Source organism: Cryptomeria japonica, chromosome 7 (assembly GCF_030272615.1).
Source record: "Cryptomeria japonica chromosome 7, Sugi_1.0, whole genome shotgun sequence".
NCBI lineage: Eukaryota > Viridiplantae > Streptophyta > Pinopsida > Cupressales > Cupressaceae > Cryptomeria > Cryptomeria japonica.
This window is the reverse complement of record NC_081411.1, coordinates 648,912,144-648,984,232: the sequence shown is the minus strand read 5'-3', so window position 1 is coordinate 648,984,232 and position 72,089 is coordinate 648,912,144. Positions and strand designations below refer to the sequence as shown.

The 72,089-nt window shown below is 38.0% G+C and overlaps 1 protein-coding gene across 1 annotated transcript; it reads left to right on the top strand.

Moving 5' to 3' along the window:
- Positions 1-13,684: 13,684 nt before the first annotated feature.
- Positions 13,685-69,177, top strand: LOC131071221 (protein DJ-1 homolog A). The gene is made up of 7 exons (XM_059208844.1): positions 13,685-14,002; positions 18,491-18,640; positions 19,379-19,558; positions 64,457-64,537; positions 65,874-66,074; positions 68,491-68,628; positions 68,732-69,177. The coding sequence occupies exons 1-7, from the start codon at positions 13,685-13,687 to the stop codon at positions 68,930-68,932; spliced, it is 1,269 nt and encodes a 422-aa protein (XP_059064827.1). The 3' UTR covers positions 68,933-69,177.
- The last annotated feature ends 2,912 nt before the right edge of the window (positions 69,178-72,089 follow it).

Below are 72,089 nucleotides of genomic sequence, written 5' to 3'. Positions count from 1 at the left end.
GATTGCTGCCCCTCTTCTGGATTATCCAGATCGATCACCCGAACATGGAACCGTGATTTCTCCTTCCCACGAGTAGTTGTCTCCTCAGGAGGAAGCACTACTGCACGACTAACTCGTAACTTGATCCTTGTGCTTGAAGATGAAGCACCCTCCTTATTATCAATCTGAATCTCAGACTTTCGTCCAAGAGGCCCTGTAGAATCATCTTCTTTACCAACCTTGATTTTGATAAGTCTAATAGCATTGCTTTTCAACCATGCGTTAGTGTTGGCCAAGATAGGCTGAAATCTGTCAAGAATGGAGACGCACTCTTTATGTGACCATTGGATCAAAGGAAGTGGAGCTTCCTCAACCCTCCGTGAAGTGTATTCAGGATCAAGTATACGCCCATCATCAATCATCCCTTGTGGGATATCTGCCAAGTTCAAGTCAACAATTTGCTCAACAGTGAGCCTGCAGTAATCCATCTTCAGGACTTCAGCTTCTGTGCGGAGATCTGCCCAGATGTCTTCAATGCGATGAACATGTACAAAGGATTTCTTGATCTTTTCCTTCATACCTCTATAATCAAAATCAGCTCTAGGTTTGAACCTCTTAAGCTTGATTTCCTGCAATTCAACCTCCATGGCCTTAGCCTTCACAGATGTGACAAGGGAGTATCGACCAATTTTCAACGGATTTGTGCTGGAGATCCCCATTCCAACCTTGTGTCTAGCAGACTGAAGAGTATGAACAGCCATAATCTGTCTACCCAACTCCATAAGAATTATCCTATCGGTCGGGTATCTTGGTAGCATGTATGGTTGTCCATCATAGCACCCAATCCTCATGTAGGTGAAGGTGGGAAATTGCAGGAATAAGCACCCATACTCAGATACCTTGACCCATGCCTCATCTGATACTCATTTATTTCTGAGATCCATGTCGAACTGACACATAAAATATCCAAAGAATGCGTCTTGGACTCTTCTGAAATGTAGTCTGCTAGGTTTCAAAGGCAGCTGGTCATAATATTCCCAAACTGGTATGAGAGAGCGATCACCCTTGGTAGAAAGACCTAGAAAGTGTCTAAGTGATGCTGCTAAATATACCAAATAAGAATTCATAAAGGTGGTCATAGTGGTAGGAACCGCTGCAAGTTGTTCGCACAAAGCATCGCTGATGATTTCACCCCATGAAATGTGATGCGACTGCCGTATGAACATGATGAATTGATACATCCATGGCTCAAAGACATTAGAGTGCTCAAGGCCTAACATTCTGCTGAGAAGAGTGATGGTGTCCCCTATCTCCCACTTGAAATCACAACGGTACAACTTTGCCCATCTTGAGAAGGAAGGACGTGGCTCATGAATCCACCTATTGATGTGGCGCTTGCAATCTTTTTCTCTTTTCACATAATACTCTGCTGCACTTTCTTTGGTGATTTCCATGTAAACAGGTGCAGGAGGTATTTTGAAGACCTTCTCGATTGTATCCGCATCAAGACGAATTATGGCTTCACCATCATCATTTTTTATGACTCTTGACTCTTTGTCAAAATGATGGGCGCATGCAAGAACAAATTCAGGTTCTAGGGCAGCCACTGGGAAAGAAGACGCATGATGGATATGGCTGTCCAACAGCCGCTGCAAGTTGTTATCCTGTGGATCTTCTACCCTGTGAATGAATTCTGCCATATCAACATGCCCTATTTCTGTGTCCCTGATGCGATCCAATGGAGAGGATACCTGAGAAGGTGTAACCTCATTCTGGTATTTGTCATATTTGTATTTCATTTTCTTTGGAGTTGGCGATGCCGGCAAATCTGACATTGATTGCGAACCTGGAATGCTGTGATGAAGACTTAAAAGGGTTAAGGCCACATCATAATTAGCCGCAAATATCATTCTTTCTTTTTTCAAATGGGTAAAACTTTGATCTCTGAATTTCACGGTTTTGTGAGAAGAAGAGAGAAGACATGTAGAAATGGGAAAATCTTGACTTTGACCAATTTCGGATCTTGGGGGAATTTTCGCAAGTATACAAGTTGGAAAGTACATACATGCAATCGGGATTTTAAAACCCGAATACAAGTATACTTGTAAATTCGAAAATGGAGAAACGGATGAAAAATGGGATTTTGACTTGCGGGAAATGATGGAAATGGAAAGTGCGGATATGGGGAACGTGAATGGATAGAAATGGGAATATCCGGGATAGTCATTTTCATGAAAATGGGAAGATCTTTTCAACATGTAATCCGGTTTTCAAAACACGAATTTGCAAGAGAGAGGTATTTCACATTTTTCAAGCTTGGAAATTTAACCAAAAATGATTAAATTTCTCAACCGTAAGGGAAGAACAAGAATTTCCAGCGAACTTGTAATCGAGATTAAAAATCCCGAATACAAGCTAAGATGGAATTTTGAGAAGAATAATGCAATTTAACAATTGCATTTCAAAGGGAAGATTTGTTTTATGAAAACCAATTTTAAGGGAAGAACAACACATGTGAAGAATGTAATTAATAACGAAAAATGAAGAAAACATGAAAATAAAAAGAAGAGAAGAAAGGAAGAACATACCTTGATTGGAAAATCAAAATGCTTCTCCAACAATGCAATACTTCTTGAGATGAAGAAGCAAAACTGAACTTTTAAACCCTTATCACGTTTTTGTGAAAATGCCCCCAAAAATGGTAGCAATCTTAAACTTGCAAGAGTAAAATGCCAATGAAAGTGTTCATTTCAAGTTTGTTGAAGCAAAACGATCAAGGTATTTGCTAAAGCAATAATACCAAAGGTGTTTGAAGAGGTATCAATGCCAAAGGATTTAAAACGCAGCCAAGAGAGTCACGTTTTTGTGAAAAACGTGGTATTCATTACACATTACACATTCAATGCACCATTAAATGGTGCGAAACTTCTCTTACCCTCCACGCCTTAGGAAGAAAGATCAAAACGATCTAGGAGTGTGCGAAATTTTAAAGATTCAACCCTCAAAACGTGGCATTAATGATTCACGTTAGGAAAAAACGTGGTTGCTGTTTTTAGGGTAAAAACCAGCGAATTTGTCCTTGGAATGGCATGATAGATGTCCAAAAATGCAAGAAGATAGGATACAAACCCAAAACGCCTCATTCATCCAACGATTCATCCATGAATTTCGCTTTGAAAAAGTCCAAAATCGCTTCCCTCTTGCATTTCGGGTTTTGAAAAACAAATGACAAGTTCGATTTCTTCAAAAGGAAGCAAATCGGGTTTTAGATATAAAATGACAAGTTCGATTTGCACTTTTCCCTCTTTCATGCTTAAAATCGGGCTTTGGATATAAAACAAGTTTAAAATTTTCACCTTTTCACTCATTAAGCCAAAATCGGGTTTTTTTTGGACAAATGACAAGTTTAAAAATTGTCAAAAATGAACTTTATGTTAAAATCGGGTTTTAAAAGACAAACTGCAAGTTTAAAAATACTTGTAAGGGGGAAATAAAATCCCTACAACAAGTATTAAACACTTGCACACATGTAATGGGGATTTAAAATCCCTATTACATGTAAAACCCATTAAAGTAGGGGTTTTTTGGACAAACTGCAAGTTTACTTGCAGTTGAGCTAAAAAACCCCTATTTTAACTAAAAATGACCAAAAAACAACAAAAAGATAAAAACATTAAATGGGAAACTTAAAATAAATTACAAGTGACATTTTTGAAATAAAAAATGCACATGTAAGTGATCAAAAATTCCCCTACAAAGACCACAACAATGAATATCATTAAAACTTGCAGTTTGAAGAAAATTCTCCACCTGCAGTCTGGGTTTTAAAACCCGAAATTGAAGGAAAGGCATGGCAAACGAACCCAGAATTGGACGAAATTTGAATCGTAGTTCGAGAATGGACTGAGGATTAAGCCAGTCCAAGGATTAGTCAAAATTTCGCCTCGGGAAGCGTGCCATAGAGTAATAATTTTTATTTTTCATAAAAATTCCATCGTAGTGGTCCTTCATTTTTGGAAACAAAAATGAGGACAACAGTACCTAGCTGTGCCCTTGTGTTCCCATTGCAGATTGGTTAATGAGTTGTAGATTATGAAGTGATTGATGTTGAATTTGATTGTTTTTGGTTGTTGGTCGCGGGACTCTGAAAGTGAAATTTGCTCATATCTCTTAACCAGGCGACTCCATCCATCTGGGTACCGGCGCATTCTTCCTTCCATGCCATGGTGATACAATGTGTGAGTTTTTAGCTGTTTTGATTGAGCAATGATTTTATTAGACAAAATCGAACTTCCAAGGTATAGCGTGGGTTTTTGCATCTGTCTTGGGATGCATGCCAAATGAATAGTGTTTTGTTTGAGTTGTAATTTGGTTGGGATGTTATTGCTAGAGTTATATTGGGAGATTGGGATTGATTTCATGTGATTTGGGTAAAAAATGAGTGTGTTTTGATGTTTCCATAGGCTGCTGAAACTGTACTTTCAGCCTGCAGATCAGTATAACAAAAAATTACAATCATGTTGTAGAAATCTGCAATTATTTATCTCATCTCATCTCTATATTGTAAGGTTGTTTTAGTAGTACTGATCATCCCCTTCTTTCTGCTTTCTTTTGTAATTACCCACTGCATAAGTGGAAGAGGCTGGCTTGCCGCCTTCTAAGTTTTGTAATTGAGTTTTGTAATCAGTCCTCCTGCTGAATAAGTGGTCGAGTGATAAGTTCAATTCAATGGTCCTCCCGCTGAAAGATGCGGTAGAGTGATAGCTTAATGTACTGTCCTCCCGCTGAAATACGCGATAGAGTGATTAAACTTCAGTTTATTGTAATTTTCCCTTGGTCGGTTTACTGCCAAGAGCTTTGTTTCTATCCTGCTGGATGAGCAGAAGGGGCTAGCTTGCCGCCCATGCATTGTAATTTTCAATTTGATTATGATTGCTAACGATCCCCGGAACACCATATGCTCTCACCCTCCCAGTCTGGGCTCTCGGTGAACAAAAGGTGGAAGGGTTCCCTTTCAGTTGTTTGGCTTATTCTTCTAACCTTAATGGGTTATTTGTTGTGGATGAATTGTTATTGGTCTAAAAAACAAAAAACTGGATAGGCGTACACGACTGAAGTCGCAGCAGAAGCACAACCAACAAGGTAACTGCGAAGGCGTATGCGTACGCGGTTAAGGGGTAAGCTTAGGTATTGGTGAAGGTGTCTGTTCCAATAGTTGCGAAGGGGTCCACCATTGCATTCACACAATAGAGGAGAAGCGTACGCCAGCAAGGCACAACATGGTGAAAGGGAGTCAGGACAACCCTAGAATGGAAAGTTACAACATAAATTACAAGGCCCATACTTCCAACAAGCAACCAGTGGCCACTCTAGGTACCAGCAAGAAAATCCAGGAGAAAGTACAAGAACAGGTGACGGTGGAGAACCTCACGTTTGAAGGAGTTATTGGAACTGAGTGCAAAAGGTGGTGGGAAAGCAATGAGGAAGATCATCCCCTGAAAAATTCATTGAGGAGAGCAAAGGTTGATAAAATCATTTTCATGCCTATCTTCAATTTAAAAGAATTTGAACCCATATTGCACGCCATGGTCCATGGATATGAGCGGGACAAGCATAGATCGGTAATTGACTATTTGGGACAAACGGTGGTCATTTCTTATGCACCCAAGGAGTTCAAGAAGGTTTTCGGCATTCCAAGTAATGGGGATTCAGCCATGAAACCATCAGCAAGAATGTCTACAGAAGAGAAGAAATGGCTACTGGAACACATCTGTGGTAATACGCTGACAAAAGAGCAATGGGACAGTTTTTGGCAGAATAATAATAGAAGGGGCTTGAAAACGTCCTACATCACCTCACCAGAATGGAGATGCGTCGTGGATGTCCTGAAGAGTAAGCTAACAGCAGCAAGCCGAGCATCAGATGCTGCCATATGGATGCTATGCCTCATGTACGAACTGAGCAACGGCAATATATTCAACTGGGGTCGGGTCCTTTCCAGTCGGATAAAGGAGGCTATGGTCCTTAAACATAAAACCCTGTATATGCCCCATCATATCATTGCCCTCTTCTTGGAAGTGTTGAGGACCCAGGTGGCACCGGAACATAGAGTAGTTTTTGTGGCCGCGAATCGAGTGGAGCCTTACAAGCCTACTATGTACTATTGGCTACATTTGGACACTTTTACAATAGTGCCCATGGAGACACCCAAGAAGAAAGCAAGGCAAGACCTTGCAGGGAGCACGGAGGATGGAGGGGAGGAAGACAACTCAAAGGAAGAGGAAGAGATAGGGGAGGAAGAGACATATATCTTATCTTCATCTGATGAGGACCAAGGGGAGTTCCATATGGAGCAAAGCCACACTATGCACAGATCAGAAGGTGATAAAGAGGAAAGCACAAGCCCAGAAATCACAACATTCGAACCAATGGGCATGGCACAGGAAGGGGGGCATGCAGGAGAGGTGTCGCAGATGGAGCCAATAAGCCATATGGGAAGCACACCAACTGTACTAGGATGGGGAGCGAAGAAAAAGATCTTTTTAAAACCATCACAGATTTCCACCATGGCATATTTGGTGCTAGGGGTCATGAGGACCTCATCCCACTTGATAGACTTGAGGAGACATAGTGCAGGGGCCCACACTCTCCATATAAACACATCAAAGGGTGTGGAAGCCGCTAGAGCTGTCGCATTAGTAGTGGCACCAATAACTGACTTGTTGGTTGAAAATTTTGTACACTTGGGGAAATATACAAAATTGTGGTTTCAACCACAGCACACGAGTAAAAAATCTCCTAATTAAGGGAAGGCTCCCCCTATCTAACTACAACTTGGAAAATAAAATGGGATGGGACAGCAATCTTTCTTCTTTTTTCAAGAAAGACAATATCCTTTTCTCTTCACAGAAAAGGATAGCGATTGAATAACAGCAGTAACCACTTTCAAGTGAAAAATAAGAGAAAGGAAATGAAGTTTCCTGAAAGCGCAAAGACTTCCGTCACTTCCTTCGGGACGGGACAGCAATATCAAGCTCAAAGACTTGACTATTGGAAGTCCTATCTACCCTTTGCTATACTAAATTTTACAACGAATAAAAGATAACAGCTCAAAAACTAAAATAATCTATTCTTTTAACACAAAGACAAGAACTAATGCAAGCACAAAGATTTGCTGCTATTTCTTATCAAACAATAATTTTTCTCAAGAATGGACACAAGCTCAAAAACTTGCTGCTCCTTCAAGAGAGTTTCCTATTTTAATTAATCTTCTCTACTTGCAGCTCAAAGACTTCAAATCAGATTTGACTAAGCTCCTTTAGAAATACTTTGCATAGAAGAAATAAAAAGATTCAAACTCAAACATGTAGCTCAAAGACTCAAAACTTGAGTAATCCTTCTTTATTATTCTTCAAAAACTTTCAATCCACATACATAAGCTCAAAGACTTCTTGCTGTAAATTTGGTAGAGTTTTTGCTTGCTTTCCAAAAGATGATAATTACAATGGACCTCTAAAGTATTTATAGAATAGGAGCCTTGAGAAAAAGGTGGGAGGATCCTAACTAACTTGAGAGATTCTCTCAACCACCAAGACTCATTCAATAAATAACTGAGACTTCATTAACTAAGAGTTACTCTAACTAACTAAGACTTATTCCAACTACAGTCCTAATCGGACACAACTTGTAGTTGCCTTACATGTAATTACAAAAGTGCAAGTAATGTGTAACTTGCATTTTACATAAACTACTTTTACATGTAACTTGTCAAAACAAAATTACAACTAAAAATTACAAAAAGAGAGAAAATTCAACTAAGTGTTGAAAAACACTTAAGTTGAACTTTGTGAAGACACGAATCCTTGAAATTTCCGGATGCTCGCTTGTAGTTCCTCGGGATTCGGTTCATGGGTGTTCTTAACAACAACCATAGTCTTTACAATAGCGTCGTGACAACGAAGGAGCGCGGAATTGTCTTTATCCAGGGTAGACTGGATCTCATGCAAAAAGGCTTGGTGTTTCATCAATGCTTGAATTGAAGCTGCTGAGAATTGTTCGCTCCTCCATTCATCATGAATCCTCATCTGTAAATCAGCAAGAACCTCTTCTTCTGGAATCAACTCTCCATCCTGACTTACTATATTGCAAGAGGCCCTTTCACAATGTGAGACAATACCTTGATAAACTTCATCCCGGAATCTTCTTGCATCACTGATCTCTTCGATGAGGGATTTAAGAACAAGAGTCTTGTTTTCCATGAGTTCTTCAAATTCCAAGTACATGACCCTGGAAGAGATGATGGCGTGCTCCTGCAAGATATTGAGCTGTTGTTGGGGCATGGTACGCCAGATTGCCAGACTTTTCTCAACACTTTCCAGATTCTTTTTGAAAGTGTTAGAAGTCTGATCCAATTTCTCCTCAATGGTTTCCAACTTGGACATTATTTGAAAAATGTCTTTTACCACTTGCACACATTGATCATGAAGCTGATCAACCCAGGAATCCAGTGCTTGTACTTTCTAAGCAGCTCTTTCCACTCCACGAATCGATTCTTGGGAACCAGAAGAACTTATAGAGTTACTCCCTTCAGCAGCAGGTTTTGTGATTTTATTGATGGCTGCCATGAGCTGTCGGTTTTCTTCTTCTAGCTTGTTTTTCTTTGCAAGAAGATCGTCACACCTTTGCACTAGTGAAGCAACAGAAAACTGAGCATCATGTTTAATGACCTCATGTGTTTGCTTGCCCAATTCTACCCTTGTAACCTTATAATCAGCAGCTGACATTTCATCAAGTGGTTTATCTGCAATAGGTTCCACAATTTCAGCTACTTTCATCTTGTTGCTATCAACAGTTACCCTAGAGATAGTCTTCGCCTTCTTAGCAACCTTGGATTTGGACTGTTTGAGTTGCTGGTAGTCAAAGGCATCAGGTGAGATCTCTTGCTTCTTTCTTTTCGGGGTGAAAGAACTAAGCCATGGAGGCAAAGTCATCAACTCACTTCCAGTAGCAGTTGTAGGCAAAGGAGAAGCAATTTCTGTTTGAATTACCGTGGTCACCCTGGGAGGAATATCTGTTTGAATAGCGACCACGGTTTGCTCAGTTACCAATGGGCATGAAGATTGCCTCATGAATTCTTCAAAACGAGAAGTGGAAGTATCAATTTCTGATAACTGAATGCAAGTGGGATTATCTTCAGGAACTTTCAACACACTTTCTCGTTGTTGATCAGGAGAAGGCTTGTATGCTGAAATGGGAACTGCATTCTGAGGAGACTCATCAATGAGCAAATCAGGAGGAGAAAGAGGCGTCTCAATGGAAACTGGAGGAATGACCTCGTGAGGCGTGTCTAAAACTGGAGACTTAGGCGCATCATCAGATTGCTGCCCCTCTTCTGGATTATCCAGATCAATCACCCGAACATGGAACCGTGATTTCTCCTTCCCATGAGTAGTTGTCTCCTCAGGAGGAAGCACTACTACACGACTAACTCGTAACTTGATCCTTGTGCTTGAAGATGAAGCACCCTCTTTATTATCAATCTGAATTTCAGACTTCCGTCCAAGAGGCCCTGTAGAATCATCTTCTTTACCAACCTTGATTTTGATAAGTCTAACAGCATTACTTTTCAGCCATGCATTAGTGTTGGCCAAGATAGGCTTAAATCTGTCAAGAATGGAGACGCACTCCTTGTGTGACCATTGGATCAAAGGAAGTGGAGCTTCCTCAACCCTTCTTGAAGTGTATTCAGGATCAAGTATATGCCCGTCATCGATCATCCCTTGTAGGATATCTGCCAAGTTCAAGTCAACAATTTTCTCAACAGTGAGCCTGCAGTAATCCATCTTCAGAACTTTGGCTTTTGTGCGGAGATCTGCCCAGATGTCTTCAATGCGATGAACATGCACAAAGGATTTCTTGATCTTCTCCTTCATACCTCTATAATCAAAATCAGCCCTAGGTTTGAACCTCTTAAGTTTGATTTCCTGCAACTCAACCTCCATGGCCTTAGCCTTCACAGATGTGACAAGGGAGTATCGACCAATTTTCAATGGGTTTGTGTTGGAGATCCCCATTCCAACCTTGTGTCTAGCAGACTGAAGAGTATGAACAGCCATAATCTGTCTTCCCAACTCCATAAGAATTATCTTATCGGTTGGGTATCTTGGAAGCATGTATGGCTGACCATCATAGCATCCAATCCTCATATAGGTGAAGGTGGGAAATTGCAGGAATAAACACCCATACTCAGACACCTTGACCCATGCCTCATCTGATACTCTTTTGTTTCTGAGATCCATGTCAAACTGACACATGAAATATCCGAAGAATGCATCTTGGACTCTTTTGAAATGCAGTCTACTAGGTTTCAATGGCAATTGGTCATAATATTCCCAAACTGGTATAAGCGAGCGATTACCCTTGGTAGAAAGACCTGGAAAGTGTCTAAGTGACGCTGCTAAATATACCAAATAAGAATTCATGAAAAAGGTCATAGTGGTAGGAACTGCTGCAAGTTGTTCGCACAAAGAATCGCTGATGATTTCACCCCATGAAATGTGATGCGACTGCCGTATGAACATGATGAATTGATACATCCATGGCTCAAAGACATTGGAGTGCTCAAGGCCCAACATTCTGCTGAGAAGAGTGATGGTGTCTCCTATCTCCCACTTGAAATCACAACGGTACAACTTTGCCCATCTTGAGAAGGAAGGACGTGGCTCTTGAATCCACCTATTGATGTGTCGCTTGCAATCTTTTTCCCTTTTCACATAATACTCTGCTGCACTTTCTTTGGTGATTTTCATATAAACAGGTGCAGGAGTTATTTTGAAGACCTTCTCGATTGTATCCGCATCAAGATGAATTATAGCTTCACCATCATCATTTTTGATGACTCTTGACTCTTTGTCAAAATGATGGGCGCATGCAAGAACAAACTCAGGTTCTAGGGCAGCCACTGGGAAAGAAGATGCATGATGGATATGGCTGTCCAACAGCCGCTGCAAGTTGTTATCTTGTGGATCTTCTACCGTGTGAATGAATTCTGCCATATCAACGTGCCCTATTTCTGTGTCCCTGATGCGATCCAATGGAGAAGATACCTGGGAAGGTGTAACCTCATTCTGGTATTTGTCATATTTGTATTTCATTTTCTTTGGAGTTGGCGATGCCGGCAAATCTGACATTGATTGTGAACTTGGAATGCTGTGATGAAGACTTAAAAGAGTTAAGGCCACATCATAATCAGCTGCAAATATCATTCTTTCTTTTTCAAATGGGTAAAACTTTGATCTCTGAATTTCACGGTTTTTGTGAGAGGAAGAGGGGAGATATGTAGAAATGGGAAAATCTTGACTTTGACCAATTTCGGATCTTGGGAGAATTTTCACAAGTATACAAGTTGGAAAGTACATACATGCAATCGGGGTTTTAAAACCCGAATACAAGTACACTTGTAAATTCGAAAATGGAGAAATGGACGAAAAATGATATTTTGACTTGCGAGAAATGATGGAAATGGAAAGTACGGATATGGGGAACATGAATGGATAGAAACGGGAATATCCGGAAAAGTCATTTTCATGAAAATGGGAAGATCTTTTCAACATGTAATCCGGTTTTCAAAACCCGAATTTGCAAGGGAGGGGTATTTCACACTTTTCAAGCTTGGAATTTTAACCAAAAATGATTAAATTCCTTAACCGTAGGGGAAGAACAAGAATTTCCAGCGAACTTGTAATCGAGATTAAAAATCCCGAATACAAGCTAAGATGGAATTTTGAGAAGAACAATGCCATTTAACAATTGCATTTCAAAGGGGAGATTTCTTTCACGAAAACCAATTTTTAGGGGGAGAACATCACATGCCAAAAATGCAACTAATAACGAAAAATGAAGAAAACAAGAAAATAATAAAAAGAAGAGAAGAAAGGAAGAACATACCTTTATTAAAAATGCAAAATGCTTCTCCAACAATGCAATAATTCTTGAGATGAAGAAGCAAAACCGGACTATCAAACCCTTAACACGTTTTTTTGTAAAAATGCCCCAAATATGGCAGCAATCTTAAACTTGGAGGAGCAAAATGCCAATGAAAGTGTGCATTTCAAGTTTATTGGAGCAAAACGCCTAAGGTATTTGTTGGAGCAATGATGCCAAAGGTTAAAAACGCGGCCAAAGGAAATCACGTTTTTGCAAAAAACGTGGTATTCAATGCACCATCAATGGATCATTAAATGTCTTGAAACTTATCCCATACTCCACACCTAGGTGGGAGAGGGCAAAATGCCTTAGGAGATTGCAGGTTTATGGAGTAAAAAAATGCCCAAAATGTGGATTGGATAAACCACGTTTTGGTTGATTCAGCGCCAAAAACTAGTAATAATAAACTCTAAATGGCAAAAAATGTGTTTGAAAATGCTTGAGAATAGGATAGAATCCTAAACGCCTTGCATCTCTAGCAAATCTCCCCAAAAAATCGCTTTGACATTTTCAACAAATCCATTTTCCTTGCAAATTGGGTTTTGGGAGACAAACAACAAGTTCGATTTACCCAAAAACATGCAAATTGGGTTTTAAGGAGAAAATAACAAGTTCGATTTTCACTTTTCCCACTTTTATGTCAAAATCGGGTTTTATAAGACAAATAGCAAGTTTAATTTTTCACTTTTTCCATTTACAATCCAAAATCGGGTTTTAAAAGACAAATGACAAGTTCGAAATTGTCATAAATGCACTTTTATGTCAAAATCGGGTTTTAAAAGACAAACTGCAAGTTTAAAAATACTTGTAAGAGGGAAATAAAATCCCTACAACAAGTTAAAAAAACACTTGCACATATGTAATGGGGATTTAAAATCCCTATTACATGCGAAAACCATAAGGTAGGGGTTTTTTGAACAAACTTACTTGCAGTTGAGCCAAAAAACCCCTATTTTAACTAAAAATGACCCAAAAATAATAAAAAGATAAAAACATTAAAGGGGAAACTTAAAATAAATTACAAGTGACATATTTAAAACAAAAGTGCACATGTAATTGATCAAAAATTCCCCTACAAAGACCACAACAATGAATATCATTAAAACTCGCAGTTTGAAGAAAATTCTCCACCTGCAGTCTGAGTTTTAAAACCCGAAATTGAAGGAAAGGCATAGCAAACGAACCCAGAATTGGACGAAATTCGAAACGTAGTTCGAGAATGGACTGAGGATTAAGCCAGTCCAAGGATAATTCAAAATTCTGCCTCAGGAAGCATGCCATAGAGTAAGTTTTTTCATTTTTTCATAAAAATTTCACCCTAGTGGTCCTTCATTTTTGGAAACAAAAATGAGGACAACATGACTCTCCCGCAACCATTGGTGGAGGAAACACAGAACAAGAATTGCATCTGGTTACAGAAGAGCCAGAAATAGGAGACAGGGGGAAGGGAACGAAGGAGAAGGACATGGAGGCCGAAGTGGATAGTCTGCTGGCGCGATTCCAGATGGACATAGAAATACTGCCACCGTCACCATCATTAGGGTTCGGCCAACAGGAGGACAACCCCGCAGAACAAGGAGAAAGGGAAAAGGAGCACAGTACGTCTTCCTGTAAGGAGGGCGCTATGGGGTTTGAAGCTGCCACCCAACATTTCTTCTCAGAGCTAGAAGTAATGAGGATGGCCACGCAGAGGATGATAGATCACTCTTAGGGGTTAGATATGGATATGGCAGTAAGGGCAGCAGAGGCCCTATTGGCATTTATGAGAGAAGGATGTGGAAAGGAATTCTCTGAGCGCCTCAGAACCCAGGGCTGGCCGGAAAAGGAGACTCTTGAGATGATAGTGAATTGGGGTGTGTCGCAGATTCTTAGGGAGCACACGGGGCATCAGAGGGTAATGGATGCCCTCACCACCATGAAGCAGACCTTCCGCACAACATTTTTGCAGCTAGAGAGGATGACTTGGAGAGCTAGTAAAGTGGCAGAAGAACACACCTTATCCTTGGAAAGAGAGGTTGCACTAAAGAAAAGAGTAGAGGTGCTGGAATAGGAATTGGCACAGGAAAAGTCCACACAGGTTAGGAAGGAACAGGAGTTGGCCGTCTCAGAGAAGGATCGAAGGGATGCACTCCGGCTCCTTCAAGCAACTCGGGGGAAACAACTAGCAGCTGAAAGAGACCTAAGGACATTTCGAGAGTGTCCCACATCAGGAACAAGGATGCCCTCTTATCCATCTTAGTAGACAGTTCTTTTTTTGTGTTATGTGTCGTCTGGAAGACGACAAGTTTTGGGGGGGAATGATGTAAGCGGCTAATTAGCAAATAAGACTTTTTGGTAATGTATTAAAATAAAACAATAGTATTAAGTCATAGTTATGGGGTAGTTGTGTGACGGTTGATGGCCTAACCAACCGCAAAGCTCTTTTATATGTAGTCTTGTAGCACATTGGATGATGTGCGAGATTGGGAAGATTTATATGATATACCTATGTGTTACATATGATATATTCTTGCATACTATTTCTGTGTTGATTCATTATTGTGTCCTATTATGCCATGGTGTTGTTATTCGGATCTCAGTGTTTTGTATGCTTATAATTTCAATTCCCTTAGGCTACTAACATTCATCCTTATTTCTCCACATGATTGGTTCCTTCTAGAAGATTCTTCTTTAACTAACTCATATTCTCTTTTTACACTTTAATTATTAAAATAACATAATATTATGTTATAAAGTGCAATTATAACATCATACGTGTAATCTCATCAAAACCATGTAGAAATAAAAATGTGAATCCATCCGTATCCGCCAAATCGACCCTCTAATCAACACCTTGGCCTACAAGGGTCAAATAATAGGCCAATCTCGTGAATGTCCACGTGCTAAGGAGAAGGGGAGATTACAATAGAGGGTTTCTTGGGCACCACAATTGGTCAACCTATTATATGACTAAGTTCCTTTAAAATGAATTCATGCTTTACTCAAATAAGTTCTTAGGATTTGTTATAATCATGTATTTTATAATTTTATATCTCCTAACTTGTCTACAAGGCTTCATTCAGAATACCGGGTATCTCTAAATCTCATTCTACTCTATTTAGGGCATAAATTAGGTACCCATTTGTTGAGGACATTACATTGTTATATGGAATCATGTAAATTGGGGTTTAATGTTAATACTTATAAGTTTAGATGTTATTGTAACTTCTTACTTTCCAAATGATTATTAATATTATTGTAGGACCTAAACTAGGATTACTTTGAATCATGTATTACATTGATAATTTGTATAAAGTTAAAAATAAATTACCTTCTTAGACTTAAGCCGAAATTGTTATTCTAGGGCTTAAATTAGGGAGATTCCAAGAGGGGACATTACAACAATGGCCGATGATTTATCCTTCCATCACCAGTACAAGCAATGACTCCCATATATATTTCCTTGACAATGTTGTATTTATGCTCAACAATGGAATTCTTAAGATGAATATTAAGTTTGTCTTATCTCAACTGACTTTAAGTGGTGTTTATGAATACTTAGTTGATTGCTGTATGAAATTGGCCGACTGCTACAAATTAATGAATTGACAACCATCTCATGCTGAGTCAACTATATTGTGCGGAACCGGTCTTTGTCTTGGTTCATTGCTATAATTACTGTCTTCATTAATATTGCTGCCTTTCATGTCTAAATCTGATGGCTGCATCACCTTTCTTTACCAACAATTGGCCAATCACGTAAATCATATTGTTTTGAATGGATCGCTGCTGCATTGTTCATGTTAATTAAGAATATCAATGACACTACCTTGATAATGGTCTCCGCTTAAATCTGCACCTGATTATTCCTTGTTGTAGTTGCTTGTGTGTAATCACTGTTTGAACATTGCTGTTGTGTGTTTGTCCGTTTACAATAGTTCACTACCTTAGATGTAATATCAGTGCTGTCTTCATAAGCAATGTTGGCCATCAAAGTTGGTCATAGCATATGCCTTGCTGTTTATAGAATTGGTCAATAATCTTGCTTAGTCTTGTATGCTATCAATTTCATATATAAAGACAATACAAGGAGCTTTCGCACTGCTTGCTTGTTTGGTTTTACATATTGGATGAGGACATCACACACCAAAATCAGCTTTGGAGAGTGAAAAAATAGCTTTTTGCACTATGGAAATGTGATATCCCAATCCAAATGCTAAATTTCTAGAACCAAACAGCTAAAAGAAAGCTCCTTGTATTATCTTTACAAAGACAAGGAAAGAGCAGTGAATCATTCCGAAGGAAGTACAACATTAATAATGCACATAAATGTGGACATCATGGAGAATGATGATAAGGCAAATACAAAGGCAACCATTGGTCACACAGTAATTATGCAAGTGACTCAACTACAACACAAGGTGGTGAGTTAGTCATTCAATAATATTACGATTGGATGAGCGAAAGGTGGTGTTCAGGATGATGCGATTATTAAAGGATGGTTGATTTCCAATTAGGAGGAGCAGCGATTGGTATTAATAAACAAAGACAAATGAAAGGAAAGCATAAGAACAAACATTCATTAAGGAATGCGACCTGTTAAGACAAGTCAGCGATGTTAATTAAGCCAATGAACGAGGAAGATATTATTATAATCGAGCAATGATCATAATACAAGCAGCGATTAATATTAAACAAACTAAGCCAGCGAACAAGGAATAGCAATTAAGAGATACCAACTAAGATCTATCAATTAGTCTAAGGAGATATCCAATATGGTACGATCTGCAGCAATCATGTAACAGTGGTAAAGATGTGGATGACTCAGCAAAGTATTAATTATGCTGTGAGATTATTACAGAGCACCAATGATTAGACATAAGAAATGTTAGACAACGATTAATATATGATCAATGCTCAGCCAGGGGTATGATTACAAAGACCAATAAGATGATTAGAGTTATTCATTGCCTAAGAAAATAAGGTATAATTCATGCAACAATTAGAAGCAAAATACAATCATTAAAAAGTCAACCTCTCTTGAACCAATGGGCACGAACTATTAAGAAATATAACTCTCAATGGAGGGGCAGAAGGAAAGTATATAAGGCCAATCAAAATCAATTGAAGAGGGGGGAATAAGTTTATCTTTTATTTTATTATTCCAGTTTGGGAAGAGTATTGAAGCAAGCAAGGCCAAAGGCCCATAATCGGGTACATACTTCTAGCAATCGTATATCAGTGATAGCTCCATCATAGTGCAAGATAATAATATCAGATCTAAATCAGCATATCACATTATTGTTGTAAGTCAATATATCTAAATCAAACACAGTGGCTATATCACTTCAGGTGATAATACAAACCAAACTTTACCGGATTTAAGGGATTGTATCAGAGACAACAGTTCAGATTGCCTTAGGCAATATCAATTGATATCTCAGTGCATATTTACTTATCATAATGGATACAACAAGTGATCCTTGCAGTAATTCAAATATTCATTAATTCACTTAAGCATACCTTTTAATTGTACAATCAAAGATAACCAGTAACATTGATTATTATCATTGTATTCAGATTCCCCAGTGCATAAGTTTATTGTAAAAACTCAGACATTGTAATTCTAAGGAAAGCAAGTAATTGTTCCCAAGGCATAGTAATCCAAGTGGGGACATTATAGAAAAGGAAAATTTTGCTTGATGTGGATCCACTGCATTAGGCAGCAATAAATTCCTTGCCTTAATAATAGAGTTTCCTTTGTTAAAGCCCAAAAGGTATCATTGCTATTAAATGCATGGTTGTAAAAGAAAAATCCCCTAGTTTTCTTTTTCTAATTTAATTTCTTTTCCTTTTTTCCCCTTCAATTTTTTTCCTTACTTTCACCTTTTTCCTTTCTTTTTATCATTATTTAAGAGGATACACTTTGTAAATCATTGAGGTTTTACATTATGATTTTATCACTGAATTTTTTAAATGGTTGGTATCTCTTTTCTTTTTCTTGATAAGATTCTAAGGAAAATCACCTGCTAATATGTGTCCAAAGCAATATTTATTCTTGTTAGAGTCACTATTGGGTGATGGCTTAGAGGCAAAGTTTTATAAAAAATTCCGTAGTTTGTGGTTTATTGGTGAAGGTTCTTGGCCCATACCATTCCTCTCGATACAAGGGCCTCACATATTCATAAGGGATGTGGATGGCATGGATGCACATGTTTAGGTAATTTTTACAGAAGGTTTATCGTCAGATCTCTGTAGCTCGGTTAAATGAGGTGCATGCTTACTATGTGCTCCTTGTGGGACAGTTAATTTTTTTTGTTTGGTTTTGAAATGTTTCCATCTTTACAAAAGTACAGCTATTTACCAAGTAGACAATGTCAAAACTCAAAACTATAAATAAAAACTACTTGCATATAGTTTACAATGCCCTAAGGTGACCTAATTACAATGCTATACTTTTTGCTTACACTTTTTGGTTAGATGTACATGATTTACTTGACTTATTTAAATTTTCAGCCTTGATTCTTAATGAGCAACACTGATGCAGGGAGGAGTTCCTGGTTCGGAAAGATTGCGAGACTGTAAAGTTTTAGAAAATATTACCAAGGCTCAAGCAGATGAGGGGCGACTTTATGGTGCCATAGGTGCAGCTCCTGCAGTTGTTCTGGAAGCATGGGATTTACTGAAGGGACGCAAGGTAAAGCCTTCTTAAAACCACCTTTTGTGTCACCTATAAGAAGGGAGACTAATTACAAATTACATATGAATTGTGATAATTTGTTAAATTACTAGAAACATAGCAGGTCATTTTGTTGTTATATATTAACAGCACGGACTGGGGGATCTAATGCTTGAGAAATCATAAATTTTCATGAATTCAGAACCTGGGCTGATGCTTCAGGAGTTCATTTTTTGGCTGAAGGTATCCAGGGTTAAGTGAAATCTTGAAACCAAAAGATTCTATTTTACAGATTGAGTTGGATTTTCAGTTTAAGTCTGCCAAAAGTTTTGGAATTTTTTTTTAAATCAATATTAGCAAATGACATTTTTCCCTAATCATATTAAGTCTTTTTTCATGGTTATAAATTCCTGTGACACCATGTTTACTAGGATATCTAGCCAGCCAGCATTTTGAATGGAAAACTTCCTCTAAGTGGATTGCATTGTAATCTTCTGTTACAGTCTGCATCTGCTTGTGTTGGATTCAGCATTTTCTTCATGTTTGAAAATGTTCTCTTATAATCAACCATTTTGGCAGAAAAGTAAGATTAATTGATTTTGTCTGCTCTATTTTGGTGCCCACAAATGTCTTTCAATCTATACCATCGAATGATTAAATGTGCTATGAATGACTACCTTTTTTCAGTGTAGAAAACTAATGTCATCCTTGGAAGACAACTTGATGCTAATTATATTCATTTTTCTGGTACTCAAGGCAACATGCCACCCTTCATATATGAACCAGCTAGTTTCTGCAGTGCCAGAGGACAGTAGTGTACAGGTAGATGGACCTGTTAGTACTTGCCAAGGCCCTGCCTTGACATTAGACTTTGCACTATCTCTAGTTGAACAACTTTATGGCAAGCAAAATTCAAAGGAAATGCAGAAGTTTGCAGTAAGTTTTTTTTAAAATTTTCACTTGGAATTAGTCGCTTTCCTGATTTATCTTTATAATAATATAAATTTGAATATTTGTGATTATATTACCTTTTTGATCACATAAATGTCAACTTTGAATAAAAAATGTGCTAATTCTTCTCTCTTCCAATGATATTTCTGTAAATACTCATAGAAATCAGAAGGAAAATTATTATTTTTATTATATATTCCCCTGTCTAATAGGTTGACAGATTCATTTTTTTACCTAACATCTGCATTTGAAAAATGAAATAAAAGAAAAATACAAATCATAAGTTGGGATGTAAAATCAGGAAATTTAGTTTATTATAATTACATGGGTTTAACAATTTTAATGCTTTAATTATTTGTGAACCAAGCAGAGGTTAAATCGAGAAGGACATTATCTTATTTGGGCATTTTTGTTTGTACCCTGAAGGGAGAATGGAATGAAAACATGAAAAACAAATAATTTAATTTCAACCTACAAATAATGTTTTACATGTTGCTATCCATGGATGTGAGTTTTGATTCATGTTTGGTAAATTAAGGCTGTTTGAATCATTTTGTACAGTATCTAAGGTATAAATTTTGAGGAAGTGGCAGGTTGTCATGCCCTTCCCATAACACCAATATTCGCACCACCTCTTAAGTGTAGTAAGGAAGCCTACACATAGAAAATTGTCTTATTATATAAGACTTTACAATTTGCAGTGATCTCAATCAGGCTTGACAAATAGAAATGGACAAACAAAGGAGCATGGGACCAACGATTTATTAGGCAACAATAAACATTAATTGACTTAGTCAATGATTTCATGATGCTGCGATTAGGGTAATAATTAAGAAATAGTTATCATTTGAGCAAGCCAGGAATCCTTCACGCATTGGTTAAGAAAGCCATGAAGCCATACAAGAAGTGCATGCAACAAATAGGCGACTATAGACGGGGGAGAGAGGGCATCCAGTTAAGGGCAATTACTTTAGTGTGATCACCCTTGTCTAGTGCGGCTCTAATTATGATATGCAAGTTCTTTAGGGACTGCATTTAATATATCTGAGTTTCCCTTAACTGGATGCCCTCTCTCCCCCGTCTATAGTCGCCTATTTGCTGCTTGCACTTCTTGTATGGCTTCATGGCTTTCTTAACCAATGCGTGAAGGATTCCTAATTAGAGCTTCACTAGACAAGGGTGATCACACTAAAGTAATCTGCTAATGAATATAATGTTAATGTCAAAGAACAAGATCTTCCATACTAATCAAGTCATAAGCAAGCCTTAATCACAAACAGCCACTATTTATGAAGGGGCATTTTTAAGCAGACATCACTATTAGAAGGACGTGGCTATTAGGAATTACATGACTCCATACTCTCTTGGGAGAGGTATTTATACAACGAATAAACCATAGCAAGGGGGAAATCAAAGAAGATAAGAAATAGAAATACCAATCATCATGTCTTCCATTTTCATCTACATCCATTATTGATTTTCTCAATGAAGCATTAGCCTAAAAGGGCCAAATCTGGTTGCATACATTAAAAGTCAGAAAGTCAGGAATTCATAAAGAGAATTTACAAAATGAAAACCATAAAACAAATTCAAATAACCCTCACATGCAGTAAGGGAAGTATGATCAGACAAAAGGAACAAAATCATCAAACTGTTTCATCAGCAATCCCCCATCGGATCAGCCTATACAGATCAGCCATTGGACACAGTCTTGTAAGCAATAAACAGGGAATCGCCATCCTAAACATACTGCTGGTTTGATCACCCCCATTGCAGAAGGGAACAAGGAAGGCACAAGCCATTATTAACCTGGGCATGCTGTATCAATTCTATACATCTCTACTGTTTATATGAGTAGTATATTGAAAATGCATTACTTTATTACAGCATTCTATTCTATTCTTTTCATATCTACCTAATGGATAGGATGTTCTTAGAAAAAGACTATACTTATCAGATTAGAATCAATCATACCTTATTTGGAATCAATTATGATTTAATACATCTAGGTTATGCATCAGTCATTATAAATATAAAATATATTCCTTTAGATAATATTCAAACATATTTGCATCATAGGAATACACCCTTGCTGAGGAAGGGTATGGAATGTAATGTGTTATCACTGTTTAAAAAATGGGTTTTCTTTTCCCATAATTGGCTAAGTTTTTGAAATTTTGAGTTAGACACACTATCAACTGCTTTAAGTCTGTGTTAGGTCTTAAGGGTTTAGGGTTTTAATTTTAAGTCGCTCAATGTCTGATCAAAAAACCCTCTGGTTTCTATTCCTGCATTACTTTATCCACTTAAGTAATGGGTCTTGGGGTCGTTTGAGGTGTCCCCCCATGTAATTTGCCTAGGCGGTTGTTGAATTAATTGTAAAAAAATTAGGCCTTATGTCTTTTCTTCCTAATGTTGTCGGGCCTAGTAAGTTGCACGCAGCTCGCAGAGGGATCTATGGTTTTTGCTATTTCGTTAGACGAAGTTGCGCGTGGTTTAAGACTCGCGAAATGGCGAAAGGGAAATGTGTGTTCAATGGCGCATTTGGTCCGGGTTAAAAGGGCTTCATCCCGTTCAAAATCTAACGGCTGGCGTTATTTCGCAGCCAAAACTTGCAAGTGAAATACCTTTCGCGAAATGGTGAAAGCATCTGGTGGGACCCTACAGCAAGGACTTTCCAAGCGACTAAAAGGTGATCAAGTCCAATCTGATTTGACGGTTCACGTTGTTTCGTGGCCAATAGATGTTCGAAGGTTATGCCCCACGAAATTGCGAAAAGGTTTTTTGGCCTGCGAAAAGGTTTTTTGGCCTACGAAAAGGGAGTTTTAATAAGAGCATAACAGATGCGCAAGTCTCATTTGATCTGATGGTTAGCGCAGCTTCGCAGGAGGAAGATGCTCGACAGTTAGCTTTCGTGAAGTAGCGAAATGACATGGCACTCCAAGCAGGCAGTCCAGTTGGTCGAGATGGCGAGTACGATGATGGCACATGGCAAAAGATCAAAATAGTCAGCAAGTCGGGTCTAAGGACTAAAAGGTGGGTCCTAGAGGTGAGTCATGCCGTAGGTTAAGGAGTGACCTGGCAGATGTAGGTGGCAAAGGGTAAGGTGGAATCCGATGTGTCCTCTCAGTGAATAAAAGGTGAACATGTCAGTTTAAAGGTGACTAGATGCCAGGTGGATGGAATTGAGTCAGAGGGCCCACGTCTGCCGAATTCAATTAAGTTGTTAAGCATTGAGCAAGTCAAATATAATCTAACGGCCTGCGTGAATTCGTGATGGTAAAGTGCTCATGTTTTATGCCCTGCGAAATAGCGAAAAGGTTTTTGGGCCCCGAAGACAGATAGAGCATGAAGTTAAAAGAGGATCAACTCCGTTTTGATCCAAGGGCTCGCGTTGTTTCGTGGCCAATAGATGTCCGAAGGATATGCTTCGCGAAATAGTGAAAGGAAGAGAAGGTTCGTCCAGGTGTAATGCTAGATGGTGACGTGTCAATTGACACGTGGTTTCAGAAGAAGAAAAGGGCCCGCCAAGGTGTAACCGGCGGTTATAAGGGAAAGACACGTGGCTGATGTTGAACTAAACTCGAACAGTTTTCAAAAGCTAATGGTTCAATGCCACGTGGTGTTTGGTAACCAATGAAAAGGGGGCCTAAGTGAAGCAAGCATAAAGGTATCCCTTTAAGGATGGTCATCTCCGATTTGATCCAACGCTTCGCGTTGTTTCGTGGCTCGAAGTTGAAAGCGGTTTAAGCTATGCGAAATAGCGAAAGACCGCTAGCCGTCAAGATAGAGGCGCAGTTAATGAAGAAGCTGATGGTCTCGGTGAGAATTAAACGCCGAGCAATTAAAGTTCCATCCAACGCCTAGCGCAGCTTCGCAAAAGAAAAGTGCTCGGAGGATAAAGCTCGCGAAATGGCGAAAAGGAGGTGGGGCCCAGTGCTAAGGCAAGGTTGTTAAGTCGATGTAAAGACCGATCAAGTTTCATTTGATCGGACGGTTGGCATGATTTCATTTAACGAAATTGCCCGAAGGTTATGCTCTGCGAAACAGCGAAAGAGCGAAAGGGGAAATGTGCAGGTATGTTGTGACCCGTTGGAGCAAAAAATTCGAATTCTCTCATGAATTCAATTCTGAAGGGACGGCCGAAGCATGCGGTATCAATGTCGCAGTTAAGAGCCAAAGTACCATATATGATCTCGTATCAATTGAGTGAAGGTATCATTCCAAAGAATTGTTGCAGAGGAGCGGTTGCAGAGCTATTTTCTTCAAATACAGAGCAAATTCATCCAGTTGCAGAGCAGATTCCTTCAAGATAAAAACAGGTTTTCTTGTACTTTTGTGTGGTAATTCCTTAAGCAGTGTGTTTTAATTGAGGTCTTGATTTGTCATAGAACCAGTTTGGGGTAATAGTGTAATTGCTTGCATATTTTAAGATGGCACCTAAGAGAGAGTACTCAGGGAAAGTTAATTACCAGGAAAGGGCCATTTGTGATGATTTTCTCGAACAGTTGACATTGTCAACTAATCAGGCATCAAAAGTGAAAGAACTAGTGCCAAGAGCTCCTCGTTTGAAGATAGGAGAAGGGTTATATGACAAGGGTGACTGGTTGAGAGACCCACAGGTTGGGTTGTCTGGGTTGGGGTTGTTCAAAGTTGGATTTGGCATGAGAAATTCCCCAGCCCCGCAGAATAGCATCTGGGAGTTAGATGTGGGAAAATTAGTAGTTCTAGGAGTATTCATGGGTATGGATCTCCTGACTCAGATTGCACACAACTATGATCCAGTCACAAGAAGCATTAGGGATATAAATGGGAAAGCCCTCATTGAAATAAATAATGAGAATTTAGAAGTTCTTTTGGGCGTAATGAGTTTACCAATTTCCTAGAGCCTATTAATTTCAAATCACTAGCTCAAGTATACAATGCACAGAGGAACCACCTTAGAAATGGGCCTCTTAAGGAATTCTTTGTGAAGATAGGTGGGTTGACAGTTGTAGGACCCAACACTAAAGAGCCCTTCTCATTGAGTCTGTTCACCATTAGGGCCAAGGGAGTGTATTGGTCACTTTGCCAGATCTTAGGAGAGGATGCTGAGGCAAATATCCCCAATCATTACATGTTGATGATTGCTCAGATTTTGAATCCTTCTCTTGCAGTAACCTTTGATTATGCTTCTTTTATTATTGATGCTATCCATGGAGGGTTGATAGGAATAAAGAATGGGAAGGTTGATAGGCCTTTTGGATGGTATTCCCTACTCATGCATCTGTTTTTATTCAAAGGTGGTGATTATTTTGCAAGTGGAATGGACCTTATAAAAGAGAAAGATGGAGAAAAGATGCCAGTGCAATTATGGAGTACAGTGCTGTCATGGGACAGAGATGATGCTAGTTTCTTAAAATTTGATAAATGTTTTGCATCAAAGATTAGGACTCTCCTATGTTCAGAAAATCCAAGAGTCTCCAAGGTTCTTTTGGAATTTATTAGACCAAAAAAATTTGCAGAAAATATAAAAATTGTTCATAATTGGGGTGATATTTACTTATACCTTGTCTCCATAGTTTTCAGAGTATTTGGTTTCAGAGGCACTCCATTTTTATTGCCCTATCAGGTCCCTCTCAAAGTGGGAACTGCAGAAATCCTCAGACAAATTGGTAGTGTGCAAGAAGCAGAGCTAACAGGCAGGGGTAAAGGGACTATTTTCCCTACGGTTACTATAGCCCACCAATTTGTTATAACCAAGGGAGGTTGGAATTGTTTTGAGGATTTTCTTAAACCTTATCATTTGTCAACTGCAGTGTCCAGGTGTGCCGATCCTGAAGATTTCTTTAATGGCATGTTTAGAAAGAGAGCAGTGTGCAGAGGTAGACCCCATCAGTTCCAGTTTCCTGAAGACCTGATTAGAAATGAGTTTGATCTAGATGAGCAGGAGCTAAGGAAGGAAAAATGGGTGGCTTATAAAAAGGCCTTAGATTTTGTACATTAGTTTGATACCAGCTATGAACCATTGTCTAGTTTTTTCCCTTTTGAGGAGAAAATAAAGTTCCTAATTCTTTGCTTTGAGGATGTAATGCAAACTCTGAAAGAAAAGAGGGAGGTTGTGGTTAAATACAACCCTGAAAAGGCTAGAATGGTTCTACATAGGTCTGCCCCCACTAGAGCAATCCCTTCTGGTGACTATACATTGCACAAGAAGTCTAATTATAGTGTGCTGATGCCTACAACAGGGGAGCTCTCTACCTCTAAAGGAAAGCGGAAGATACAAGATGTCATTGACATCCAAGAGAGCCCAAAGAAGTAGAGAGTAGGAAAGGAAATACTATCTGATACACCCTTGTACTCTCCATCCCAATCCTCTATTCATATAGGAGATGAACAGGCAACAGCTGAGCAGCTGATACAGTTAGGTAGCCTGGGAGAAATAGCCTACACATATGATGAAGTAGAAGAAGGAATGCCAGAAGAGCCCCTTGCTGCTGAGATGAACATCACTACCAATGAGTTTAAGGGCCAGGAGTGGGATCCTGAGATCAAATAGGCCAGTGAGGACTTCTTGGTTGACAATAACTTTGTTACATCAGGAGCATTCATGCAGTTTGTATGGAAGCAAAACATTGACAAATACAATGCAAGACGTGAGAAGAGAAAAGGTGAGCAACCTCATAAAGATCCAGCTGTGGTTGAGGAGGAAATAAAGCAAGAAATGATGGATGAGTTTAAGACCATCACTCCTGAGCAAGGAAGAGATATGGTGGCACAAGCTGGAGTACTTATTCTCCTTGAGTGGGACATAGCAGATGCCTTGGTATTGGAGGCAATGAGAAAAGAAACTAAACCCATGGAGGGAATCACTTTTAGCAAAGACAATGCTGAATTGGTCATGTGGTCTCTCAAAAGAGATGAAAATAGGAGAAATAAGGACACCCCAGGGTCAAGTTACCTTGGTGGAATGATAGTAAAAAGAGTGCAAAACACAGGGGTGGTGGAAGCAGCTAGCACTGTGCTAGAAATTGCAAAGTTTAGTGTTGCAGTAGCAGAAAAGGAAGCTAAGGAAAAAGAAGACCTCCAAGTCAAGTTGGAGACAATTTTGAAGGCTTACAACAATGCTAAGGAAGAGGTAAGGGGTAAGGATAGCATCATTGCTAAGCTACAAAGCCAGTTGACAGGACAGTACCATCAAGGTGAGTCTTCAACACTGATGATCTCCTCTTCTCCTGCAAGCTACCAGCCCCATTATTAAGTTCCCACCATCTCCAACACCTTCTAGTTCTCAAATGATCGAGATCACTCCCCAAGAATTGGAGAATTTAAAACAGGCTCAGGCCTTGTATGCCAAGAAGTATGAAGAAAGAGTAAGGGCTACCATTTCAAGTTTTGTAGACACCATGAGTGCCTCACTATTATACAACAACATAAGCAAGATTTTAGATATGTGGAATGAGCTTAATGGAGATAAGGCCATTTTGACACCCATTTTTGACAAGTGGAAGCCTAGAGAGAAGGATTTGGAGCTTATTTGTGTGTCTTATGATGAAGCAGGGGTTGATCCTATCATCAAATCCACTTGTGACACCACCAAGGACCTAGTAAAATTGGCAGAAGGGATAGACAATGCTGACAGGAAAATCAACTTATACAAAAATGAGTACACTGATCAAGTTTTTGAATTGCTCTCAGGAGTTTTTGTCAGCTCAAATCAATTAAAGGACAAACAAGTGTGGCTTAAGTAATTAGAGGCCAAATTGTCAGCCAGAATAAAAGGAATTGTTGACTTAGATGATGCTTCCTTTTTTGTTGTAACAATTCAGGAGATAGAGAGAATCAAATCTCATTATGGTTTTCTCAATTCAAAGGTTAACAAGATGAGGAATTCATGGAAAAGGTTAAACAAGGCTAAAGCAAAAGTGATTAATTTCACATGGCCGGCTGATGATGTATACAATGCATGGACGAGAAAATATGCCATCCAGGATGTAGAGCAGTTAGAAGAGGTTGCAACTGGACAACAGGTAGAAGAAGCTGCAGGGGTCGAAAAGGACTTGTAACCGTTTTCGTAAAAGATTTTGTAACTTCTTCTTGAGAAGCAATAATTGTAACAAATTCTCCTAGGAAAGTCCGAAGCTATGTGCATCCATATTGTTATAAATGGATACTAGGACTAGTGAAAAGATGATCGCAAAGAATTGTAAGAAAACGCTGCAGAAATTTATCTGAGCTTTTCCAAGTTTTAATGGAGAGTATTCAAAGGTTTCTTGTAATACTTTTTTGAAGAAAATATCAATATATAGACCATTGGTTTCGAGTAAAAACTTTGTGTTGTCTTCAAATGTATTTGCAAGTGTTTACTGTTTCATTCTAAATAATCCAGGGTTATTTCATTTGAATAGGGGTTGTAAGGCAATCTTCAGTAGGTGTGTTTCTTAGCTTTTCTTTTCAGGAGGGAAATTAAATATGCGGGGATCACTTCTTCCAGTAAATTCCTTGTGAGATACTTTGAATCTTGATGAGCATAGTTTATTTTGGTATGCATAAATTCTTATATGTGTCAGGCATATATAGGGATCTACAGAAGCCAAACTAATGGGATACGTATAGATATTTGACTATGAGAGTGTTGTTTGAAACTTAGATGACTCTGTAACCTTGGATAAGGCATTGGTACAGATCGAGGTTGTCTATTACATGTTTTGTAGGTCAAAATACTGAATATGAGTACACTTTTCATTCCTTTGTTTCAGTAAGTTTTAAGGTGATTAGATCCACTGGTTTTCTGGACTGGTTTGCTATGGATTTATCTTTTCAAAGTGTGAATTTAGTTCGCAAAGGTATACCCGCCTGGACTTTGAGTAAGTCCGAAGTGTAGAAGGTTAAATCAAACCTTGTCATATGTTGTCCTAAGAGTTTCCTTCCCTTTAATATCTCTTCTACACAAAGTTATCATATTATTATAAGGATATTGAAGTGAATCAGATTTTGAGAACAACATAATGAAGGGGTAACGAGGGGCTTGTAAGTAAGCCATTCTAGGATGACCAAAGTGGCATCTAGAACTTGGATGGCCCTTACACGGAGGATTCAAGGAACTCGATTACATTCTCTACCCATTCCCAATACATGATAACATAGAAGAAGCGGACTTGATAGGTAAGCAAGTGCAAGCTGCCAAGTGAAGCAAGAAGGCTGTAGAAGGCAACCTCTCTTGGGCTTGGTGTAGAAATGGCTCCAAGAAAACCTTCATGTCTCTTTCTTTCCAACTCTTATGTATTATAATTTTTGTGTTTTGTCTAACCCTAACAATAAGATGAATATGTATTTGTATTTGTTCTTAAGGTTTATATGCAGGACCTATATGCAAGGGTTCATTTTGTTTAACAAGTTGTTGATTGGTAAGTTCAAACCCTAACTCTAATTTGTGTAATTTATGTTCTTAGGTAAAAGTTAGTGCAATTAGGGAAGGGGATTAGGGAAGGGGACATTACATAGGTGAGGAAGGCTTTTGTTGATGTGTCTTTTAGGATGCCTCAAACACAAAATAAAATAATAAGTATTCTATCCTCTCTTGAACAAAGAAACCTCGAATGCTAAGCTTCGTGATCAAACAAGGCAACCCCAAGGTTTACAATGCAAACAATCGACTTTATATTCTAGATAGACTCAGTGATTTGATTTGATAATGTTGGTTAACACAAAGGGACTTATGTTACGCTAGAACGTGGAACACTTAATTAACTTTGAAAATAAAAGACAAAGGGATAAAAGGTTAAGGAAGTCTAAGATAACCCTAAGGACAATGAAGACGATGGATAGTGTTCAGATAGATGGATTCTACAAATCAAACCTTGCTTCGCCATGAGGAAACAACTACACAAAACTAATGCAATCTCCAAAGGAAATGAAGGATTTTCATATTGTAAAATATTCATCCAAATACCCAATATTGGTGCAATTCAAGTGAACATCCACAATCAAAATAGTGCTAAATCAGGTCCAGATTAACCATACATTGTAATTCACAATGAACAAACTACAGATGGTATGAATCAGAATTCCATCAAAATATCATCGCATTTCTCCATTATCTTCAATAAACTTCATTTAACTTTGAGAAGTAACAAGAGACCATTCAAAATGTAGAAACACATTACAATGATCCACCATAGCTTCAATGAAACTTATGTATTTATTTCAACAAGTCTTGGCAACAATCTCTAGCTTCCTCCTAATCTACTACTATGATGCAATCTCCAAAGGAAACGAAGGATTTTCATATTGTAAGCATTGCCGACACAATCTAAAAGAACATCCACAATCAAACCAGTGCTAAATCAAGTTCAAACTAACCATGCACTGCAATTTGCAATCACAAATTCCAAATGGTATGAATTGGAATTCCATCAAACATCTTCACATTTCTCCATTATAATCAATGAACTTCAACTATATTTGAGAAGTAACAAGAAACCATGCAAAATGTAGAAACACAACACAAAGATCCACCTCTTCAATGAAAATTATGTATTGATTTCAACAAGTCTTGGCAACAATCTCTAGCTTTCTCCTACTCTACTACTAACTACTAACTATTAACTGTCTATTAACTACTAACCTTTAGAAATGAGAAGAATGAGCCTTATATAGAGGTCTCAATTACAAATGAATAGCCTAGATTGATTTAAGATCAATGGCCGACATTACATGATGAAACCCTAATTTGGGTTAGTTATAACTAACTCTTCGACCAATGAGAAATTTATAATTCTTAGGATGCATGTCTTTCCTTGAATGTGAACCAATGAGAAATGATATTAGGTGTGTTGAACAATATTCGATGTAGTGCCACATGTCACATATGTAGTTCTCTGCCTCGTAGGATGAGTTAGGTTCATTGAACTTGGATGCCTTGAGTTTGAATTATTTGATTGGTTGAATGTGATTAGGTGCCAATTCAGCTTTGTCTTTGTAGATCATCACAAAGAAGTCTCTCTATTTCGAGCAATATCTCTTGATACTCAACATTTCCAAGCCCTGATGTGATTATGATGGTTCATATTCCTGAATTTAATCACCTTGGTGATCAAGTTTCTAACTTTGCTTAACTCTTCTGAAACTATCATTCATCCTTGATCACTTTTCACTTTCCATCTTCTTGTTTGGGAACTCTTCTTCTTATAATGAATTTCTACTTTCAACCTTGGAATCTTGAAATTAACTTCCTTGTATATGTCTTTGAGTTGTGGAACATGTTGCAATGTGCATCCTAATGTCTCCTTCATTGATTCTCTTGTTGTTGTAATACATTTCATGTGGTTCTCCATCTTGCAGTGTGATCCTTGTCTTGATGTTGTCCATGCTTCACCATCATCTTCATGTGTGTTCGTTGCAACTTGCTAGTGTATCTTCCATCCGCTTTTATTACTTGTGCACAATGTCCTTGACCAGGATTACCTCCTTGTTGTACTAACCTTTATATTGGATTACCGAAGGAAATTCAAGATTGCTGTAAAATTCCCTCATTCATAATGTTAATGTCTTTCATCTTCATCTGCTATCTACCTTCTTGCACATGCTGATCTTAACTTCTTTATTGCATTGTAGAGTCCTTTCATCCATTGAGCCATGATGTTAGATCCTTCATCAGGTTGTAGAGTCATCCTTTTAGCAATCGGACTCGTAGATGAATTCCTGACTTGATCACACTAAGGACAAGACATTGCACTTCCAAGGCATTCCAAAGGTCGCTTAACACTCACCCTATCTCAGACTAACAAGACAAACCCCTCTCACAAACAAAGGTTCTAAACCATGAAATTAATGGCAAGCTAAAGACAATTTAAACAAAGAACACTAAGCTAAAGAGCAAAAAAGTGGGGGGTCCCCATTTGCCAATGGGGTGATGTGTGAAAATGACACAACATATTCAAATTAAAAATGTAAGACAATTTCAATGATCTTGAAGGCAGTGAGAAAGAAGAAGCTATCCCACCCTTGATAGAATCTACTGATTAAGCATTTTTGAAAACTTGTGAGGACAACTTATTTTACATTAGGAAATGCAACAATTGGACAATAATATTCATAGTTGGCCACTAAGGGGCTCATATGCAAGTTTTTAGATATATAATTATCAGTGGAGGATATGTTTTAAGGTATTAGGCCAAGAAGCATTTGATATTGAGGTTATGAGTTCCAATATTTTCCCTTGAGGGTATTTTATTGTTGTTTTTGCAAACTAGGTAGATAGGGAGAAAACTTCCAAGAGAGCATGTTTCATTGTAATGTCCTCTCTCTGAGCCTGTAATGTACCCTTTTTCGCTCTAGTTGGTTTTGGGGACTGTTGGCCAATTCCAAGACCCGTTGGTCCATCAGAGGCAAAAATTAGGGTTTCCTATTTTCTAGTAGGATGCTTTGGCAATTTTGGTGGCTTGCATGTTGGAATTTTGCAGTTCTGATTCTGAAATATTTTTTGGTTTTTAAAGAGCTTCGCGATGGTGTGACATGCAACTGAATCTAAAGACTTTTCTGAACTTATTACTTTTAGTAAGTGGGGTTGAGGACAGTTTATTTTTTTGGGTTTTTTTGGGTTTTCAGAGAGCCTCACAATGTTGTGACATGCAAACGAATCCGAAGACTTTTATGGACTTACTATTTTTAGCAGTATGCTATTTTTAGTAAGTGCTATTTTTAACAGTGCTATTTTTAACAATGCTATTTTTAGCAGGGTTTTAGCAGGTCAGTTCAGATAGCTATTTTCAGCAGGTTAGTTTGAGCAATTGGTCTTTCGGCATTTTTGTTGCTATTTTGGCAAGTCCGAGCTTATGTTGTGTGCCTTCATGGTTGAGGAAAAATATTTAATAAATGAATTATTTATAAGGCTTGATGGATGCCTTAGAAAGAAATAAGTTAATTTTATGAAATAATTCACTTTATTACCTTGGACGCCATAACACACTTTATTGATATTTTTGTGAAGTATATTTGCTACCTTGAGGGGGTCGATTTGTTGGAAAATGTTGTTTAAGGTTGTGTTGTGAGGTATTCATACATTGCCCTATTGCAAATGGGGACCTGTTGATGTGTGTTTTATGCACATAACCTTTCAGAATAAAATACCAAAGTAATTTACCCTCTCTTGAACAAAATCACCTCAAATGCCAAGGGTAAGATCAACTAAAATGATTCCAAGGTTTCTACATGTCAGGTCTTGACGAGTGGGTAACTCAATGGTCGATGTGAATTGTTGTGTTCACTTGGGGGCTTATGCAAATGTTAGGATTATCTTCTTCGATCATGAAATATGTGGAATAGGTGTGCTGACAACTTAGGATCTAACAATATGGCTCTGGACTTGATTCTTACTAAAAAAATGGGCAAAAGGAATAGGGTTTAGGAAATCTATTCTAAGCCTAGGAATGTAGGAAATGATGAACAAGTTTAGTGGAATCAAACTAGGCATGGTCTCACAAAAAGGTATTGACACAAGCTTAGTGCAATCGTCAAAGGTATACTCAAGGATTTTTCAGACTATCACCATCAAACGTTGACACCATCCAAGTTGATGCTTGTCAAGGGATGCATAATAGTTGAAGTTAAGCTTACTCAAATTTTCAGTTGACCACACAAGGCGTACTTACCAGTGGCAAGAGGCTAGTGGTATGGATTAAGGATTCCACACAAATATATTCAACAAATCTTTCACTCAATCTAATAAACATGAAAACAAATTCTATTCTAACTTGGAGGAATTGAGAACCATAAATGCAAAGACAACATTTGAAGAGCAAAATCATCAACAATTGAACAATGATTTAGATTCAAATAGCTGCAGCATATACCAACAATTCTACAAAAGCTCTCTTACAAATGAGCGACAAGGAGGTATATATACTCTTACAATATGGATGGCCAAGATTGATACAAGATCAACGGCTAAGATCATGCCAACAAAACCCTAGAATTGCCCTAATTAGGGTTTACATAAAAAATGGTGCCACCAACATATGGCCCAATAAAAAGATACCTAGTCATCAAATAGGGAATCTTCTAGAAGATTCCTTCCAGCATCTCTCTCTCTCTCCTAGCATACTCCAAGAATCTAGCCAATACAGAATCTAACTCCTCCATGGAAATGCTAGGCAAGGTATCCTGCTACAAATCAATCACACCCAATGAATCCGAGAAAGCGTCCAAAATGTTTTCCCAATCTGGCATGAGCTTCTGTGAACTATGAACATGAATCAACAAAGAGACCAAGTCATCTATCTGAATCTTCTTCAAAGAGTCCAACTGACAAAAATACATAAGTTTCATCTTGTCTTTTAATTCGGCTAAGTGTAAACCACTGGCATCACTAACATCAACACCCAATAAATCCTCAATTGAGGCAAGGATCTTCATTTGAATTCCTTGAATCAATCCTTCCATTTCCATACAATTGAACTAGGCGTTCTCACTTCATGACCAATGAACAATACCAGCCATGGAAATCGTATATCTCTCCACTGTGCACAATGCTCTCGCTTATCAAAGTGGAATTAGGAATTTTCTTCAAAGCTTTGAGGTGTGGAATAGTCTTCTCCTGAATAGGCCGAAATTCTTCCCAAACCCCCTCCAAATACTGGATTCTAAACACGAGTCCTGTTGTCCTATCATATGCCTGGACAAACTGAGTAAGGAAATTATCCCCCTATTTTCTTGCACTCTCAATCCACTTTTCCACCTCCAAGAGTGTATCTCTTGCTGCCTCATAGTGTGAATGTAGTCCATGATCAACTGCAATAGGGGAAATAAGGGTGGGATTCTCACGCCTTACCCCCGCAATATACTCTCTAAGTTTGATATTCTCTTCTCTGTACTTCTCCTTCTCTTCTATTTCTCTATCTAACCTGGCGCTGATCGCCTTAAGGTTATCACCAACCTCCTGAAAATCTTGCTCTCTTGATGTACGACCAAGGGCAACTGAAGTAATTTGGAATTCCATAGGAGTAGCAATGTCTACTATCACACCTCCAATAGGAACAACAACCTGCGCAATCCGCATTCCTGTCTCATCTCTAGCTATGTGCGACAAAATCTCAGCTCTCTTGGGTTCTTTCTCCTTATTGCTCCTAGCTAGGTAATCATCAATGTTATCAATAGGTTGTACCTCTATCATTTTCTTACTCTTTTCCATACTTCTCATCAGCCAATCAGGAATAGTGGCCATCTCCATACCTTCATCGAGACACATATCTCGATCAAGTCCTCTCAATGTCGAGATAACATCATCATCATCATTAGGATTACTCCTGGTCAAATCATATATCTCATTTTCCAAACTAACCTCTAAAAGGACAGTAGGGGATCCCGACTGATCATCATTCTCATTTGGTGGAGTAGATGTCGCTGTGGCATGTAACTCCTAAATATTCTTTGGTAGTATCACTATGTTGGAACATTACTGGGTTTCCTTATTCTTCTATGTTATTTCAATTTCCTTAATTGATGAGACACTGAGAGGTGGTGGAAGAATGATAGGTGAAGGAATGATAGTCTTTTGTTTATTCTTCTTCTTCACCTCCTCAATCTTCTTCCTTCTGGACTTGACTCCTCCTGGCATGTTTTTCCTTCTCTTGGGAGCTTGGCTCTCTTCATTTGTATGAATCCTAGCATCACTGATAGTCCTCTGATCATCTTCGGAAGTAGACTCTTCCAGCTTCTTCTTTTCATAAGTGAAGGGAACACCCATAACAACTAACTTATTCATCTGAATATCTACCCATGTACAAGAGAAACTTAAGACCTCTCTCATCAATACATTCAAATCAATCTCTTCTGATTTTGACCAATTAGGCAATAAGATTGGCTTCTTCATTTCATTCTCATATTGTGGATGCGTACGATCCTCATCATCTAACACCTGATCAGGAATGAGGAAAAGTCCACACTTCCTCATGAAATCAACTGACATTCTGGACCACATTCGTCTCTTCACTGCCTGCTTGTCCATCAGGTTGGGCCAATAATCTTCTATGTCTACCTTATGGATGAACTTCTCACCCTTGATCCTTCCAACTTTCTTGTCGGGATCGAATCTTTCTCTTTTCTTGAAGGTTGCAAATCGATAGAATGCAAGCTCTTCACTCGCAGTGCTAGCGACTAAGGCAGATTGGCAAACCTCCAACGTCTTCCCACCGTAATATCTCTTCATATGGCCAGTGGATTGGTATTGTGGGTCACAAATCCCACCGCGGTTTTTCCTCTTTAAGGTTTTCCACGTATAATTTTGTGTGTTATGATTCTCATTTATGTGATTGGCTTATTGGTTGCTTTACTTCTTTCAATTCTGTATGTACCTGTATACTGGTTGGTGTATGCATGTTTCAATAAGGCTAAAATTGATCATTCTGGTATAACAGGGATTCACCCCCCCTCTCAGTGTTATACAATTGGTATCAGAGCCTTGTGCCTCGAAGGAAGTTTAACAGTTTGAGGAAGATCCTGAATCCAGAATCCATGGATATGGCTTTGGAGAAGCAACTTGAGATGGCACTTGAAGATTATGATGCTGAAAGGATGAAGAACTTAAAGCAAAAAGATGAATTGAATTCTATTAAGGAATTCATTCTTGTCCTACAAGAGAGGTTGTCATCTGTTCAGGCTAGGAGAAAGGAACTTTTGCAAAGTCAAGATGATGAAGAGAAAAATGCACTTAAGGAACAATGTCGGAAATTGAGTCAAGAGAACATGGTTATGAAAAATGAAATGCAAGCTATAACTATGAGGATGTCTAAGGAGATTGAGAATCAAAAGAAAAAGGAAGAAAATCTTGTTGTATCCCTAAAGAACAAATTTGAACAATGTGGTAGTTTGGTTCATGAGAATGATACGTTGAGAACTGATTTGGTACAATCACAGAGTAATGAACAAGAGCTTGAGAGACAAATGATAATTCTGAGAGAAGATCTAACTACTGCAAGTGAGTATAAAGAAAAATTCAAGATTCTCTTAGCACAACTAGATGAGTTATTGAAGAGACAAAGGCAGATTGGAGATTCCAGTGGACTTCGATTTGAGAAAGGATAGAGTTTCGGTACTACTAATGAAGATCAAAACCATAAGGCATCGGTAAGGCAATTTAATGCTTATAAATTCAATGGTAGATGTTTTGTTTGCCATAGATTTGGTCACATGGCTAGGCAATGTAGAAACAGAGCAAATCAGAACCTTGATTTTGCTCTCGGTAAATGTTCTAAATGCAATAAGTATGGTCATAAGATAGAAGATTGCAGAATGAACGTTAAATGCTATTCATGTGTAAAGTTTGGACATATGGCTAATCAATGCAGATCAAGCAATTTCACCGGTTTTAGCAAAGCAATTCAAAGGAACAATGTTACATGTTATGCATGTAATGAGGTTGGACATATTGCTAAATTCTATAGAATTAGAAATACACCGGTTGGTAATGGAGAAGGTTAGTGAAATCGGGCAAGATCATACTTAGAGATGGGTTAGGAAGATTGAAGAACAATCATCAGATGGAAATGCCCCAGTTACTTATCCGGCAGAAGAGGTTCCTCCTGCACCGACAGGTAGCTCATTCGGTAACTAAGGCAGATGCCTCAGGGGTAGGCAGATGCCTCAGGGGTAGGCAAAATTCATGAAGATGCTGCATATGCTCCAGGAAGAGGTTCTGGAAGATGTTCCAGACATTGGAGATGCCTATCCAGCATGGATATGTTTTGTTTGAGATCCAGTATCTTTCACCGGCAGTCATTTATCTCGAAGGTTAAAAGGTTGAATTCACTTCTTTATTGATCACCTTGCATTCAGAGCGATTTCAGAGCGATTAAGAGCAACTAAGAGTGGTCAAAGGCATTTCAGAGCAATCAGATTTCTTCTTGAGCGATTTAACCGACGTTTGGAAGAATTTGTTGAAGGTTTTCACCGAGAGCGATCTAAAGGTATTTATCTTTAAACATGGAAGCGGGATCATCATCTATTCCTATTTTTGTTGCAAACCCGACTGTAGTAGAGGTCAAGGACTGCCTCAAGCCAATTTTCAAGCGGTATCCGCATGTGGCTACCCTAGAAGATTCGTTTGGAGCATTTTCCCATGTTCCAGAAGGAGTTGTCTATGTTGAAGATGTTAGGGCATATATACACTGTCACATTGAGGACTTGGGAACATCAGAAATAAAGGGTATGTATATGAGCGAGCTGATGGGAGAATCTGGAAAGATCAAACTGGCATACAAACACATTGAAGACTTAGGGTTTACCGACATTCTGGACATTCCGGAATTTGAAGATGAGATAATTAGGTATGTTTTGAGAAGAGTACATGGGGAATTTATATGGTTAGATAGACCTTACAAGATCACCAAGGAAGTCATCTGGGCAATCACTGGTTTACCTTAGTTTACCATTGTTTGGGCAACATCCAGATAAGAAGGTTTCGAATGATTTTGTGAACAAAATCACCGGCGCGACATCTGACAGAAGATCTATGAGAGTGAGCACTATTACCGACACGGATATCAGATTTGGTAGCATGATCATTAGGTATAAGGTAACTCAGTCAAACCGACTAAATTCTGTTTCCAGTTCATGCATTTTAGCTGCATACAAAATGACGAGAGAGAATGTGAAATTGGATCTATGCGGTTGGATGTTAGATAAGTTGTTAATAAACCTAGGAAAGATTAAGGGAGAAAAGAAGGGAACCTTCTTGTATGGCAACTTGATAGTTTGCTTGATGCTATTTTTCATGAATGATACACCAGGTTTTGGTAAAAGGCAATGGGCATTTGACATCTCGGTAGGAAGACAATTGAAACAGTCAATTGTTGCTTTAGGAAGTCAGAGAGATGATAAGGTATAGGGGTATTTCAAAGCATTCCAGGAATCTATGAAGTCTAGGGTAAGGGTTCCTAAGCATATTGTAGAAAAATAGTCATCTAACATATGCTTCATGGTGAAGAAGAATGAAACACTTATGGAAGTGGTTAAGCCCCGAAAGATTTGGATTGAAGAAATGGGCTATGAGATGGATGCATAGATCCTTGATGCCTGTAATGTCCCGAGTCCATACAGAGGCTGTCGGTCGTACGGTGGAGTGGTCTGAGTGAACCTGTTCGGTGGCTGAGTCGTACGGTGACTGGGGTCACCCGAAGGCTTGGTGTCGTACAATGATTTGTCACCCGTACGGTGGCTGGGAAGGTCGTATGGTGGATGTTGTCCGATCGTATGAGGTGTACGGTAGTGGCCATACGGTGGGTGAATACCCGCCAGTAGATGTTGTTTGGCCGTACGGGGTGTACGGTAGGGATCCGTACTATGGAGGAATACCCACCGAGTTCCGCCCTCAGAGCCCTCCAAATACTTCATCAGTTCAATGTTGCATAGAGGCGTGGAATGGATTATTGTTATGCCAGACACAAGAGACTCAGATGAAGATTCGAACATACAAAGAGAAATTATATTGATAAGATTCGCACAACAGATTACACACTCCAAATAGAAGCAGAACAGGGTGAGGGATGAATCCCACCAAAACTGTGGATACCAAGTAGGGAGGGTCTTTCACCTCCAAAATGGTGAACAACAAGACTCTAACTGGAATTCACGCAAACAAGAAAAGATACTGGATTCGCCTCCTACGACAATGACTAACTCGGCCATATATAAGGGCTCTTGGAAGTTTCCCGAAGGATTAAAAAGGGGCCGACATAACTTAAACTAATAAAATAAAAAGGGGCCCGAAAGATTTTATTATTAAATTTAGGGCCATACAATAATTAATATTATTGAATTATATCGAGGACATTACAAATCCTCGCTGCCCAAAGATTGCTTGCCCTCAAGCAATCCATCATCAAACAGTTTGCCCACTGCAGAGATCCAGGGTCCCAAACCAAGTGCAAACACCGATAGTCGTATTTGAAATCTCCATGCCGCAACATGACCGCGTGCATGCACATGGAAGTAAGCGAGAAGAGTAAATCTCCCTTCAGCTTCTGCTGCTCCACTCTGATATAATTGTTTCCATGCCTGGAGTCACCAAGATCCCTCTGAAGCCAATCATCAAACACATCGATGCCCGGAGTCGCCAAGATCCCTCTGAAGCCAATCATCAAACACATCGATGCCCGGATCCCAAGCTATCATGCCATCATGCCAATCAGTCCTTTCCCAATGATGGTTTGGAATCTCAAAACTCATCTGCAATAGGTTCTTCTTATGTAGATGCCGCTCTTCCTCATGGAAGAACAACTCGGCCACTTGAACTGCCTAGCATCTAGTGGAGATGGCAAAGAAAAGGGCATATTTGGTCAAATGATCTACCACGACGAAGATGCAATCCTTTCCTTGCACTATGGGAAGCCCGGTAATGAAATCCATCAAGATGCTATCCCACTTCTGGTTGAGGATTGGCAACGGCTGAAACAATCCAGCAAGTAAGGTGTGCTCGGATTTGTTCTTCTGGTAGGTGGAGCATTCACGCATGTATTGCAGAACGTCATCCTTAAGGCTCTTCCAAGAAAATTTGTCTCGAATTTGTCTGTAGATCTTCAAATATCTCGGATGGCTGGCCAAGGGAGAGTTGTGCATTTCTTTTAGAATTCTTTCCTTCATCTTGGACTCAGGCACCAAATAGATTTTGTCCTTGTAGTAAATGATGTCGTCAACCACCTTGTATTTGTCATCCTGCACTTGACCATCCATCAGCTCGCACGCGAATGTATTCTTGGAGTATTCAACCAATAGATGTTCCTTCCAATCCGCCGAAATTTGGGATAGAGAACATATGGCAGGCCTTCTTGCGAGGATTTGACAGAGCTCTTGCTGACTTCTTAACTCCCTCAGCGCATCTATCAATCCTTCACTCGGTGCCATGATTCTCCTAACAAGCTGGCAGAATCACTAGCTTTGATACCATTGTAATGTTCCCCAACCGTACTGGCGGAGGAAGCAAGGGTGTACGGTAGTGTTGGAGCAGGACCACACGGTAGTGCAGTCGTACGGTGCTGGAACAAAGGTCATGCGGTGAAGGAGACTATGTGTATGGCTGCCAAGGAAGGGTCGTACGGTAGTGTCGCAGAGGTCGTACGATGGTGCCAAATAGGTTGTACAGTAGGGTGGAGGCAGGTCGTACGGTAGGGTGGAGGCAAGTCATGTAACCGTACGGTGAGGGGGTACGGTAGACTTCAACTTGTGTGGGGTTTAATCTCTCGCAAGTGTATTGAGTGACGAATTTGGAATATTAGGAATCCTTATGCATGTAAATCAGATTAACAAATACTCAACTGGAGAAGTAACGATGATGAAATTCAAGGTTTGCCAGATCCGAAACAAGAACACCGAACAGAATAGGGTGAGGTGTGAATCCCACCAAAACTATAAATACCAAATAGGGAGGGTCTTTCAGCTCCGAAATGGCAGAAACCAGAACTCCAACAGGAATTCGCACGAGAGAAAAATATCCAAATTCGCATCCCTCCAATCTTGACTCAGCTTAGCTTGCATCTCCCGAAAGATGGGTTCTTGCTTCCCCCGTGGTGCTTCTGATTTTTGAGGAAAAGTCGGCATCAACGGTTGTGAATGTGAGCGTTGGACGTTTGACCTTCCCGTGACCAAATAATTGCCCTGTCCATTTTGTTCTCCATTCATTTTTCCCAAGGCCAATTGTCGTAAGGTTTTCTCCATGATTTGTTGTCGCTGCTCTCCTCTGGTTAGGGTGTTGTTGAGCTGAGCTTGGCTTTTGGTTAGCTCCCTTAATAGTGCCATGACTTCTCTTGTAGGGTCCTATGGTTCCCACATTCGATCGGCTGAACGGTACCTCCTCCTGGTGTACACTTGCATCCACGACACGTCAGGCTGGCAAGATCACAAGCTCTGATACCACTGTAATGTCCCGAGCCCATACAGAGGCTGTCGGTCGTACGGTGGCTGGGAAGGTCAGACGGTGGATGTTGTCCGGTCGTACGTGGTGTACGGTAGTGGTCGTACGGTGGGTGAATACCCGCCGGTAGATGTTGTTTGGTTGTATAGGGTTACAGTAGGGGTCTGTACGGTGGATGAATACCCGCTGAGTTCCACCCTCAAAGCCCTCCAGATACTTCGTCAGTTCAATGTTGCATAGAGGCATGGAATGGATTATTGTTAAGCCAGACACAAGAGACTCAGATGAAGATTCAAACATACAAAGAGAAATTATATTGACAAGATTCACACAACAGATTACACACTCCAAATAGAAGCAGAATAGGGTGAGGGATCAATCCCACCAAAACTGCGGATACCAAGTAGGGAGGGTCTTTCACCTCCGAAATGGTGAACAACAGAACTCCAGCTAGAATTTGCACAAACAAGAAAAGATACCAGATTCGCCTCCTACGACAATGACTAACTCGGCCATATATAAGGGCTCCAGGAAGTTCTCCCAAGGATTACAAACGGGCCGACATAACTTAAACTAATAAAATAAAAACGGGCCCGAAAGATTTTATTATTAAATTTAAGGCCATACAATAATTAATATTATTTAATTATATCAGGGACATTACAATGCCTATGCAAAAATGTTGATTGGTGCACCTATTGATGAGGCAGAGAAGCCCTGTGGTACTGCAAAGAAAAAATCACATGAGGTTGAAACAGAGTTCAACCGGAAGAAGAGAGAGAAACAAGAAGGAAAAGAAAACAAATTTGTTGAGAAGGTCTCACAGGACATCAAAGCATTAATTGATGTTGTCCTAGAGAAAGGTAGGAAGAGGAAGAATCCAGAAGTACACATTGAACCTGTTACTGCAGAGTCTGTATCTGAGGATGACACGCCGTTGGCATTCAAGAGGGTTGTAAGAAAGAAAATAGAGGAAACAAAGGTTGAAGCTAAAAAGCAACCGGTTAGGAAGGTTACATTTAAAATACCGGCACAGAAGCAAGTACCAAAGGCAACATCTTCAACTACATCTGGTACTACAAAGAGGAAGAAGAAGAATGATACAACTGTTCAATCTAGTAATGTGAATATCATTCCACCTAAAACTTGTGCAGAGTTAGTAGATGAAATCACCGAGGATGGCATGTTAAAGAATGTACAGTTCTATTATGAAAAATTAGAGGATGATGAATAAAGAGAGGTAGAGGAAGCAATCTTATTATACTTGGATATTTATAAGAAAGCCTTAATAGAAATAAAAAATCAAATACCAACAAAATTGTATAATATGTTAGATGCTAGAAGACTGTCAGCTATGCAAGAAGACAAGCATATTAAAATTTAGGAGTTATTATCTGTTTGTGTTACTATTGCTCCAGAGGAAATGGAAAGGACGCTTGAGGTGGCAGATAGAAAAGTCTCTAATAGCAAACATAGAATAACTAGTCTGATGCTAGGAAGGGTAAATGAAATAATAAAGGAGACTCAAAAAGCATGGGTTAAATTCTTTGGAGAAAATAGAGGTTTCTTTACTTCACTGGAATCAAAGACAAACACTGTAGACACCCTAGTTAAACGAAAAGGGAAGGGGAATATGGGTACTTCACCCTCAGTTTTGAAAAACATTAAGATAGTGGAAATCAAGCCCCTAGTTGATACATATGTACAGATAAATATTGAGATACCGGTTAATACAGAAAGTGAAAAAGTCAATGTTGTACAGGATACTAATATTGAGGATAACAGTCCTTCGGATAAAAATGTACAGGTTGAGGTTACAGTTCCTACAAAGGAACCGACAGTTACACAGACTGCACCAAGTGGTGAAGCCAGCGGTGCAAGTGAGGAAGCTATAAAGGATAAATCAACAGAGGAAAAGAAAGGGGAAACCGGTAGAGAACCGGTAGTTGGTCCATCATTGTTGTCAATTGATAGCTCACAGGTTGAAAAGAAGAACATAACAGAGATGAGTCCTACTGAACTCATGATGATGGCAGCACAAAAATTAATGGAGGGATCTACAGATAAAGGGATTATTGATCAATCAATCACTGTTTTACACAGACTAGTCCCAGAGTGCAAGATTGACAATGAAGCAAGGCCATCCGGCAAGCTTAAGATAATTACTGAGCATATTTCAAAGGATTTTCAATCCTTACAGGAGATTTCAAACCGGCAAGCATTGGAGAGATTCACATAGGCTAAGAGAGCTACATTTGATCGGGTGATTGAATCTGAGAAGAAAAAGATTGATGAGAAGCTGAAACTGCTAGATAATTCTTTGAAGCAATGTACAAATATTTATAGGGTATGTTGCAACACTGATATACTTACAACTAATGTGGATAAAAAAATAAAAGAACTTCAAGAGAAAATTCCAAATATAGCTAATTCTTTTGATGGATTAACTTCATTGACTACATCCATTGATGGTCAAATTTTGATTTTGGAAGCCCAATTTTTTGTTCTTGAGAAGGAAAGAGACAAAATTATAAGAAGAGCCAAAAGTCTGAGAGGCTTGGTGAGTCCCCGGTTGGATTCACTCAATGTACATAAGAAAGAATGTATGGATATGGTGGGAAAGCCCACACCGACAAAGGTAAATGAGAAAGAGTCATTTGCACATATATTAAGCGGACTTGTATCTATTTCTGGCACTTTCCAAACTGGTTGAGACACCTATCTTGAGCTATTGGAGAAGGCTTATCCGGAAATTTTGAAATTTGTTAAGCTTCGGTAAGATATTTTTGGGATATGCATTGTACAGTTTTTTAATCTTTGACATTCTTTTTGGAATTTTTGATGGCATTGATGTCAAAGGGGGAGTGATATAGATGTGAAAAAGAATAGGTGTTGTATACATTAAGGGGAGATATGGGAGTTATAGATATAGAGATGTGGAGTATTTTGCATTAATGAATATTCAGCTCAGGGGGAGCAGGCAGGATGAAACCGGCAGATGAAACCTTGACCATTTTTCACATGAGTGTTGCCATCAATGCCAAAGGGGGAGATTGTTGGCAATTGACACTCAATTGGTTGGTTTCACTATGTTGTCATTGATGGCAACATGGTATTGTGTTCCGGCTTCATGTTTTGGTTAAGTTGTGTATCGATAGGCACTTCATAGACACTTCACTCGCACCAGTACCGGCAAGACAGAAGGATTTCTTTGGTTATCGGCAATGGAGGCCAACATGATTTAGGATATGGTTATCGGTATTGGAGGCCGACATCTATTGGATCTGGCATCGGCAATTGATTTTGATATTCATGTTATCTAGTCGACATGTAATTTGATATTGTAATTATCTCTGTAAGTCGACATAAGGCATGATAAATTGTATAGGGTATATAGGTTAGTTTTGATAGATCATTTTGTCATGATAACAATATCGATCATTATGCGAATATGTAATTGGAAGGAGATGCGAAACATATCAGAGAGATTATGTATGTGAGGATATTTATGTAAGGGTTATTTCGGTAAAGGGTTTAGGGTTTCCGACCAAAACAGACAAAGCTTAAACCGGAACTGTATTCAGGCATAGAAGATGCTATCTTAGCAGTTCATCACTTCTCCGGATTGTAGTTTGGATTTATATGTAGTCAGTGAGGCTCCTTATGTGATTGAGCAGTGTGCTCTAGGCTATAAGTCTTCCTGCAAGTGCAGGCCCCTCATATTTTGTAATATCTCTTTATATGGCCAGTGGATTGATATTGTGGGTCACAAATCCCACTGTGGTTTTTCCTCTTTGAGGTTTTCCACATATAATTTTGTGTGTTATGATTGTCATTTATGTGATTGGCTTATTGGTTGCTTTACTTCTTTTAATTCTGTATGTATCGGTATACCTGTTGGTGTATGCATGTTTTAATAAGGCTAAAATTGATCATTTCGGTATAACACTGATTCACCCCCCCTCTCAGTGTTATTGGATTCCAACAAGTCCGTGGTTGGGTGGTAAAGCGCCCTAATGATACTTTCCCTCCTCACTGGTAACTTGATAAAGTTATGAAGTTCAGAATGTTAGCATCAGTTGAAATGTATTCTCTAAACCTTCTCTCTTTCATGTATTGCAACGTTGTTTATTTCCTTATTTTATGTTTATGTTTGATTTAGTTCAATGTAATTACTTCTAGTTATTGATATCTTTTTTTTTTTTTAAATCTCTTCCTTTTATGTTAAGTTTGAAATTGATCATGCTAACGGCTATATTTGCAACGGATACATTCGTTTTAGTTAGTTACATTTTTTAATAAATGTTTCCTTTAACTTTTAGCATGTTACAGAAGGCTTTATTCCCAAAACCCTTCCAAACACTGAGTTTTTTACTAAGTCTTCTCCAAGTTCGGTGTTTGCATGCAAGATAGGAATAATGCCTTATTCCAAAAATCTTTCCCAACACTGAATTTTGTCCCTTAATTTGGCAAATTCAGTACTTGCACAAAAATCAGGAATAGACCTTATTCCTTAAAGGTTTCCTAGCACCCAATTTTGCAAATTTGGTACTTGCATTAAAAATAGGATTGGGCTTAATCCAAAAAGGTTTCTTGACATCAAGTTTGCAGGTCAAACTGAAGATATGGATTGGATCCAAGCTTATGATAAAATACTCCATTTCAGAACAAAAAGTTCTCGATTTGCGGCAGCCTTAGGCTCAAGTTTCAAAATGATATGTGGTGTCAAGAAAAATGAGCATTGTTGAATCCAAGTCAAGGTAGTCTCAAAGTAGGCTTTTGAGAACTCATTCAAAATTAGGTGGTAGCATGCGACTTAGAAGTAAAGCATTAATCCTGAACATCTTCCTAATACGATTTTTCATCAAGTTTTCTCTTAAATGCTGATTTTGCAATAAAAAAGAAACCGGACACTAATCCTAAAACCTGTCCTAAGAGTGAATTTTACTCTTAGTCTTGAAACTCTTCCTAGTACCAAGTTTGGGGCTAGATTCCTGATTTAGGTCTGAATTCCACTTTTTATTCAATTTTCATGCACAACATTTAGGTTCCTAGCAGCATGATTGAGACAATAGACTCAAGCATTCTATGTATGAACCATCAAGTGGAAAGTTTTGAATTGAAATCCTAAGCGTTAAGGGACTATGAGTTACATTGCCATCAAAATGAGGTCCTTCCAAAAAATAGGGCAGCTTAGTGGTTAAGGTTCACTAAGTAAAATATATGAAATGGATTCAATTGTAGGCCAAATAGGAAGGGTATTTGAAGCACTAACCCTAAGAAACCCAGAAGGTTCTTACGTAAGAATGAACTTGTTTATGCAGGGTTAATGACACCAAAAGGAATTGGAAGGATGGAAGAACTAAAAGATAGATACCACTAATGCAGCCAAAAGATGGAAATTTGGAGCACAAGATTGAAGGTATGATCAAAACAAGGTGTAGTTTTCGGAAAAGAGGCAATTTGCATAGGAGAACCAAGGTTGATGGATCACCTAAGAGAGCTAATCATTCAAGTTCTGTTGTTCTCATTTTTGCTTTCAAAAATGAAGGACCATTACATAAAAAATTTGTCAAAAAATGAAAATTTCTCTATGGCATGCTTCCCAAGGCATAATTTCGCCTAATCTTTGGACTGTCTTAATCCTCATTCCATCCTCAAACCACGTTTCAAATTGCGTCGCATTTTGGGTTCGTTTACTACGTCTTTCCTTCAAATTCGGGTTTTGTCTCCCTGACTGTAGGTGGGAAATTTTCCTTGAATTGCAAGTTTTAATGATTCCTTTTGTTTTGCTCTTTGTAGGGAAATTTTTGGCTAATTACAAGTGCACTTTATTGAAAAAAGAACTTGTAACTTACCTTTTATTTCCCCCTTGATGCCTTTTTTGCTTTTTAAGTTATGAGAGGGATTTTTTGGATAAGTTACAAGTTAATTTTAAATTGCATGTTTATAAATAACTTGTAATTCTTTTCTAAAACCCCTATTTTAATGTCTTTTGCTTGTAATAGGGATTTTAAACCCCTATTACATATGTGCAAGTTATTAAAACTTGTTGTAGGGATTTTATTTTCCCTTTACAAGTAATTTGTAACTTGCACATCTCTCTCCAAAACCCGATTTTGCCTAGAAATGAAATAAAGTGACATTTTAAACTTTCTATTTTGCCCAAAAAACCCGATGTTCTCCATAAAGTGCAAATTGGGGAATTTTGAACTTGTAATTTCATTTCTAAAACCCGATTTTGCCTTGTTGAGGGAAAAGTGATAATTAAAACTTGCTATATGGGAAATAAAACCCGATTTTCTCTATTGCATGTAAAATTAAACTTGCATTCCTTTTCCAAAAACCTGACCAGCCAAAGGAAGGTGATTTTATTGGAAATTTGAAACATTTTTTGTGGAGAATTTTTGGGAGATAGAAGGCGTTTGGGATTCTTCCCTATTCTCATGCATTTGCAAACACATATCACGCCATTTGAGGTGTATGATTGCTGGTTTTTTTTGGTGTTGAATAAGCAAACACGTTTTTACCAAAACCACGATTTTCTCTCCCAAGTTGCCACGGATCTTCAATCTCCTAAGTCGTTTTTGCTTGCTGTGCTAAGATGTTGAAGTTGGAAGGAGATTCGACCCCTTCTTGGGCCATTTTATTTGCATTTGGTGCCACGTTTTTCTACTTATGACGTTTTATTAAAAACGTGGCTAGGGTTTCGGATTGTGGTTAATCTCTATTTAAGAGCTATTCTTCCTTCTTTCAAAGATTGATCATCTTTTGAAGAGGCATTTTCAGATTGAAACAAGGTATGATTTCTTTTCTTTTCTTGTTTCATTTTCTTGTTTTCTTGTTTTCTTATTTTTCCTTTCTAGTTGTAGATTTGTATATATGTTAATTTTGCCCCAAAAATCGGTTTTGTGAGAGAGATATTCCCCTTTGAAAAGCAGTTTCTGAATTGCATTGTTCTTCCCCATTTTCCCTCTTTACTTGTAATTGGGATTTTAAATCCCGATTACAAGTTGGATGAAAATCATTGTTCTTCCCTTACGGTTAAAAATTTTAACCATCTTTTGTTGAAATTCCAAGTTGCAAAGATAAAAAATACCCATCCTTCCAAAATCGGGTTTTTAGAACCGGATTGCATGTTCAAAGTTCTTCCCATTTTCATGAAAATGTCATTCCCAAAATCTTTCCATTTTTATTCATCCATATCGCCTATATCCGCATTTTCTGTTCACGTCATTTCCCGCAAGTCTAGTTCTCATTTTTCACTCATTTCTGCATTTTTCGTTTTACAAGTATACTTGCATTCGGGTTTTAAAAATCCGATTGCATGTGCATTCTTCCCAAAATTGCATACTTGTGAATTTTTCACCAAGATCCGAAATTGGTCAAAGTCAAGATTCCAAGCATTTCCCATTTATTTCTCGTTCTTTCTCTCACAAAAACGTGAAGTGCAAGGGTTGGAGTTCTTCCCATTTGAAGAAGGAAAAATGTTAGTTGCAGCTGATTATGATGTTGCTTTAACACTTTTAAGTCCTCATCGCAGTATACCAGGTTGTCCTTCAATGTTAGATTTGTTGTCATCTCCAATTCCAAAGAAGATGAAGTATAAATATGATAAGTATAAAATGAGGTTTCACCTTCTCAAGTTTCCTCTCCTTTGGATCGCATAAAAGATATAGAGATAGGGCATGTGGACATGTCAGAATTTGTCAAGAGGGTGGAAGATCCACAGGATAGCAATATCCAGTGGCTGTTGGATAGCCATATCCATCACGCATCTTCTTTTCCAGTGGCTTCCCTAGAACCTGAATTTGTTCTCGCTTGTGCCCATCGCTTTGACAAGGAGACAAGAACCATTAAAAATGATGATGGTGAAGCAATAATCCGCTTTGACGCAGACACAATTGAAAAAGTTTTCAGAATACCACCGACACCTGTTTATATGGAAATCTCCAAAGATAGTGCAGCTGAGTACAATGTCAAAAGGGAAAAGGACTGTAAACGTCATATTAACAAATGGATTCATGAGCCATGAGCCGCCTTCTCAATGTGGGCTAAGTTGTACCATTGTGACTTCAAGTGGGAAATTGGAGACATCATAACTCTCCTTGGCAGGATGATGGGTCTTGAACACTCCAATGTTTTTGAACCCTGGATGTACGAGTTCATCATGTTCATAAGGCAGTCCCATCATATATCATGCGGAGAGATTATCAGCGATGCCTTGTGCAAGCAACTTGCAGTAGTCCCTTCCACCATGACTTTCTATATGAATTCATACTTAGTGTATTTGGCAACATCACTCAGACATTTCCCTAGTCTTTCTACCAAGGGTGACCACTCGCTTATACTTGTATGGGATTACTATGATCACCTGCCTTTGATACCCAACAGATTGCATTTCAGAAGAGTTCAAGATGCATTCTTCGGTTACTTCATGTGCCAGTTTGACAAAACTTTGAAGAACAGAAGGGCATCAGATGAGGTATGGGAAAGAGTGAATGAGTATGGGTGCTTGTTTCTTCAATTCCCAACCTTTACCTATATGAGAGTCGGATGCTATAGTGGGCAGCCATACATGCTCCATAGATACCCGACTGATAAGATCATACTTATGGAGTTGGGAAGACAGATCATCATTGTGCACGCTCATCAGTCTATCAGACATAAGGTCGGAATGGGGATTTCTACAACAAACCCATTGAAAATTGGTCGATATTCTCTTGTCACATCTGTCAAATCCAAGGCTATGGAGACTGAGATGTAGGAAATGAAACTCAAAAGGTTTAAGTCCAGAGCTGATTTTGATTACCAGTGTATGAAGGAAAAGATCAAAAAGTCCTTCGTGCACGTGCATCGTACTGAGGATATTTGGGTAGATCTCCATACAGAAGTGGAAATTCTGAAGATGGATTACTGCAGGCTTACTGTTGAGCAGGTTATTGATTTGAACTTGGTGGATATTCCACAAGGGATGATTGATGATGGGCATGTACTTGATCTTGAATATATTTCACGAAGGGTTGAGGAAGCTCCACTTCCTTTAATCCAACGGTCGCATAAAGAATGCACGCCCATTCTTTGAAGATTTCAGCCTATCTTGGCTAACACCAATACTTGGCTCAAAGGTAATGGTGTTAGACTCATCAAAATCAAGGTTGGGAAAGAGGATGATTCTATGGGGCCTCTTGGACGTAAGTCTGAGATTCAGAGTGACAATAAGGAAGGTGCATCATCTTCTGGCACCAGGATCAAATTGCGAGTTAGTCGAGCAATAGTGCTTCCTCCTGAGAAGGTAACAGTTCGTGGAAAGGAAAAGTCACGGTTTCATGTTCAGGTGATCGATCTTGATAATCCAGAAGAAGGGCAGCAATCTGATGATGCTCCTAAGTCTCCAACTTCGGACTCACCTCATGAGATTCCTTCCTTAGTTTCCATTGAGACGCCCCTTTCTCCTTCTGACATAATGGTGCAAGAGTCTCCTCACAATGTCGTTCCTATTTCAGCATACAAGTCGCCTCCTGATCATAAAGAAGAGTGTGCTGGAAGTTCCTGAGGATACTCCTGCATATATCTAGCTGTCAAAGATTGACACCTCCACTTCTAGTTTTGAAGAATTTATCAGGCAATCTTCATGCCCATTGGTTACTAAGCAAACATGGTCGCCATCCAAACAGATACTTCTCCCAGGATGACCACAGTTGTTCAAGCAGAAACTGCTTCTCCTTTGCTCGCAACTGCTACTAAAGGAGAGTTGATGGCTTTACCTCCATGGCTTAGTTCTTTTACTCCAAAGAGGAAGAAGCAAGAAATCTCACCTAATGCCTTTGATTATTAGCAACTTAAACAGTCTAGACCCAAGGTTGCTAAAAAGGCCAAGACTATCTCAAAAGTAACTGTTGATAGCAACAAGATGAAAGTGGTTGAAATTGTTGAGCTTCTAGCAGATAAGCCACTTGAAGAGATGTCAGCTGTTGATTACAAAGTCACAAGGGTAGAATTGGGCAAGCAAACGCATGAAGTGGTTAAACATGATGCCCAGTATTCTATAGCCTCACTAGTGCAGCAATACAATGAACTTCTAGCTATGAAAGATAAGCTAGAAGAGGACAACCAACAACTTGTTGCAACTGTTCATAAAATCACAAAACCAACAGGTCAAGTGAGTAATTCTACAAGTTCTTCCAAGGCACGAAAATCAATCCAGGGAGTTGAGAGAGCTGCTCAAAAGGTACAAGCACTGGAATCTTGGGTTGATCAACTTCATAATCTATCTGCACAAGTCTTGAAGGAGGTTTTCCAAATGATGGCCAAGTTGAAAACCATTGAAGAACAATTGAACCAAGTTTCTGATACTTTCAAACAGAACTTGGAAAAGGTAGAAGACAGCTTGACTATTTAGCTTAAAATTCCTCAGCAAAAGTTAAGCGTTCTTCTAGAACGTTAGGTAATTCCTTCAAGAGTTGTGTACTTGGAATATCAGGAGCTCTTGGAGAATAAAGCCCTTGTTCTTAAGTCACTTCTTGAAGACATTGATGATGCTATGAGGCTGCGAATGGAAGTTTTTCAGGATATGGTCTCTCATTGTCAGAAAGCTTCTTGCACCATCATGGGTCATGATGGAGAATTGTTGATTGAAGAAAAGGTTCTTTCTGATCTATAGTTTAAGATCCGTCAAGAGTGGAAAAGGGAACCATTTTCAGCATCATCCATTCAAGCCTTAGTGACTTATCAAGGTTACCCACGGGAAATTCAGTCTTCCTTTGAGAGAAATAATGCCACAATCCTTCGTTGTAGCGATGTTATCGTGAAAACCATGATCGTGGCCAAGAACACCCATGAACCGGATCCTGATGAGCTAAAAATGATCATCCAAAAGTTCAAAGGATTCATGTCTTCACATACTACAACTTAAGTGTTTTTCAACACTTAGTTGTATTTTTCCAGATTTGTAATCTTTTAGTTGTAGTTTTTCTTTTGACAAGTTACATGTAAAAGCCTTTTTGTAAATCGCAAGATAAGTCATTACTTGCACTTTTGTAATTACGTGTAAGGCAACTACAGTTTGAGTTCAGTTAGGACTGTAGTTGAAATAAGTCTTAGTTAGTTATTGAATAAGTCTTGGTGGTTGAGAGAATCTCTCAAGTTAGTTAGGATCCTCCCACCTTTTTCTCAAGGCTCCTCTTCTAAAAATACTTGAGGGGTCTATTGTAATCTTTATCTTTTTGAAAGCAAGCAAAAACTTTGCCAAATTTGCAGCAAAAAAGTCTTTGAGCTTTTATGTGTAAATTGAAGAATTGAAAGGGAATAGAAGAAAATTGCTCAAGCTTTGAGTCTTTGTGTTACATTCTAGATTTTGTGTTCCATATTTCCTTTCTTGCAAGTGTTTCTTTGAGAACTTAATCGAATCTGATTTGCAGTCTTTGAGCTACAAGTATTGAAGATTAATTTAGTTAAAGTAGAAGTTATATTGGGAAAAAGTTGTAAGACTTTGTTCTTACACTTGTTCATAACAGAATTTAGAAGTAGATTTTGTGAGAAATAGCTGAGAGTCTTTGAGCTTATACTACTTCCCATTGTTTTATGTAGAAATGATAAGATATTTCAGTCTTTGTGCTGTTATAATTTGTTCTTAATCAAATTAGTATAGAAAAGGGTAGATAGGACTTCACATGATCAAGTCTTTGAGCTTGATATTGCTGTCCCGTCCCGAAGGAAGTGACGGAAGTCTTTGAGTTTTCATTGAAACTTCATTTCCTTTCTCTCATTTCATTTCGAGAGTTGTTACTGTTGTTTTATATTGAATCGCTATCACTTTTTTGTGAAAAGAAAAGGATATTGTCTTTCTTGAAAGAAGAAGAAAGATTGTTGTCCCATCCTATTTTATTTTTAAAGTTGTAGTTAGATAGGGGGAGCCTTCCCTTAATTAGGAGAGTTTTACTCACACACTGTGGTTGAAACCACAATTTTGTATATTTCCCCAAGTGTACAAAATTTTTAACCAACAAGTTCCTCATAATGTCATTTCCGAGCATGCTCACAAAAATTAAGAATTTTGCAAGCACCTAGAAATATCAACAGAGCTATGCCAATGAAGAATGTGCAGTAGAGCCAATAATGAAGTATGAAGCTGAAATATCACTACCATAGTGTAGAAGGCCAAATGATGTCATTTCCAGAATTCTAGAAAAGAGTGATAGACTATAGAGGTGCTACAAGAAACATCCAGAATTAGAGGGGGAACAACTAGAGATGGCTAGATTATGATTTATTGTAATGGCAATTAATTTGTTGTAAAATGACAGCTTTTGGGCCCAATTTAATATAATACAAGAAAGCCAAAAGTTAGTTATTTATCTAACTGCCAATTTTGTCGTTTGTGACAAAAGTTGTTATTTTGCCAGGTTTTCATTTTATCTTGTAGTGGGGGTAGTTGGAAAGTGGTTGAGATAATTAACTAAAAGTTATTAGGGTTTCTAGAGGACAAATCTGGGCCATTGAATGGATTGAATCCTGGCCATTGATTCAAAATGTAAAATCTATAAAAGGCCAGTGCCTCTCTCATTGTAAGGGGTGTTAGAAATTAGAGGTTAGAAATAAAATTAGATTAGAGTAGCGGTAGCCAACAAGTAGAATTAGAGTAGAGTAGGAATTGTTGAACAAAGATTGTTGTACTAGCTATTGAAGCAAATGAATAAAGCATTGAAGCATGGTGTTTTGTTAGTTGCCTTATCCTATTTTGCATGGTTTCTTTCATCAAGTTAGTTGAAGTTTAGTGATTTAATGGTGAAGTGTGAGGATATCTGATTAATTTCTAGTCCATACCATTGGGGGTTCACTGGCTATTAATTTTTATGCATGGTTAGTCTGAGCCTATTATTGCTATTAGTTCAATTGTGAATGTTCTCTTTGATTGCACCAGAATTGGATATCTAAATGAATGTTCATGTTTTGAAAATCTTTTCATTTTGCTTTGGAGATTGCACTATTTCCGTGGCATTGTGATTTTTTCTTTAGCCAAGTAGGAACCAATTTTATGTGAAGTTTGTCTATCAGTGGCACCAGCCATTACTATCATTATCCTTAGATTCTCTTAATCCTATCCCTTTTCTCTTTATTTAACCAGTTTGACAAGTGAAGCATCAATTAGATTGCCATATCAAATGCAAACTAGCTTGTCAGATGCATAGGTCCCTTTGTGATTACTAGCAAATCTGTCATGTCCCCTCTATGATCGTTATATATATCCTAAATAAATCAATTATTATTAATAATTAATATAATAATTACCAACGAATGATTATTTGAAATTTATTTGTTTATTAAATATTACTATTTAATTAATATTTATTAATATTTATTACTAATAATATTCTTGAAATACTCAAATAAAAATAAATTAATATTATGTTATTAACATTAATATTATATTACAACATGCACAGTTGACAGTCAGCACGCTACATAATGGCAGCATGTTTACAGTTTATACTTATAGTATGTCCTATTTTGACCTCACACCATTTTTAGACTTGGTAAAGGTGGCTGATTAGAAACGACATCTTACTAATAAACTAATACAAGTCTTAATGACTTGTTCAAACGTAGATCTTTGACCAAACACCACATATGAAAAGTGCTATTGAAAATGAATAATGTGTTTTGACGTTAAAAGGAAGACAAAACGATGTTCTAAACAAACAATAAATTAAAGGCAGCGATTCATTAAAGATAGCAACTCACTAAAAAGGTGTGTTATTATCCTTCACCAAGCACGGGTTAATGAAGAGATGTGATTCTCAAATAGAACGGGATGTTGTTTTATTTATACAAACAAACTTATGTGCAAACTGTATTATAAACTAGGAGTCGCGATTCACTTTTAAATAATGTAATTTGTTTATTAAAACAAATATATATGAAAAGTCACATCTTTCTTAGGAGACACAATCCTTGTAAAAGGGCATATGAAAGATATAAAGTGGTATGTAATGGAGTGGTGTGGGGGGGAATGAAGGGAAGTAATTCTGAAATTATTTTTCAGGTAGATTGAACAAATTGAAAGTGGGGAATGAAGAGCAGATTGAAAGGGGAGGGGAGCACGATGATGTTCCTATATAGAATTTCAATAATTATATAAATGTTAACAATGGTATAATAATTATAGTTATTATAATAATTTTCTGGAAACCACTCTGCAGTAATGTATAATAAATCATATGATAAGTAATTAATAAATAGCTAATACTAATACACCAGAAATCAGTAATAAAAGAACAAACTGTAGACTAAGTGAAGAACTTGTTTCATATTTATATGAAGAGTTTATGACAGACTTGTGAGAAGTCAGTGATTTAGTTTACAATAGATTTAAGAGGAGAAATAATGGAATAAGGAAATAAGGAAAGACAAAGGCCTCTATTATTGTATTGTTCGGGACTCACATTCAGGTTCCAAACCAAGCTAAGTTGACTGTAGTGTGTCTCTATTGTAATCACTATATATTAAAATTGTGATTCTAAGACAAAATATTAGAGGGTCCCATTAGGGGACATTACAAAATCACATCATCATTGAGTTATCCTAAGAACAGTCAAGACTTGAGACAAGAAACCTTGGAGTTATATTGTTTGGACAGTAAGAGGGCATACAAGGTTTTCTTATTCGAGAGAGAGTAGGATATACTTAGTGTATTTTATTATGCGATGATGGTAGTACAAACTTCCCTATCAACACATAACCCCACTGGTATGATGGTTCAAAGTTCTTGGCCATGATATTGAATGTTGTATGCATTTGCGATACATCATCCAAGACCATATAGACAATGGTACTATCTGGGTCAGAGATAGAAAATGGAAATCTAATAAGTATGTTGACAAAACAAATAGTGAATTGCAGATTTATATCAATTCGTTTCTGCCACATTCTTCAAATTTTATTTCTACGTCATCTGCTCCTACATTGAGTGATAGTTCTTATGTCAATATGGTTACCATCACTCTGATTTCTCCCCCATGCCAGAGGACGGCGAGTATGGATATATCATTCACACCTCTAGATTTGTCGTATAGCAGAGAGCCAACCCCTCTTTACATCCCTACTAAAATCAACGATAACATTGTTACAAGTGTTATGGTCGATCCATCATGTAGAGTTGATGTCATTATGGAGGCCCTCTTTATTAATAGTCTACATCGGGTGAAATATGACGAGTGTTGTGCTACCATATGAACGCATGATGGAATTTTTGTTCCACCCATGGGATGCACCACCTTGACAGTCCTCGTAGGACCCAAGGCAATATTTAGTATTTTGGTTGTTATCCTTGAGTTGGACCAATTCTATGTAAAGTTGGGATTCCTTGGTTGGTTGCTATGGATGTAATCCCCTTGGTGGTACGCAAATGTCTCAAGTTTCCTCATGAGATTGTCATGCACACTATTCAAGATACTAGGTATTAGCCACTGATGGCCCATGCGAGCTTTGCTCTTGATCTTTTTTGGCATGCTTTGGTTAGACCTATGCTTCCCCACAATGATTTGTTATACAAGGTTTATTATAAATATAAAATTGGGGAATTGGCATCTAAATCAATTCAACCTATTATGTCTTTGGCTCCCCCCTAATCTGTCTCTACTCCATCGTTGTCTGCTCTTGTGTTACAACATATTGTGTCCTCTACTCCCTCTTCATTAGGGGTTAAAGACAAACCTATTCCTCAGGGTAGACATCCCCGTCCATCAAGGACCATGCAACCTCCATTGGTGTCTTCTATTCCTACAAGTATGCCTAGCATAGACAAGGAAAAGGAACCAGTGCTACTGAAGTCTAAGGCATGCCCTCCTTTTGAGTTGCCAATCCTTGCAAACATCCCTCACCCTACTCTATATGTCAAGGGTAAGCATTTGCCCTATACTCGCCCTTCTCCCTTGGTTCCTTTATCTCAACCTTTGAGGGTACCTCCTGTTCATCTGACTTCTCCTAGAGAAAAACAATTAAAAGTGTCTATGACTGAGCTTGCAATGATTGCTATGGTGGCACCTCTTGCTTCATCTGTTGGGCCTTCTTCTTTGTCAACAATGGCATTGATGGCCTCTCCTATCGAGTAGGATGTTACTGTGTCTTTGTAGACTTCTCTTCTTGGTTCCCATCTATGTTAGAACCAGTTTGCATGTGAGTGTAAGAATCATCGATGGGTGATGGCTAGGGAATGTGAGGCCACTTTGAAGGTTGAGGGTGAGTCTTCGATGCCCGGTTTTTCTCCTGTTGGATCTGTGCCTACTTTTTTTCGTTGCTCTTGCTGCTTGCTCTACGTATGCTTCTACTCCATCCTCTAATCTACTTCCTGCCACTTTGGGGAGTGTTGATGAGCCTCGCCCCAAATGGGAACAAGTTTTCATTGCTCCCTCATCGGAGTTGTCGCTCATCACCTCTTTGCCAGACATCCCTCCATTTTCCATGTCGATCAACATGTTGCATACATAGGTTGTGTCCAGTGCAACATTGTCTAGTCTTACCTTATCTCCTCATCTTCATCATAGCTTTCTTGGGGTCCTTAGACTTGCTACGATTGACATGAAGCCCTCACCTTAGCCACCTAAGTGCATATGAGTCACTAGAAATCGGTTAATGCGACCTCTTTGTCTTCTTTTGTGCTTGTTGTGGAGGAGGCTTCACATTCTCTAGATTTTGTCACCACACCTCGTCTAGAGGCTAGTGATGTGGCTCCTATTTCGCCGCCTCGGGTCCAGTCACCTACCTCTTTTTCAGAGAGGTTCTTATTTGATTCTTTAGAGGAGATTCCAAGGTTGTCAACAATCTTCACATGATCGCTAACTTCTAATGTCCCCTTCTTAGTGAGAAGAGTTCAGTGAGCCATTAGCCTATTCTAGAAACCCGGAGGCTAACTGGAAGCAAAAATTAGGGTTTCCTATTTTCTAGGAGGATTCCTCGCAGTTTTCAGGGATGTTCTGGTTGGAGTTTGACAAAATGAATCAAGGTTTCCTTCTGGGTTTTCTGTAAGCTTCGCAGTGGTATGACATGCAATCAGTTCAGAGGAGTTTGCAGAACCTACTATTTTTAGTAAGTTGATGTTAATTGTCATGATTACTGGGTTTTTTTGGGTTTCTCGAGCTGAGCTACAGGGTTCAAAGAACAGTCTTTGAGTTGTTTTTCAAGACTTTGGTGTAGGAGCACCCAAAAACAATTTTCACCAAAATTTTCATAACTTACACAAATGTGCATAAAAATGACTCAGACCAAAATTAAATGAAAAGTGATTCATATATCTTTCCAATTAATCTATTTTGAGGTCATAACTCTTCCCAATGAGACTGTACCAAATATTCACTATTAATTTGAAGGGAAGTTATGACCTCATTGGGAAGAGTTATGACCTACCAATATTCACTACCAAATATTCTAGCTCTGATACCAATCTGATGTTATGACCTCATTGGGAAGAGTTATGACCTCAAAATAGATTAATTTGAAAGATATATGAATCACCTTTCATTTAATTTTGGTCTGAGTCATTTTTATGCACATTTGTATAAGTTATGAAAATTTTGGTGAAAACTGTTTTTAACTATCTTCAATGGAGTTGCAGACAAGGGTTTGTGATTGGTTTCCCAAGATCCTCTGCATCAGACTTACTATTTTTAGTGTGTCATCTCAGGAAGTTCTATTTTTAGCAGTTCAATGCAGAGTTTTGACCCGGTTCAATTTGATGGTTTTCAGCACTTCAATTCATAGCTCAATTTGGTATTGATCAGTATTTGTTTTGCAAGTGATTTATTAAATGTTAATACTTTATTCTAAAGTTTATTATTTAACAACATTTATATAATTAATAAATACTTAATTAATTATTTTTGCAAATATTAATTTCCTAGCAATATCCTAATGAAGGAAATTAAATTTTTTTTTTTGCATCTTTAAACTCTAATGTTCAAATACCTTTCTTCCATATACACAAGACAATGTAAAATAAATATTTAATTGGATGGATTATAAATGCAATTAATATTTATTAAAATTGTGTCTTAAAATCATTTCCAATATGCAAATGGAAGAAAAATATTGAACCTTTGATAGGTGAAGTTGTCACATGAATTTGGGGGCAAATTTGGGCTTAGAATGCAGTTATTCATGAGTTTGAGCTAGTTCTCCAGCAGTTAGAGCCTGATTTTGAGTATTTCATGGGTCAACCTTCAGTTGACCAAGAGTTTACACCTGATTTCACACATTCATGCAGAGTTTGAAGCCTTTTTGTGGGGGTTTCTTTCCCTATTCGGAAATGGAGATATTTTTCACTTGCAGATCACTCAAGGAAGCTTTCAGTTGAGCACTAGTCATCTCATCCTTGCCTTTGAAAGGCCTTTTGCATAAAGGAAGGAAGGATTTCAGGTTCTGGGGTTCTAGATTTTTTCTCAAGCCTAGCTGAGTTATTGTATCTTGTAACCCATTTTGCAGTTTTGACAGAAGATTTGAATAAAAATATCAGTTCATGCCTTATCATTTTCTGAGTTATTTTTCATTGTGTGATTGAGAGCAACTTTCATTTTTGTGTTATTTGTGAAATAACCTTTCTTGAATTTTTCTGTCTCATGCATGAATCACAGGTCATGCATTGTAGTTTATCAAAAAATTGTTTGTGAAAGTCATTTCCTTTTCAAGTTTTTGAGCAAGAACCCTTTGTATGAAACACTTTTTGTGATATGAATTCAGAGATGTCATATGTGTAGAACAGGTGCATTTAAAAGAGTTTTTCTGTTATCTTTCAGATAATTTGGTGTATCACCTTGTTTATGTTGTTAGCAGTTATTTCATCCTTATTTTTCGATTCCCTCTCCCTTTTCCTCAAAAGTTCTTCTTAAGGTCTTGTTAGAGTAGATGATCCATTAGTATCAGGAACCGGCCTAATCCAGAGGTCCAATCATAATAATAGTTTACCCACAGACTCGTGATTGTTCCCATGTTAACCAAAAGTGCTAGGTTTTAATAGCTTAGTTTTTGGGTGCACTTTTGGGCCTTAACAATTTTGCAAGTGATTTATTAAATGTTAATACTTTATTCTAAAGTTTAATATTTTAATATATTGCTGGACGACTTAGGAAATGAAAAGTGCATCTTATTCAAAAATTTATTTATTCTCCTAAGTTGGCACCAAGGATGAAATATATTCTCATGTACAATGTTCTTTTATGTTGCAAGTTTGGACCAAGGAAAAAGTTTGAATTTTGTGCCTAGGGAAGGGGGTGCAAAGTCAAGGACATGTTTGAAGTGAAATCCAAATGAGAAAATAGGAATTTGGGAACCATTTGAATGTGAATTTGAGTTTCAAAATCTATAAATATGAGCACTTGGCCTCTCATTTGGCATCTATGAGAAAAGTTATAATGAAGTGCTGCCAAAATTTGGAATGAAGCTTCGGGGAATGCATATCTCCTAGCTACCACTTGGTTTCGTGCTTGCAATACAGCAACTGATTGAGCTTGTGACTGCTCTTCATCCAAAGCAGTAGATTTGAGGAACAATGTTGCAGATTTGTGTGTTAGTTTCAGATATTTTGGAGTGTTTTCTGAGTGTTCATGCTGCTGATTGGTGTGTGTGCTGAAGTAGAAATTTGTTCATGAGTCTCTGTGTGTTCGCCAAGTCATTTTGTGCTGAAGTATTGGCATGCTCAACTTGTCAAGGCTCTTTGTGCCTTATCCCCATTCTTTTGGTCTTTAATCTCCATGCTTTCTGCCTTATTCCATGCTGCCCTCATTCTTTTATGCTCATTTTTTTCTGTATGGATATCTTGTCTTTCTCCTTTGGCTGTCTTAGCAATGGTATTATGGGGATCCTTCCTCTAGTTTGGCTCATGGCACCATCCTTATATAGAGAAAATGTATATATATCCTACACTTGCTTGTTTGAAGATGCAACCACTCTCCTGTTTGAATGCCTGCCAATCACATTGTAGCAGCACTACAATAGTGATGAGACTGATGATTATGAAATAGATCTTAACCATCCTTCTTGTGTTAGTGGCCCTTTCTCTTGCACTTGTATCATTTATTGTCCTGTGCCAGCAACTGCTAAAGATTGAGTGATGATTGTTGCTAGAAGAATTGCTCCTCTCCCTGGGAACTCCTTATGATGCTTGGGTGGTGTGAATATTCAAATTGCTCTTAGTGATTCACCGACTTATAGCATTTGAACTCATCATAGGAGAACTCTTCTAAAGATCTGAATTAGAAATCTGGGAAAGCAAGTAGTCGTTGAGTAGATGAATAGGAATGGCACCACCTCTTCTCCAAATTTCAAAAGGCCTCACTAAAGTTATTTCATTGATTCCATTGTAATTAATCTCCTCAAGCTAATTCTTCTTTCATGTATTGGAACTCTTAGCATGACCATGGTTATGGGAACAACTCATCCACAGTCCCCTTGCCTTTATCAACTGTAGTTGAACAAATCAAAATGGTTAAGGAACAAGCTAAGTAAATTAATAATATCATGAGAATGTATGAGGAATTATATCAAGTGGTTGAAAAATTTGCAGTGGCTGCACTTCAGCTTCCTGGAGCAAATAATTCCTTCATTCAAGAAATAGTAGATATCACATGTGCCAACACAAGGAACTGGGCAGATCCATATTCTTCTTATCTCTTCCTTGCATATGTACTTCCTTCCTAATAATGTTTTATGGTTGCTGAGGTCCTTTTCGCCTTGGATCGGCATCTCACCTAATTTGGGAATTTTTCCATCTTGTATCTGCAGGTTTTAGGCCTCCTTGTAGGATCCTTCTTACTCCAATAGATTCCATTTTTAATTGTTACACTATGTGAAGCTCCACCACCAAATTAATAGTGGCATAGCAAGGCTGCAATCTGATGGCTCATCCTTTTTAGAAAAACTCTATAGTATTATTCTTAAAAGACATCCCCGCAGCAATTTTAGTCGTCCTTTACAAGGCATCACTTGGGAGAAATAGAAGGAAAATGATAGAATGTCACAGCTGTCACCTAAAGATTTTCTAGTAGAGGATAGTGCACACTGTATGTGGTGCCTAGAATGAAATTCGCACATTAATTAGGCAGATTTTATTTTATTTTTTGTAAAAGAGAACCTCATCATATTAGATAGAAATCAAAGTGTACATGCTTGACCATGCCAGGCCTGAAAGCTATTAGTCCAAGTCTAGGAAATATAAAGAGAACGATACATATTAGAATTCAATGGGACAATTCAAAATTTGGAATCTTTCTCAGATCCTTGTGAAGCTTTGTTGGCCACTAGTGAGGGGGCGAACCATCACAAATGAGGTTGTGGTGGTCAAGAGCCCAATTGGCTAGCGCATCCGCTACTTTATTGCGTTCTCTAGGAACATGGTTGAATTTAACTATTGAAATTTATCCCAAAAGCTTTGAATATTCTCCAACTCTTTTGCTATTTTCTAATTTTTGCTATGGAATCCCTGAGGACCAGATATGAAGTTAATGACTACCTTTGAATCAGATTCAATTTGGAGTTTTTGCCACCCAATTTTGAGAGCCTCTTGCATCCCTTTATGAACAACTTTAATCTTTGCTAAATTGTTAGTTATATGTCCCATTTTTTCAGCAAAGAAGAATGCTATAGATTTACTTAAAGATCTACCAATGCCTCCCATACTAGCCTGACCTAGATTGCCTCTTGAAGCACCATCCATATTCAACTTACCGTACCCAAAAGGAGGAGCTGTCAAAGGTCTTTCCAACTTACATAAATGCTCCCATTCTGGAGTGAGAATTTGAGGTAGACAAATTTTATGCTTGATAGATTAAACTATATTCATTTTGATCTTCTCCCAAACATAACTGATATCCCTACTATCGTGCTGGAAAATTCTGCTATTTCTTTCCTTCCAAGTGTTCCAGAGGATAAAATTGATGCCAGACCACATTGTGGGGAGGAAATTCTGACCCTTAGACAGATAACTTTGCCATGCTCAAATCAGTTCAATAGAATGAATGCTGATCCATGGAAGATTAAACACACTAGTTACAGACTTCCATAAGGGAAACAAATGCATTTTTATAAGAGCTTCCCTCTCTCTTAGAATAACAAGAATGGGTGATCCTATAGAGAAAAGAGATAGCGAATAATACTCTCCGAGGTGTTACTCTCTGTATACTTGGCTCAAATATTAGCTTCCCACAATGCAGGAGGGGCCATAATCATTTTCTAGTAAAGTGTAGCTGCCAAAGCCTAACTATGCTTGGTGGAGGATTTAAAATCTAAGGCCCTTTCCTGCATGGGTTGACAAAATGTTTTCTATTTATCAGTGGACCACTTTCTTTTTTTCTTGCAACCACTCCACATAAATTTTTGGCAAAGGAAATCCAATTGTTTCATCCCTGTTTTGTTGATAATCCAATGCCAATGTTTAAGTTGTTAAGCTTCAAGAGGGACCCCCAGATTTTGAAATCCTCTTTAAAAGTGGAAAAACATGATAAGCTAAATATATGACTAATTCCATAGGTCAGCTTACAGCCAACACAGAGAAGAAAAACATGCTAGAGAGGAAACTGAAACATTATCATGAAAATATTTTTAGATAAAACAAAAAATTGGTTTTTAGTATAATAGTTGGGAGTACATGAGTGATCCAATTTAAGTATTTCAAATATATAATATCATACATGGATTCCTTAAAACATCTAGAAAAGATAAATCAATAGGCCATCCAAAGTCACATATTGTGGCATATTCATACATTTTGGGCACGTCAAGCATGGGGTATATCCAGGTTTTCCAACTGTTGGTTACTAGTTCCTTTTCTTTTATGTCAAGTTTGATTATAGATCTGACTATCTTTCATGGCTATTTGTATTAATTGTGCCTGCTTCTATATTGTACTTGAAGGAATTTATATTAGGATATGCAGCTCAACTAAAAGTATGTCATGAATGAATATGTAATAATTAATATATAAACTTATTTTGTTAGCCATTTTGAATGCACAGGTGCAACAGGGCTGGAAAGAAGGTGAAGTTGGAAAAGAAGAACACAATGCTGAAGACTGGGCATTGGCAAAAGTTCCTCTAGTAAGAACTGCTTCGTATATCTCAATGAGGATAGCTTCTAAGGATTTTTTAAATGATCGGTTGTGTTGAAAGTTTCTACAAACACACCCTCCCAGAGACATACCTAGTCTGCCAAAGTTACTTGAGACTTGTGCTCGGTCCCATCTCCTAGTTTTACCTAATATTTTTGTGGTAAAGATGGCACTGAAAAAGAATCCTGGTGAATACTGAAAAATATACCAACCTCACCAGTTATGAAAACATTATTAGAAAGAGGAATTTTTTTCTTATTGCTGCATGCATGTGTTAAATTTTAAATAATATGTTTTAAGTTCTAATTAATTGCACAAGTAATAATCAAAATCAACTGTTAATTTTACTCAGGAGTGGAAATCATTTGTAAACTTGCTGGTAAAAATCAGGTCTAATATAACTTCAGTTCAGTGTTATCACTATCAGTATGGATGGTTTTTAAAATTTTCCATCATATTTATCTTTTTATATTGTTGGATAGCAAGAAAACCTTTTAAAAACAGTGCAAAGTGGTCAACATTTAGTTGACAATTCAAAACCTAGTAATTTAGACAATGGATATAATTTTACGTTGCAAATAGGTGAGGAAAACTTAAAATTAAGGCTACAATTGTTTTATCATGCAACATCTGAGTTACAAGTTGAATGTTAGTTATTACATCCATGGTACTCCAATCAAACAGTTCTCACTATATTTCCTATGAAGTTTTAGGGAGAATGCCCAGGGTCGTAAGGATAGATAATTGTTCATATGATTAACATCAAATAGTAATTTTTAATGCTTTCAGTAGTATTCTCTATATGTATACTAATTGATAGTATGGGTTTAGTAGCTCCTACAGCTCTGGGACACAAACAGGAGCCTGAACTGTAGACATTTATCATGTGTGCAATTGGGAGCACTTTACTTAAGGCACAAATGCCCCAGAGTTAGCATCCAGTGGTTTCCAGGAGAACTGAACCTAGGTTTTCATTGTCGCAACTCTCCATTTTTACCATTTATTCAGGCCTGCTGAACATATTATTATATTTTTTTGATATGTAATTTTATCAGTTTCTTAGTGAACCTTTTTTAGCCTTTTTTTAAATCCACCACATCAAATTTGGCATAAAAGTTGCAACCAGCTTCAATTATTGTGAAAGCTATCACTTTCATTGTTTATGTTTTAATTTTATGTTTATAAAAAAATCAGGCTTTTTTATTTGATGTACATATATGAAACAGTATTTGATATACATATATGAAACAGAATTGTTCTTTTCTATTATTTCTTATTTTTGAAAAACTTAAACGATTGGCAATATTATCTGTTCTTCCTGCTAGGTTCTTGTTCCCATTGCAAATGGAACAGATGAGGTAGAAGCTGTTATAGTTATAGATGTTCTGAGGAGAGCAAAAGCAAATGTCATCGTTGCTTCTGTAGAAGACAATCTGCAAATTGTGGCTGCAAGAGGAACAAAAATTGTTGCTGATAAGCTTATTGAAGAAGTCATTCAATCAAATTATGATTTGATCCTTTTGCCGGTTAGTTCTAGTTAACTGGGACTTCTGATTTTATTGTTCTTTTCAATGCCGTGTATGCTTGAAAGACTCTTTTAACTTTTGCCAAATGCCTAATTTTTGCTCTCTGTGGAAACATAAGAAGTTAGGAGGTTTGTTAAAGAAGTATGCAATCAGGAAGTTTGTTTCGGTGAAATAAGTTTTGCTGAGAATCTTCTTATTAATTACATCTATTTTGAACATCCATTATTTATGATCCCCAGAAATTTGATAGTGTATCAGCTTTAAGAAGCTTGGAAAGAATAGAAATGGAATTAAATTGCACTGCAAGTCAGAGATACATTCGTTCCAAGTCCCTATGTTCCCATATTTTTTTCTTCCTTCTTTGAAAGAGTTGTAGATATATATTTATACACACCGGTGGAAAGTATTTGGTAATACAGTCATTCATTGTGATATCGATAATGATATTATGCATATGGTGATCGCATGTAATCCTAATATGTTATACAGGATGCATCTACTAGAACAGATGGATGGTTATAAATGCTTGGCTGAACACTTTTAATCCAGGACCTATGAACCTGCAATTTTTACTATATAATTGTCTCCCATTTCTCAGCTGGGGAAGGATATTGAATCCATTACTATACATTACTACCATATGAAATTACCATATACAAGATGCATTCACTGGAAGGTTCACTAGTACAGAATATTTGTGAGCCGATGCTTGTAAACTCGTTTTGAGAGGGTGAGCAGTTTTTTGTCCAGGATCTAAGAATCTGCATTTTTTTCCCCATTTTTATTTGGGGAGGGAGACACAACACACTCTCATACAAAGTTACTTTTTTCACTGTTGGTTGGTCCGAATTGAAATTGAGGGCTCCCTCCATTCTTCCTTTCAATCTTGGTGCAATGGGGTATCTGCAGGGATTGAGCGGAGGATCCCACTCACACTAGGCTAGTGTGTTTCTGCTGCATCTCAGGCCTGAACCTACGGATGTTTGTGAACTGGATTATAGTATATTCATTTATAAAGCACTCAGTGTATGCAAATATATATTATATGCTTAAGAGGTCATACATTCAGCCTTACACTGATTATTGTGTCTTGTCGAGCCCGTGAGTGCCTCTGTCAATCTTAGGGGTACTCAAACAGAATTTCAAGGAAAAATGGATACCACTGTCATCTAAATCAATCTGACGTAAAATAATATTTCCCACTAACTTGACAAGGCCTTCAGGTAAAAACGTCTACGATCAGTTTATATGTGATATAGAAACGTAGATAGATGATAATGACTTGTAGGGCGAACCTAAGACTAAGAGAACATGCCCAAGAACCAATCCAGGAAGCAAGTACGTGATAGGATAGATGGATGCATAATAAAAAGTTTTTACATGTATAAAATAATTGGGCTCTTAAAATTTTAAATGCTCTATCCTATGAATTAAAAGGATCTGACCTCTTTCACATTATCCAGTGGTGCATTAACAGTGCTGATACGTGGACTGGATCTAGCTTCAGAAAAGTAGCATGTAAAATAATATTTTTACGATCTTTTTTAATTGTTTCCCAGAAATTGATTCTTGAAAGTTTTGTGTTTCCCACTGTAATCGGTTGAAGGTACTGCCACATAAAGTGATTTTTGTTTGTATTCCCATCATCAATTATCATATAATCAAGAAATTTATAGATACGAAAGAGCCCCGATTCTAGTACGAATCTCACATTGCTAATATGTTGAGTATCTGTCAACTAACTACGCTACTTGTTAAAACAAAAGCTAGCATGATACTTTGTGGTTGATTCCATTGCAAAATTGATTGATCTGTTTAGCCAACTATACTGTATTTCCTGCAATGCACTTGTCGCTTGTGTTAAACAAACACTTTAAAAGTTTATGCTCAAATAAAGTATCTGATACTGAGCCTTCTGCAGTAAACTATTTGGATCGCTTTAATATTGTTCATTTTGACAGATGTTGGCCTCCAGCAAAGTAAGAAGACACAGTTTCTTTTGATCAGTTCTACTTCTACTTGATTAGTCAGGGCTAAAATTTACTGACTATAATACTGTGACTAGATTAACCGTGCTTTTTACCATTTCTAAACAATCGGACCATTTGTTTTATTTATTTACGTTGAACTTTTTGCAATTGAATCTTCTGTTCATAACCTTGTGTTTGAACAAGTTCTTCAAATTGCAGAGACACCTATTAAAATTACAGCATGACATTAAGTTACAGACTTTTTTGAATGTAACGCTAACCTGGTGGTATGAAATGGAGAGCAAGCTTGTTCAATAATTCTCTTACTATTCATATTAGCTGTTTATTAGTTATTCATGTAACAGTTTGTTCCAAAGGAGGTTAAATTGCTTTTAGATTGCTACATATGAACTTCAAAGGTTGCTTATTTAAAAAATTTGGCATAGGGTGGTCTGCATGGAGCTGAAAGATTAGGTTCGTGCGAACACCTGGTCAAATTGCTTAGAGAGCAAGCAAAATCAAACAAAGTTTATGGAGCTATATGTGCATCAGCAGTAATGCTGGACAACAAGGGTTTGTTAAAGGTATGCACGGCTATGTTTTATAGGTAACATATAAAAAGAGAAAACCATTGGGTGTGTTGTGATATGCTTTGTTTATGTATTAAAGTTGTTATTCTCTTGACAGGGTAAAAAAGCTACATCTCATCCACGCCATTCAAGCAGGCTCTCAGACCAGAGTGCAGTGAATGTAAGAGTTGTAGTTGATGGCAAGGTGATAACAAACATGGGCGTAGGAGCTACCATGGAATTTGCAATGACTATTGTTGAAAAGGTCTTTGGGTTGGAAACAACCAATCTTATTGCTGAAGCCTTGGTTTTCTCATAGGCTGATGGAACTATCACTTGTATGGCTTCAACAATAACTCATCAAAATAATATTTTATTAGATGAGAAAAAATCAATGCTTAAAATATTAACCTTTGAATTATCAGCCATGTATATATGCCAGATTTTTTTGTTAAATAGCTTTGGAAATCACAGTGTGCTATTCTCTTCATTGAATGAACTGTATGTTTCTTCTCAATTTTCCCATATTATCAGATAAAGGTTAAAGAACTGCAAATTTAGATCATTTTCACCATATTTATTGAAGTTCAATGAAACGAATGTCTTAAGAATCTAATATGATTAGAAGTACAAGACTTATCATGTATGAGGGACAGAGATTTAAAGCATTTGAATAAATATTATGCAATTTCAAATTTCTTGAGCTTTATATTGCCTTGAATAAAGTTCACCTACATCACCGCCAACAAATATTCTTATGCACTTACCACTGAAGTGTTAGAATAAGTCATAACAGATCTGCTCTTTGTTGTGCATGTGCCAAAAATGAGTTGAAAATGTCTCTTTTAGTTTTTAGTTGTCATTAGCATAGTTGAATCACTCGCCTTGGTCTAAAAAAAAACTAGGGAAAAACTCGGCTAGTATTAGGCAAAAAACTAGGGAATTAAAAAAATTGCTTAAATTTAATTAGAAATGCATTTTTTTTGCAAAATTCAATGAGAAGATGCATCCAATGAGTCAATAAATGAGAACACAAAATAAACAAGCTAAGTTTAGATATATTTAAACGCAAAGTGGGTACAAAATCGCATCCTCATGAGGAATGCTAATGGTTGGAAGCAAAATATTAAATAGTTTTTGTAAAAATAAAAGTAAATACATCATTACAATTATATCTTCCTCTTCCTAGCTCTAGTAAAAACTAAGGGAGAGTTAGAACTAGAGGGTCTATTCCTAGAAGTCTGCATTGGGCGTGACTATGCCTCCTCACTCGGTATGTCTGACTCAGGTTGTGGCTCATCCTCCATTCTGGATGTAGCTCTGCCTTTAGCTTCTCCTGGCGCTGGCAATGACTCCTCATCCTCCTCAATGTCATCCAGTGTGACAGCAAATCCACCCCCCTCCTCCTTCATAGCTTGCCTCTACAAATCATTGACGTCATCCTCTATAAACAATGGAGGTTGTTCATGTGATGTCCAAGCACTGTAAGGATCTATATCATCCAAATCAATTAGACCGGTTGTTGCTTCCTCTACCTTATGCGCAACTAAAGATTATATTGCACAAAGACAAGGTCATTGAGGCATTTTTGAGCTAACTTGCTCCTCTTCTTCATGTGGATGGCCTCAAACAAGCTCCAATTGTGCTCACAATTGGATGAACTACAAGTTTGATATAAGATGCTGAGGGCAAATTTTTTGAGACTTGGGGTATTTCCACCCCAACTTTGCCACCAAGCATTTGCAAATTAAAATATTGAAAAGTTAGAAAGTAAAGAGAAAAGTGAAAACATATTTTATCAATTTATCAATTACTTTAGACCCCAATATCCAAATGGCAAATGTTATACCTGGGGTTTGAGTGGTTCTTCCTCTCCTTGCTAACTCTCAAGAGAATAGCTTACCCTTTGTTTCCTCATAATTTTGGAATTTGGCCAAAACGAGATCTCCCGCCCCAACCTCAAGTATCATCCTCTGAATGCATGTAGTGAGGCCCTCCACGACCTCTCCATTAGGATCTGAGTAAGAATCCCTAAACTTAAAATGGGGGTTGAGGAAGTACCTTGCTACATGAATGGGTTGGTGGAGCTGATTGTTTCACCTCTTATCAATAATTTCCCAAATGAGATCAAATTTGAGTCTATCCCCCTTGTAGTAATTTTTTATAGACTCCTTGGCCCTATCCATGGCCTCATAAATATACCCCATTGGGGTTTGATCCTCATCTACCAAGCGTGGAACTCTAACCAAGGGCTCAGACACCTACAAATTGAAAAATAAAAATTACAAAAAAATTAATTAACGAAGTTACAAATTAATAATGAGACTTGAATCAAGAATAATTAATAATTCAAGTTTTGAAGTTACCTTCACAATCTTTGCAGCCTTTTGTGCAAAATGGTTGTTGAAGACTATGCATGGGACACCCTTTCCTCTTCTTTGAATAAGGCGAGTTTAGCCATGCTTGACTCACAAACATTTGTTTCAAAGAAGTCAATGCACCAAGAATGCTTTGCAATGTCAAGAAAATCGTTGCAAACTTTTTTTTTGAAAGATTGTTGCAAACTTTGTGACACCAGATCTCACCAAATCTCTCCCTTAAGTGTGCTCTCTCATCAAATGTAGTACCCAAGGGTGATTGTGAATATATTTTGTGATCCTCCTTGCATCTTCTACAACTGAAGTCACCCAATCAAGTTTTCCTACGTGTCCTCCAAAAGAAGGTCAAGGACATGTGTTGTACAAGGTGTCCAAAAAAGAGAAGTGCCTATCTTGGAGGATTATGCCTGCTACCACATATGTTGTTGCATTATCTGTGATTATTTGCACCACATTCTCTACTCCCACCTCCATGACAATGTGCTCCAACATTCTAGCCAATGTTTCTGCATGTTTCACCTTTTGGAGGCATCAATCGATTTCAAGAACACCACATTGTCCTTGCAAGCAACCAAAAAATTAATAATGGTGTAGTTTTTACAATCTGTCCACCCATCAGAAAGAATGGTGCAACCATATTTTCTCCATTCTTTTCTTTGGTCCTCCACCACTTATTTTCCTCTATCAACTGTATTTGTGAGCAACCTACAAGAACAAAGTGAAATTAGGTTTTTGTACACAAATTGGATTTAATAAACAAGAAAAACAATTAAAAATGAAATCAAGTGGACTACTTACTAACCTCCCACCCAAATCCTTGCGAGAAGGGGTCTTGTACCCTTTTCCTACAATTGTCATTGCGGTAACCAAATTTAGCCAATAAGGACTATCTGCCACATTGAATGGGATGTTGTTGAAGTACCAAAAATCAACACATGCAATGTTTGTTTTTTCATGTGTCTCCCTATTCCATCCAATGGCCTCTAATGATGGTTGTGCTCCAGGTGTGTTCCTAGACACAAAATAACTACCTATAGACTGTGTCCCTAATGGTGATACAGCAAGTACTCTACTAGAAGAAGCAAAAGTGGTGGTCGA

Coding starts and splice junctions, on each gene's coding strand:
- LOC131071221 (XM_059208844.1), top strand. CDS start 13,685: ATGGATATGGCAGTAAGGGCAGCAGAGGCCCTATTGGCATTTATGAGA. Junction 14,003..18,490: donor CACTAAAGAAAAGAGTAGAG/GTGCTGGAATAG, acceptor ACACTGATGCAG/GGAGGAGTTCCTGGTTCGGA. Junction 68,629..68,731: donor ACAACAAGGGTTTGTTAAAG/GTATGCACGGCT, acceptor TTCTCTTGACAG/GGTAAAAAAGCTACATCTCA.